Genomic DNA, 57,070 nt, shown 5'->3' with positions numbered 1-57,070 from the left:
AGAAAATATATTGTCACTAATAGGCTACTTTGTGGTGTTACATGTAGGTAATTTAATCAATTAAAGAAGAATAATCAATGCTGCTCCAATGAGGTAAACTCTTTATATCTTAACTCTCGTTTTGCTACTTTTATTTGCTCTCATTTAAAATGCAAACTGCATGTAGTGATTTTGTCTTATTTGAGTTGAGGTGGTTGGTCCCGGATCTGTTAATGTCCTGGGACCCCTGCAGCAAACCTCGGAAAGCCCACAGACCTCAGTTGTGGGAACCACAGACAACAATAAGTGTCTTCACATGTACTTGTTTCCAATGTGGGTGAGGTGTAAATGCTGATATGTCAGCGACTGAAATTAAGGTCTTCTTGACGCTCCATCTGCGCTTTGAAGAGACAGCTGAGCGAGCTGAGTCAAGTCAGACAGAAAAGTCAATCAACACCGGAAGTTATATCATTAATTGTCATAATAAAAAAATGACATAAAAACGAAATTGACTGCTGTGGAGTTGTTTCTGAAACGTCTGATTTAAGCAGATGGTTTAACTGCAACTTGCCTAAGTTTACGGTAAATTAACTTTGAAACAAAAAACATTAAGGCTCACTGAACAATGTTTCTCTGGTTTTATGATTTATAATTTCCAGGGCTATCATAGCTATGATATAGGCTACTTGTTTCTTTTCAAGACTTAACAGTGTCGGCATCTCATCTGTATTTTTGTTTCGCTAAGGCTGTCCCGTCAATTAAGTCTTTTATTCTGAAAGTGCTGGCCGGAAGTCGTGTATTCTGTTGCGTGTGCCTTGTCAGCGGCGGCGCTCTGGATCAAAGGCTCGCTTGGCTCTCCAGTCATACGGTCCTGTACTGAGCGCAGTCTGCCCTCGGTCTCTACGGACGCTCCTCTGTCTGGATATCGCAGCCGGTTTCTTTTTTCTGTCTCTGGATTATATTCTTCTGATGGTTTTCAACTCCAACTCGATGCATAGAAATGGGTAAACTGCACTCGAAACATGGTAAGGCTCCTTTCTCCTCAGAGAAATCACAGCTATAGTTCTTGTGGTGCTGCGAGACTTTCGAGTAACACTATTCATTGTCTTCTGACTTTCTTTCTCTCAAGCCGCTATTTGTAAACCGAGGGAGAGTCCAGAAGGTAAGCGCGCTTATGTTTTATTTTCCTTATGGTTTATGATAAAGTCTGATATTCCGGTCAGTTTGTGAACAGCAGCAGAAACAATTTCCAGAGTGAGCTGTCTCAGCTCGTTAGAGCAGCGTTACAGCCAAGTGTCCGACTCTTTGAAGATGGACCGCTTATGGAAAACATGAGTGCAGCGCGAGGACATGACTCTTTGTAGCTGCTAATAATGCGCTTCTTTGTTTCAGGCGACAGTTTTGTAGTCAATGCCTGTTTGGCGAGAAAGGGAATCGACGACTGGCTTGTGAAGCAGAAATACTATTGCACGAGCTCTCGCCTCGAGCAACAGGACTGTCACCACAAGAATAACTGCGGTTTGACTACACGGGTGAGTACGAGTCTGTCCACGAGGTTCACGTAGTTGGGGTGAAGTAGTAGCGGAACGGAGGCTTGTTAAATGGTGTCCTCGCGGTGCTTGTGCGCAATTCACGTAATTAGGACGAGGTGTTTTATTCAAGTATACGCATTAAGGCTTGTCACCTTATCTTCTGCAGGAGGCTACACTTGGTCTCCAGGTTATGTCTGTCACACTCTTCAAAGTGCTGACAAACTTTCTCAAAGCTTTGTTTGTGGGAAAACTTTTAATATTCATGTGAGTTAGATGTTGCAGATGTCACACAGGGAGATTTTTGCCAATCACTGCTGCACTTAAAGTTGAAAATTCACACACACAAGGCAAAAACCATCTAGTCTTACCTTTGTTTTTCTGTTTTGTCACCACTCCTTTGGTAGACATCTCATCCACTCATGTAGGGAACAAATGTTGGTGCCATCCTATGCACTGATCCCAGGCTTTTTTTTAAGGGAACAATAGATCAAGCCTGAGTTGAAAGCATTTCTGTGTGACAGTCTGGTGACAAGTGTGGATTGTAAAGGCTGGGGAGAAATGTTGGAGGTCATGCTTGTTTTGTATTTTGGCATTGCCGTAAACACTGTGCTGTTGTTGTCAAGTGGGGAAATCCTTTGGAATTGCTTCAGAGGAGCCTTAAGCCTCTTTGGTTAGCGAGGCCTTCCTCAAAGGCAGCGTGTTTGAGGAATTGGGAGCCCATCAAGAAAAAAAAAGGGAAATCAGTTCTTCCACCCACAATCCAGACACTTTGAGCAGGAATGCATCTTTTCGTTAAATGCAGCCCAGAATCCAGGATCTCTTGCATTTTAACACATTAGAGCATGTATTCTCGTGTGGTGTTGTTTGGCATGCTTTTCTTTAAAATGCTTGGAAGTTCCTTTAGTTGCCAGTTTGAAAAACTAGAATCCTATCATCATTAGCATGTAGCTGCATGGTGAAATAGCAAATGTTATTTTCCTTTCTCCTTTCTCATTTGCTTTTTATGACTTTTGCTCACACAGCATGCTGCAGATCTCCTATAAAGGTCATGTTATACCATGCATTTAAAGTGACAATCATGCAAGCAAGACACAACTGCACATGCTGGGTTGGATTCTTGAAAAAAAAGAGCTGTGGTATGAGGATGTGTTTGTATGCTGGTGAGGAGAAGGCAAACATCAAACTTGAGGAAGTTTTAGGCAACAGAAATATCTGCTCATTCCTCATGCCTAAGTTAGGTCCAAAGTCCACCACTGTTTTGTCTTCTGCTGCAAGGTGTTTCTGATAGCTTTGCAATGCCCGTGGGATAGGGATGAGAGAGGCAGTAGTCCCTTTATAGATGTCAGTTAAGTGTGACCTGCAAGGGATTGAATGAGGTACGAGTGGAACTGACTTTACATGTTGCACCCACATGGTGTCAAAGTTGCTAATCCTGACGTGCCCAAAGCTGCAATAAACGGCTTCATATAGTAACAGGAACCCACTCGCTGCAGGCTCTGTGTCTCCAGGCCTTTCTTTGGAGATTGGCTCTATGAGAAACACCTGAAACTATGTTTATTTTCTAAAGCATGAGATGCCGCCGCAGCAGAAAAGCTATGCCATTTACATGGTTGCTTATGTGTTGAGTGGGCCTCGTACGCTTCGGGCCATTTAGGCATTTCAAACCACATTATTACCATGCAATTACCAAACATTATTACCAGAAAAACAAACATTCATTATTTTATTCCTTGTAATATCCATGCACTGCTTTTCCTAACAACAGTGGTGTGTGAAGTTTTGGCCCAGGACGGACCAGGAGTTCCTGCTGAAAGGGCTGGATGTTTTTAAAAAAATTGGAGTTAGTGGAGCTCAGTTTGTACAAATAATTCAAGTCTGGGTGCCTAATGGCTTTTATAGCTCAGAGGGAAAATGAATAAAAGAAGAAAGGTGTTTCCACCATCAGTACGTATTTGGGTACTTTCCCCTTTTGTTTTGTGATTATAAAGTGCATCCAAAATCTTTAATATTTAATTTTCAAGTTTAAACAATTTGTCTGCTTCTTGCTCTCTCTGTATTTTGACTGTTATAGAATATATTTCTACACTTTTATAAAGTCACAGTTTGAATAAGCAATGCACGGAGGAAGAATCGTTCACACAAGGAGGACTTTGGCGTTCAGACTTTGATTTCTGAATGGTACAATCCCATGTGGAGTCTGTTCACACACACTGAGAATGTGGATGCATTTTTTTCTGTTTCCTCTCACCATGGTGCCACCACTACTGCAGAGTAGTGCTGAATTGTAAAATGAGGAAAAGTAAAAAAAAAAAGTTGTCAGTTCTTACACAGGCTGCGTATTCTATAGTTGCATGGTTGTCTTGCCACTGTGCTGATCATCTGCACCGCATAGGGGAGACGTTCTATGTTTCTGTATTTTCACTGCAGCTGAAATGTAAAGGTTTTTCTGATATGACAGAGTTTACAGGATGTGTGCTTTAATTAGGGCTGTAGTCAACTAAAAAAAATCTTAGTCGACTAAAATTCTATCTACTCTTCAACCAGTCGATAAACTAAATCTGCTACTGATTGCATTGTGTGTCCACTTTTTTTTTCCTGAGGCCAGCGTATTTATTGAATTCATTGCAATGGGAGTGTCACATATTTACATAATTCTACAATGCCAGCAGTGTGATGAGGTGCTGAGCGCTGCACATTCGGTGCTTTTTTATGGTTTCCAAGAGTTGAAGAGTATTCAACTTTGGGTAAAATGCTGAGCTCTTTACTGTCACTTAGCTGTTCAATCACAGTGGAGTAGCGTCAGGACAAAGACCAACTGTAGCAACAATAATGGAGGAAAAATGGCCACGTAGACTGGTGGGCTTTTACTCTCTCTTTCTGTCCTTCAGTTGTCCCCTCATCCAAAGCAAGGGCCAGTGTAAGTACTCTAACCCGTGTCGACATTGTAGCAGCCAGATGCGACCAAAGTGTCTCAGCTAAAAAAAAAAGTGCCTCCAAAGGGCTTTAGCATTCCTAGCTGGACATTTTCAGAGGAGCGCCTGGTGTTTTCAGCTGGGAAAAAAACGCTCTGGTGGACACATACCTAAGTAACACCAGCAATTGTGCAACGAATAAGGATTTGGTCGGACAAGACAAACGTATTGACCAACCAATAGGCCGACCGACCCATAAGGTGTCCGCCATGGCTTTAGTACCACCGGCTTGTCTTAGCTTTTAGCAGCTGTCAGCAGCTTTTCTAAAGCTCAAAAAACATCAAACTTAATAATGGTAATTTTGCATTTGGCATGTGTGGTGTGAGCACCATGCTAAGTATTATAATGACAACATCTGTATGTGTCAGAGCATTGCATTCAGCATTGCTGATGCTAGGTTTATTAATTCAGTTGTTTTTGTTCACATTAGAGTTGAATGACTGTTGAAGAAGTGTTACTCAATTGTGACATTGTCCCAACACTTGCAGAGCATTTATGTGAACACTCTTAAAGATTACATCTAATCAAAACGATTTCAAATCTTGAATTATCCGTATTTTTATGTATCTCAAGCTTTCTGTAAAGAACATGTTCACCGTATCACATGCTTAAACTGTAGTAGAAGTCTCAACACTCTGTGAGAAGAAGTTCAAAAAGTCGACCCCACTGTGCTTTCAGATAAAAACAGAAGCTAACCTCTGAGGTGAGAGAATGTGAGTCAACTCTCTTAGCTTTAAAAGCTGTCTTTATTGTATAGAATACCTGGTGAGATAGTTATTTATAGCCGCTGTTCTTTGAGCCCCCCTCCCAGCTGAACCAGGGTCCAGGAGAATGTGGGTCGGGTGTCAACAGTAGGGAGTCCACGCTTGGAATTCTTTTGATCTGATCTTTTCCAAACCATATTCCCTGTAGGAGCGATGCTAGTTTCATACAAGTCATTGTTTTGAAGAGCTTCTCACATCAGCAGTTTGTCTTCATTAATGGTTTTAAATTGAAATTTGTGGTCGAGTACGCACAGATAGATTGAGACATAAAGATGCACTCGAGAGCCTAATGACATTTCCATGCAGACCCGACACCCATTCATGAGTTCTGCATTCAGATGTCAGATGAAGTTTGTTTGAGCGTGGCAGACAGTGAGTGAGTGGTGCGGGCAGATGGCTCCGTGGGTCTCAACACATGAGATCCAGGTCATGCGAGCTGCGGCACACTTTCTCCCCTGTGTACTGCATGTTGTCTACATCTATCCATAAATTTGATATGTCATGGGCACCCTGTAGAATTATGTTGCTGACATAGGCCTTGATAGGGTGGAGGGTTTTCACGACTTATGACGTGGAAGTTCAAATATCTGTTGGGTAGTTTATTAGGTTGCTTCTCTTGGCAGATTAAAGAAAAGTCATTTATTTTGTAGCATGTTGGTAGTTAAGGCCTTTACACACTGGGTGTGATGAATAAATGACACAAAAATGCAAAATACTTATTTTTGATCATTTTGTATCAAAACTATTCATACTGGCAGTGATGCAATTTGCGACAGTTGCAACACCTGCTCAAAAAAAGTTTTTGATTCAAATAGAGGGGAATACAGCGATCCTATTGACCCTGGGCTAAGTTGTTGTATAGCCTAAGCTACTGTAAGCTATTTTATTGAGTTTGCTCCAAGCAAAATGCTCTGTGTGATTTTTAAATTCCTTCTGGTACATAGCTAAGCAGTGTATTTGTCTAGGGCTTTTATTGTGAAAGGTAATAACGGAAGAAGTGGATCGAGTATGAAGGAAAGGAAGGAGTAGGCCTAATAAAATTTGTTGTCTTGGTTCAGACAATGGAACCTCTGCGTCCACATAAGTATATGTGCAACATGATTGGTTGATGCCTTCATGCGAGGTGTGAAAGCTCAGAAAGATCAACCTCGTTCTGGAAAAAAATTACGCCTCTTTGCAAAATACTCACGTTCTGTGTGAATGCACAAAAAAACAGCTCAGAAACATAATGACATGTGAATTAATTGCATGGAAAAACAGCCCTTGGACTGTAAAGGCTTTAATGTAAAAAATAATCTATTTTATTGGTTATTCTATGCAAAGTTGCCCCTTTCTATTCTCAAAATCCCCTTCCCCCTCTGCTGGTTCTCCCCTCTCCTCCTCTCTCCCCTCCTAGCCTCCATCTGTTTCTTGCGTTTACCCTGTGGCCCTGTGATGGTTGTGGCTGATGAAATGAGACTGCATTTGAAGTGGGCCATGCAGGGAGGTGTTTGTAGTGACACTGATGGCTCCTCCTCTCCTCTGAAGCCCTATCCTCTGTGTAGTAAAAGCCACCTCCAGTCTTCCCAAGCTGCTCTTACAATTCCAAAGCTTCTATATTTTTTTCCAACTGAGCTTCCATCAACTTGTATGGAAGCGTAGACAAAAAGCAAAGGTACGTCTGACGACAGAATTCAACTCAAAAGTAAATCACAGTGAAACTTCTGCCCCCAACCCCCTTGTCTCGCAGTCGGTTGCCAGCCCTTTGATTTTTCTTTTTTTTTGAAAGTAGAAAGGTTTTTTTGGAAGTAGGCCTAAAGCTTTTAAACGCATTCCCTCAGCCTCCAAGTCTGATAAAAGACATGGCAGGTTTTGCGCCCCCTTCGTCTTTCGCTTCGACTGTTGTGCTTTTTCTCTCCTTGTCGTTTCCACAAAGTGAGGGCCCTTGTCTAGAAGCTGAAAGCACCTTTCAAATGCAGACTCCTCTTCCTCTTTCTCTCCTTCTTTCTATCCTCTCCCTGTGCGTTTTCTTTTCCCACCGGCTGGCCTCTTGTGCGTGCTGTGTGACGTATGCCCCTCTCCCACCGGGCTCTACCCCCTCTGTGCTCCCAAGGGACCAAGGGCCTGTTGTTGCTCTTTGAAGAGGCTGGGAGAAAAGTTTGGAGCCACACTCTAAAGAGAAGAAAAGCCTTAGCCTATGGGGAGGAGGGGTAGCACCTGGCCATGGAGGGGCTCTCAGATTTTTTTTTTTTATTTTCCCATGAGAAGATGGGGTGGAAGTCTTGGGCTGACGTCAACGTAGCTGGGGGACTGGGAGGTTCAAGAACATGCAGGTGGCTTTAATGTCACATCCGGCATCGTATGTCACATAGATTACTAAAAGCTGGAGGAGATTCTCCTGTGTGACAAAGCCGAGCGGATACCTCTCAGTGTCTGTGAATGGTGTCGCCTCGAAAGGTTTACAGAGAAAGAATGACAGTGGTTTAGAGTAAGGAAAAGCCCTGGTGGCATGAAGACATTTGATCAGGTTTATCCACTTTGCTCCTCTTTGGGCTAAAGCATCTCCTCTCCATCTCTCTCTCTTTAGTGATAGCCATTATTCATCCAATACCATTTTCTGATTGTACTACAAATCGCAGTATGAAATGTGTTCAGGCAGGTCTCTGAATTCTATGACACACACAGTAACATGTTTATAGTTTGTAAAAGCAAAGATTAAGCGTCACTTGTCGGTGCCATTAGGAATAAAAGCATGCATTTGGCATCTTAATGGTATGAGTGAAATGGCGCTCGTGTATTTGCAAATCTGTTCATGCATGTGCATGTGAGTGTGCAGTATGTCTGGAGTCAGCTGTCCGGATGCACTCCAGAGATCAAAGGATGCTGGGGGAATGTGCTCTAAATCTCAGGGGATTAGCAGCTGAGATTGTGCTTTGTTTCCCCAAATATATGCTCAGTTTGGAGCAACGGATAGCTGTTGATCAAAGTGTCTCTCACCACCCCTTCACAGATACATTTAGGCTGGAGGGTTTTGTTCCACACTTGAGGGTGGCGTATATTTCACAATTCTAAGGAACGGTTTGATTTTTAGGATGTGTGGCTTTCCTTTGTTTTGAAATTGGAATCAGAAATGGCTTGCAATTGATAAGCATGTGTCTGGTGTGCAGTATAGTCTCATACATTGAGCGTATAATCCATCTAAATTTAGCGTTTATTTAACTGACATCATCATCTTTTCCATAATGCTTACATATCTTCAACCTTTGATGTGTGTGTATGCCTCAGACATGCTAACGCCTTTTGAAGAGCTTTGGGAAAGTGTTCCTTTCCACGTTTGACTTGAAATATTAATCTAGAAGGGAGAGCAAAAAAGTGTAGAACATTTTAGCTGATCGATAATAGCCAGTTTCGTGAAGCCAATATGGCAGATCAAAGACTTTTACAAAGAGGCATGTACCTTTTATGGAATTCCTTTGATAGATAAATGTTGATTTTAACGTTCAAATAGACTGTGTTGTTGCACGTATGTAAAAATGTTAAATGTATGTGAGAGGCAGTATTTCAGGACTTCAAGAATAGGTTTTCATCTGCTGTATATGACCGTCATATGATTTCAGCCTCATTTCCAAACCAAAATATCTATCACATCTTTAAATATGAGAGACCACATGTTAGTTACCATGCTGTTTTTATTATAGCAAACTTCAGTGAAGAGAAGGTCTTTCATTACACATGCATTGGTAAATGTAAAAAATCATAAAACCAAGTGGCAACCTCTGGGGTTGAAAATTTAAGGCCAAGGCTGAAGTGCCAAAATCTGCAGTTCATCGAATGGTCATTTAAGGCTGGCGCCAAAAACAAGTCAATACCAATAGACTTTATGTTAAAATGCCTAGCTTTACAGCAGGAATAAACAATATAGCAAATTTCCCCATTCATGATAACTGTACAAAGGGGAATGGAATTTTTATATAACTCACCTGCTTTAATGTAAGTGAAAATACTAAAAAAATTGCATAATTGAGGGCGTCCACTTTGAGTGACAGGCAGTCTGCAAGGTGTCACCACAGTCTATGAGTCCGATCCACTCCTCGCTCCTCCACAGGTCCACTCTCTTGTCCAAGTATGGTCACTTTTGGCTCCAAAAATCCAAGATACGTCCATAATTTTTATACTGTCTGTGTATAAAGAATGCCCTGTAGGATTGACAACATATACATAAACAGCTATCACAGTGCAAAATTTTCTCTTAAGGCATTTTTACATTTAGCACAGGGGGGAACCAATTAACATTGACAATGGCTCGGTTCCATTAAAGGGAAATTTCAGTTTATTTCAACCCGTCTCCTATCGTCCTAAATTTGTTTCAAGTGACTAGTGACATAGAAATAATAGTTAGCATGTTAGCCGTTAGCCTAGATACAGCCGTAGCGTCAGACCTGTTAAAACGTAATTGAACAGGCATCCTTTCAAGTGCAAAGTTAGTCCACTAAACAAGCTTTTTCTCCACAAAGACCGCCTCATATTGTTAGGATAAATGTCAGACAACATATAGAAAACGACATGTAAACGTGTTATCTTACCTTACCGGTGTGCTGCCATGTTTGTTGTTTACCATTTAGCTAAGGCTGCAACTGGTCCCATTCCTTGCAACAGAGGTATTCCTCTTCTGTGGGCATTGGGGTACAGCATTCACAGATAACGTTACACCACCGAGCTCCAGAGCTAAAGCCTTCCAGCAGCCATTCTTCCTCTGTCGTCCTCTACCTGTTGTGCCTCTCTCTCTCTCTCCTCCTCCGTTCTTCAATTTCATGAAGCTCTTCATCAGTGTATTCTGGCTCAAATAAATAAGGGCGGCCATAAAACTCTGCAAAATCAAATTCCTCCTCCACAAAGTCGAAGTCTGGCAAAAAGTCAGCCATTATTCTATAAATCTTTCATAAAATAAATGAATGAACCTTTCACTGTCCGGTTCTGCCTTGCAGCTGCTGCGGCTTGTTCTCGCGAGATTTCAGGCATAGTATGAGATCACTGCTTGTTCTCGCGATACTTCGGCCACGCTTTGGGAAGCAGTGGTAAACGGTAAACACACGGTAAGGTAAGACAACTCTGAAGACCACCTAAATGTGGAATGTTTGTATACAGGCTTTCCACAGCGAGAGGCGATGGCCACCCTTATTTATTTGAGCCAGAATACACTGACGAAGAGCTTCGTGAAATTGAAGAACGGAGGAGGAGAGAGAGAGAGAGAGAGGCACAACAGGTAGAGGACGACAGAGGAAGAATGGCTGCTGGAAGGATTTAGCTCTGGAGCTCGGTGGTGTAACGTTACCTGTGAATGCTGTACCCCAATGCCCACAGAAGAGGAATACCTCTGTTGCAAGGAATGGGACCGGTTGCAGCCTTAGCTAAATGGTAAACAACAAACATGGCACCTCACCGGTAAGGTAAGATAACACGTTTACATGTCATTTTCTATATGTTCTCTGACATTTATCCTAACGATATGAGGCGGTCTTTGTGGAGAAAAAGCTTGTTTAGTGGACTAACTTTGCACTTGAAGGTTGCCCGTTCACTTACGTTTTAACAGGTCTGATGCTACGGCTGTATCTAGGCTAACGGCTAACATGCTAACTATTATTTCTATGTCACTAGTGACTTGAAACAAATTTAGGACAATAGGAGACAGGTTGAAATAAACCGAAATTTCCCTTTAAGCTCCCTAGTAAGCCATGAGAGTGAGCCAACCTGCGTGGACCACACTCACCTAAATGTAACACAGCAATTAATATTATTTATTACACCTGTGCTTTTGCTGTTATGACGTGTCAGATTGACTGGGTGAAGAGGGAAAAGTGTTGAGTGGGAGGAACAGAAATCAGTGGTCATATTTGATTCAGTTGTAGTTTCAGTTTACTTAAAGCATTTCTACTCAGACCTTGAAAGAAATAAGTAATACACATGGAAATAGCAAAAACAGTAGGTGCTTGTGTACCCCAAGAAAATTCTAAATAGTTCTGACTATAAGAATATGTTTGGGCTTGACAGGGCTGTGTATGTGCATGGGTCTGGAAGAAACTCTAGGTGACTGGGGCTCCTGTGGTGGCGCTGCGCTCCTCTGCCCATTTTAATCACCCACTTAAAAGGCTCCGCTGAAGTGGGTGTTTAAGTGTTTAAACCCTGAATAATTCTCTCTTGTTTGTTTATCAGGTTCCCCTGCGGGTTGCGCTCTGGCCCGTGCAGTAAGAGCTGAATAATTTGACTGAGCACTCAAAGTGGCTCTCAAATAGGACGTGATCAACATCTGCATAAAACTGCTATCGAGCTCTCCTGAGAGTGTACACATGCACAGTATCGTGCATGCACACTCATGTGCCATGAAGCACACAGGCACATTACCCATTTGTTTACTATAATATGTGAATCCATTTATCACTGCTAACAGACGCAAAGTCCCAGCGTGACTCCCTTCCACTTGTTTTTCTTAAAAACTGATCGTAGGGAAACACCAGTGATGGACTCCACAGCCTCCACAAGCCCTGCTGTTGTATTTATGCTCCTTGTGTTAGAATGCCTCGGTGACCAGGGCTCGAAGGCCACCTGAGGTAGAGCAAATGGAGGAAGTAGGTTTGGGTAAACAGAGTTGGGAGAGCATTGTGCCTCCCACAGACAGAGGTTTCAGGGCTCTTCAGCTCTTCCTGTGGCGCCAGGGCTGGAGGAGGTCTGGATTGTCTGTTAGGGGATGTTTTTGGTGGAAGGAAAGCTAAACAGAGGAGCGGCCCCGCTGAAAGGAAAGCTGTCCTCCCCTGGTGTGTTTATGCTCCACAGGTGCCGCAACCTAAAGAGGACCTCACCCTGTAGACTCACGGTGAAGCAAGCCAACCCTGTGCTCCCCAAAGAGCCATTTGCCATGTCCATCAAACCCATCACTCCCCCACCCAATGTCTTGCTCAAGTTTGAAAAAACAGCATCCTTAGACAAATCTTTTGGGGACTCCTGTGACATAGGCTTGTACTAATAGTGTTACTAATTAGCATAAAATCTATCCCAACTGTGAAGTCAACTCTGCTTTTCATAAGCTTCTGTCTTGTCCTTTGACTTTGATTCTCCCTCTCTTTGCTGATATTTATTTTTGTGGATATGATTTTTAACTTTTCATTAACCATAAATCAGTGCTACTTCCTGTATGCAGATGATTTGATTAGTTCACATACATTTAAGACATACAGTGGAGCAGTGAGTCATTCAGCAGGCGAGTGCCTATTGAATGAATTCAGGGGTTGACACTATATGGATAGAAATAGTTTGCCTTAGCTTTTTTTCTTAATAAATATTGTTTCCTGGTGTCTGGTTTGTGTATCTGTGTGTTAGTGTGTCTGAACATCGGTAGTCGAATTTGGTAGCGGTTTGCAACCGAATAACTTACTCCACTGCAAGTTCATTATGGTGAGCAGTGACACAAGCCACTAATTCCAGTCAGCTATGAATAGAAACCTGCCCCTGGCACCAGTGCACTTGTATATAGTAGTTGAAGTGTCTATTTCTGCTGCTATGTTTACTTGCGAAGTTGAAACACTCTCTGTAATTACAGAGATTTTAGGTCCACAGTTAAAAGGTCAGATGTGAGGGATGTTTAGAGGTAGTGGCTTGTGGCTGGCAGGATGTCTGCTCCAAACATGCTGTGCGTGCATGCGTGTGTGTGTGTGTGTGTGTGTGTGTGAGAGAGAGAGAGTGTATAGATACTGTATGTGTATGTGCACAGACAGAGAGGAAGAATGGCCACCTTGGTGTTGAGGTCAGTTACATCTGGTCAACATGCACACGTCAGACGTTTTCATCACCACCACCAAAGCATGGAGCTTTGCAGTTAATGGCAGTGATCGCAGGTTTAGTAACTGGCTTTGAATGAAATAAGATGGACCAGTAGTTACAGCTGTTACTGACAACTGTCATTTGGTGGAATTGTAGAGATCTGATTATAGCGATCAGCTTTTATGACATCTCCTCATCGAGAGTTGGTTTCTCTTTCTCTGTGTGGTGGCTGGATAGCATCCAAACTGCAGAATTGCCCTCACAATGCAACCCCCGACAACTTACATAACTGGTTCAGTAGATCAGATAGTAATATGAGCAAAACACATTATCTATTTTGTCTATTTTTGTATACTGTCTTGTCTCTAAGGTAACTAGTGAGTGAGCAAATTTTTCTTTAGGTAATGTAATCTTTTGAATTTTGTAAGCACAATTAAATATTGTGGAAACATCAAGGATCTCAGCATGAATACGTCTTATTTTATTATTTTCTTTTAGTTAGTGACATGACAAGTAACAGAGGTGTTTCTTCTCATGTAGCTGTGGTTAATGGTTTAAGTGCCTGTCACTTTCTTGCTGCCCTCGAGGTAGACTTCCTGGCTAAAACCTTGTTCCTCCCACACTTTGCACCACTTGAGACTGGCGTCTGAAGCCACCCAGATGACTGAAGGACTGTCTCTCCTCAAAGAGAGCTTTGACTAATTACCAAGACCCTCTAGACACTGTGTAGCACACTTGCTGTTAAATACACCATGCAAGGCAGCAGGCATGTTGCCAACTGGTCTTCTTAATTATATAATCCATCCTATTTTTGCAATAATGATTGACACTCGTGCACACACTCTTTAAGCTTGTGTCACCTCAGCAGGGCTGCTCTGCCCTTTTTGCCAAGGAAGTTAAAGGTTCCAGAGCAAACTAATATCCTCAATCAAGGGTGAGATATTCTATTGCTGTACTAACCGCACAAGCTTTTGGAGATGAGGTGTGTCATTTTGCAAATGACTCTCTCTCTTCTCTTTTTCCCATTCTTTGGAACTGAGCTCCACTCTGAATTCAGAGGGCCATAATGTTGTGATTTGTTACTCTTGGCAGGCGGAGACCACCTGTAAATCAAGGCCAAGCGACAGGCTGTCTCCATTCCCTTCCAAACCATGGCTTCCTCTTGGGAATGCAAGGTCCCTAAGTGGAGTTCATTGGCTGGTGGAGAATGTGTTTTAAGGATTCACCTCTAGCTCAGATTCCCCATTAACTCTCTGACTCCCAAGGAAACTTGAGGATAAAAACAGAAGTGGCTTTGCGCGTACTTTCTGATCACATGTTACCTTAAAGGAAAAAGTTATCCACAAATGACCATTTGTTTATCAATTACTCACCACATGTTATGTTGACTTTGTGAAGAAATCTTTGTTTTTCTCAGAGGCCTTTGGAAGAATCCAAAAATGGGGAAAATGCTTGATGATTTGGAGCAAAAAGGGGTCTGGGTATAACAATAGTAAAACTATATTGAAACATTCTTTTACAAACTCTCATTTATCCATTCCTATGCTTAGTACATCCCAAACAGACAGCCTTTTCTGATGGGGAACTGAATCTAAAGACCTTTTTAGATAGGAGTTGTGCAAATTTGCAGGAAAGCCCAATCAGTCTTTTTTCAGTATTGGAAGTATAAATACAAAATCGGGGAGTGCGGCAAAATGCCACCTACCTACTTTTGTTTAAACAGAATGCGCCTTTTTCGGGGCAATGGGGGGCGTGAGCAAGTAACAAAACGTGTAGCTCAGCGTGTGACATAAACAGTGACGTGGGAGGGAAGCCGCGGCAATTCTGTCGTAAGTTGGCCCGTTCACCGTCCCCGTCATCTGACGTTTAATGGCCTCTTCGTTTGTGAGGACGAGGAGGGCGTGCAATTCTTTGTCTCCTCAGTTGCTCATCTTTACAGTGTCTGTCAGGTTTGTGTTTCCCTCTTGCTATTAGCTGCTCGCTAATTCCTGCTATCAGCTGTCTCCTGTTTATCCACCGCCAGTGGCTCGCACGTGCAGCATCATCAACAGTTGCAGAAGGCCGCCTCGGTCTCTTTAAACTAAAAAGGTTCCGCCAATATGACTACCCTACGTGGCGGAAAATTGGGCACCTCTGATCAACTTGCCAATCTGGCTCTGTGTGTCTAAACACATGCAGCTTGCCGACAAAATGGCCCAACATTCGCGGAAAATCTGGCAGTGTAAAAGGGGCTCTCTTCAAAGCCAGATTCCATCGACATAAACAGTGATTTTACCTCACTGAACACAGGAGCTGCTGGTCATCCACTGCCTCGATCAGTTAGATTGTTTGTGTTATTATGTGACTTTTGTGAATCCAAACTAAACCTTTAAAACACCAAAGTTGCACAATAACACTAACACACTAACTGATTGAGGCGGAGGCAGACTAGCTACTCCCATATTCAGTAAGGTAAAATCCCTGTTTTGGTCAAGGGAGTCTGGCTTTAAGGACAGCATCAATAAGTTCAGTTCAGTTCAGTTCCCTGTCTGTTTGGGAAGCACTCTGCATACGTCTTGATCAATCAGACTGGGATTGTACTACATGAGTTGTGTGAGAGTTTGTAAACACCTGTTTTGATACAGTTTTGCTAATATTGAAAGCGCACTCCCTTTACTTCAAGAATTTTCTCCATATTTGGATTCTTCGTTTACTGGAGGCATGCATAAAACAACAACAAAGTTTTCTTTACAAATTCAATGTAACACTGGGTGAGTCACTGATAAATAAAAGGCCATTTGGAGGGTGAAGTGTTCCTTTAATGCGTGTGTGATTGGTTGTTTGTGAGCACTGTCAGTTCAGCCAACTCAGGATTACCATGTGGTGTGCACAGCTGCAGGGCTTAAAAACTATTGCTAATTACTGGTACCCACATCAGTTTTTCGCACCATGTGTAGCGTTGTCTTTGTTGATTTTTCCAAACAAATTAAAAAGAAAAAGCGAGAACATTTGTGAGAGGCCCAGTGTTTTTGTAGAAAATGAAATCAGCTATTGGTGTCCCTAGATTGCTGTAGGGGTGATCATACAGTTAGACTCTTGATCTTGACACCTTGTATCCTCTCCCTCTTCTCCTCTCTGCGATAAGGCTTTGATAAACAGTGTGATAAATGTTAATTGCTGTGGTTACATATTTTTCAAAAGCTAATAAAGGCTGTTACCTTGAGTAACAGGTAGGGTTTAGTGCCCGAGGGGCTGGCTGAGTTGTAAAAGCTTATCTTTGCAGGTGTAAAAGTTTTGTAAATGGGTCATTAAAGTGTTGGCCAACTTCACACATAAAACACAAAAAGGGAGAGGGGGAGGGAGATTACTTCAGATCAGCATGTTTCTGAAGCGCAGAGATGAAGGCTGTAAATCTTTGCTAATATTCCACTGAGCCTTTCAGGAGGCAGCCTTTGATGTGGGTGAGGTAATGTGACCAGCAGTGTTTGCAATGTTAATCTGACGTGCAGAGATGACTGGTGGCTGTGCACTATCGCTCAACAAAAGGAAGGCATCAAATCACGGAACTTGTGGGTCCTGTAAAAAAAAAACAACAACAAAAAACATACATTTAGAAAGCAAACAACACGTGTGCAAAAATTCAGACATCCACGTAAATATACACACACTACACAGACACGTGTCTTTGCAACCTCTTATCCAGCAGTGACACAGAGTTCATTTACACTGACATACTGTATAATTTGACTTAATATATAGTACACGAAGAATAACTCCACTGAACCGCACCTCCAGGGCTTTTCCTTTAACCTCACTAAAGTGTTTCTGGTGTGTGTGTGTGTGTGTGTGTGTGTGTGTTTATGTGTGGGTGTGGAGAATCTCTGCATGACCTGTGCTGTGAGCTAGAGTTAACACGGTAAGCCCTCTGGCATGTGCAGCTCCTCAAACCCCTCCAGTCTTGGTGTTGCTGACCATGCACACTTTAATCATAGAGCAGCTTCCTCCAACCTGCCTGGTGATGGATCCCAACTCCGTGGCTATAATTTCCTTCCTGGGGTGCAGGGAGAGAAGTGGGTGTGCCGTGACTGAGGGGTGTCAGGCATGGGGCCGCAGAGTCTGGAGAGAAGGTGTCTGCCTTTGATGTTCCCTCAGAGACGTCAAATTACACGTTAGCCCTCTTCAGTCGGCAGAGTTAAAGGGCTTACTTGTCCAATTATTTATCCAGGTTCGTTGTCCACTCAACTCAAGTATTGCTCTTTCTCTAGAGATGGTGAAAAAATGAGGCAAACAAAGTGGTTGAGACGCAGAAGAGAAAGCTTTAGTGGTCATTTGGGGCCTACATGTGGTTTTAAAGTTGAAAGTTTTAGCCACTTGATGACAATTTTCCAATCTGATGAAGCCTTTAAATTGTGAAATTTTAGTTGCCTAGTGATCTAATGCAGCTCAGCTGTGTAATATTTGTTCCGAAAAATAAAACATGTGCACTAAATGTACTGTGAGGGGCTTCAGATTAAAAGCATCCAGCAGATAGCTTATGTTTTGTTAATGGTGCATGTGAAGGGCTCGACATCAAACGATTTACAGTCTGTGACCTCTGGAAAGGCACTGAGTTTCTTATCAAAGCCATAAAATTGCATTGTTAAACACAGCAGATATGACTTCCTCTTGGCACTGCAGGCTGCTCATGAGATCACTTTTATGCGTTTGTTTGGTTTGTTGTAAAGCTTTGACATTTAAGAAGACCCAGGCATCTGTTCCACCGGAGCAAATTCAAGAAACTACCTCAATGCATCATGTGATGATGACTGATAGTCTTTCTGCAAAGAAACAGATTTATCTTGTTTGGCGAGAGAGAAACGCAGAGACATTAATTTGCCATGGCTCTCAGTCTGTAGGTGTTGTATGAAAATTGGCCTCATCTCCCCTCCCTCCATAAATGGGACCGTCTCGCGTCAGCTTTGCTATGCTATATGATTATCTGAGATCTTTATTTCATGTGTGAAAACTGATCCCCTTTGAAGCCTCACTCAGAGGCAGTGCAGCGCTTCACTACCTCACATCAACACTCTCTATCTTGGCTCCATCTCGGGGCGTCATGTTTTACTGCTACGTGGGGCTTTGAATGAGGCTGTTAAATGCTGCTGGAAGGTGAGGAGCACTCCAGCGTAAAGAACTGCAAAAAATACTGGACACAGGTTTAAACTGCTGTCTGATGATGAGTGGTGGTCCGTTTAGTTTAGTTTTTTTTTTTTTTTTTTGAAGTCCTTTCCTCCTGTAGCACCACACGTACCACACATTGGAGGATAGGCACTGCTCCAGATTCCAAGAGTTGTGCTCGGTCCTTTGAAACTGCCTCCGGTGTATCTCAGTTTACTCTTTGGGATGGTGGAGAGGGATGGGTATTTCCTCTCCCGAGGTCCTCTGCGAGTAACACTACACCTATAAGCTAATTTGCAGCTCTAAAACTAATAAGAGTTTTTTGTTGTTTTACTTCTCGGTTTTCAACATTGGGGCTGTGTGAGCACCAGAGATTTTGAATATTCCCATGCTATACAGCTGTTTTCTCCATTAGTAATTCATAAACTTTAGCTGATGGCTGCTATCCAGGCTAGACTGAATCTGTCAAAATCATTTTATTTGCCAAGTGCACTAACATTACAGGACAAAGTACAAAGAAATAATGACAAGTCTAGTGTATCTTAACACACCTGGTACAAGACAACAAGCTAACACATGTCTTGTACTGCCCCTGTATACTTTATTATACTACCTGTGGGCTATTATACCTATCAATTTATGCATGCTCACAGATGTTGGACATGGTGTAGCTGTGATGAATGCGGCAAAAGTGAGAATAATCATTTCTCACTTTCTGCAATGCTCTGTTTTACCCTCTCCAGTGCTGCTTTGCTTTTATGTGAGTGTCAGTGACCTCAGCCGTCTCCCGTTTGAAAGGCCCAGGGGAAGCAGACTTGGAGAAGCATCACCGCTATTCCCACATTCTCCCTTGTCTCTGTCACTCTGCCTGTCTCGCCCACTTGGCTAAACGGCCTTTCATGTGCGTTGCTCCCCACTTGATGTCGGCACCGCTGCTCCAAACGTTGCAGTCCTGAAGGTGTTTTCTTGCGATGGGTGGGGGACAGAGCAGGAGGCACCCAGGCGCAGTCCTAATGAGATTTTTCCTGGGTTTTGATGGAGTGCCAGTAGCGCTGCCATTGCTCTAGAGGCCTGCCTCCACTGAGCCCTGGCGCGCGATCAGGGGGAGCTGTCGTTGGCCGCATAAATTGTCAGCCTGTGTGGCGGGTCGCGGAGGCAGACGGCGTAGAGACCAAGAGGTCCTGTGGGACTTTCCCACAATCACATACAAGTACATATTACTTACACTTTAATGTATCCTTTTGCTTTCAAACACACAATCGCAGCAGGAAAAAAAATTGGCCCAGTGGGTCCGTGTCAGCAGTGCCAGAGTAACGATGACGCTGAAGGCAACTCAACTCACCGAGTCGGTTCTGTGCCAGCATGCGCTCACTGTCTCTCTCACTTTCTCTCAGGCTTTCTCATCACCATACAATATACATCCTGAAATGCAAAATTAAAGGGCAAACGTTCTTTACAAACTTTAAAATATTTTTTAATCAGTTTAGGCTAGCTGAATAGAGTGCTCTGCATTAGTTCAGGATGCACTCAATTGATGATGTCATCTGTCACATTCATGCTGATCAAGGTTAGTAGCAAAAGTAATACTTGGATCATTTAACAAAATCACACTATTTGAAGAAAATATAATGATTCAAACTGCTGACAAAGTGGAGCTTTTTAAGTCTGTGAGGTTAGCTACCTTTTCAGGGCTGTCATATTTGACTTCCAAGCCAAGATGAAAATGAACAGTGTTAACAGAAATGTGGCATTTTCATTTAATTTCCTTAAGAATGTGGCGTCAGACTGACTGGGCCTATATGGACATAAAGTCAAGGCTTCTGCTTTTCCATCCACACTGCATGTTGGTGAGTTTCAGTACATCTTTGCTATTGGGATAGGATTTATTTTAGTTATCATATTATGCCCACTTTGGGCTATATGTACTACATTGACATCACGTCGAGGTATATACTATGCTTTTTGAAACTTATGTAAAGTATAGAAATCATTCAGAAAAAAATATGTTCTTGAAACTTGTGTTGCAGCTCAAGTGCTACGTCTTGATCGACTCGTATTGTAATCAGTGCACTATAATGGAGTTAAATTTAATGTCAACTACAGCAAACTCATAATCAGTAGTAGTTAAATTTTTACATCATTACACCATCAAAAGATGGTGTTGAATTCGTATTCCCTGCTATAATGTTTTAGAACGGTTATTTTCATTAAGGAAAAACCAGCCCTGTCACCAGAAAAAAATGTTGGCATTGTATGTTTCTGCACACCACAGATGCATTACATTTGTAAGATTTATACATATCATCCTAGTTTCTAGAGTGACGTAGTATATGAGCTAACTTTGTTATCAGGAAGGGAAGGCATGGTGTATGCTAAGCTGCTAAGCTGCAGAACACTGTTCAAGACTAACGGCAGAACAGGTTGTTTTAAGAGACCCGTCACTTTCCAGCGGTGTTTGTGCCACCAAAACATGGTCTTTTTCCTTTCCATAACCAAGTTTTGTTGTGCCTAAACATAACCACACATTAACCACGGCATTGTTGAAATGAAAAAAAATGTTAAGTTTTAATACAGTTTTAATAATCAAAATAAAGTACAAATGTAATGTGGTTTGCAGAAACTTATAATGCCAACATTTATTCTGGTGATTGGGTTGGGGAGAACATACCGAGGGGAGCAGAGTGGTCACCATTCTTAAAGAAATAACTTGTTTGTTCAGTAAATATTATTATATTAAGTATGCTAATCTGCCTCTGGCTTATCCATTTTTTTTTTCATTAAATGTGCAATTGATGAGGTTTGCCAAATAGTTTCAATGGCCAAACTAAATAGGCCTCCAGGTCGGGGAGTAATGCAGATTTTGTATTAGGGCAGGCACACTGTGTTCTGTGTCATAGCCCAGTAATAAATCACTTTATGTGGAGGGGCTTGAATAAGTTTAAACCACACAGGGGCCATACAAGCCCTTGTCCTAAAAGCCCTGAAGAAGCTCTGAAGGTCCTGGCTGCAGCCGAAAGCAGAATTCTTTATGCAGCGGTCTCCACAGAACATTTAACATCATGTCTGGAAAATTGTTTTAGCTGGTCCCAAGTGCAGTAAAAAGATGCTTGTTTGTGTCTTGAAGCCAGCACCTCTGACCGAATCCTGCAGAGACACGGGGAATTGATATCTTGCTGTCAAGCTGCAGAAATGAGTAGCAACAAAACGCATATGTAATGTTGATTTTATAGGACCAATATTGACTGTATTAAAGGTTACCACCTCACATTTTCATTGTTTAAGCTGTGGTTGAGCCACTTGAGGTGGTATGATGACCTCTTCTCTGGCCTGAAATGCTCTCCCATAGTGACCTCTGACCCCTGAATTAGCAAGGGTCTCAAGAGAAGCACATCATTGGCCCATTGCTGCACCCAAAGATTTATAGTTCTTTTCTGGTCACTGTTTTACATACATATAGTTATTATGGTCATTGTGCACCCATACCATGTGGGCAAGAATTTAATGAGACCCGGTTTTCAGATTCACTAACTGTTTGCAAATGTTGCATCAGTTGAGCCTCGTCTTTACTCATTAGTGGAGAAATCACTTTGGAGTGGGATGACCAGCATTGCAGTTTTAGGCAAATCCACTTTGAGCTCTTTCATTTGAAATCAAACTGAAGAGAGTGAGTTCAAGCTTTTATCCTCTGTGGCTTAACAAACTGGACTGACTTACTTTCTTGTCCAACAGCAGCTTCAGCGTGCACTTAACCACTACCGTTACTACTACTGTCACTCTCACTGTGACTGCTATTTCTGTTACTTCTTCTTTAGTGTGTAAGAATGTAAAACTTCAGTCCTTAGCAAACATTTACAGTCTGTTTAATTGTCTTCAAATCTGTGTTTCATGCTGCCTTTTTGATGAAGTGTATGAGTCATGTTGCAATATGACTCATGGACAAAGATGTGTGGAAGATGGAAGATCTAGAAACAAAGAGCAGAACAGGACACTGTATGTTCATTTACCAAATCAAATAAGGTGGAATGGAGGAGTCTAGCTGAGGAGAAGGACTGGGCAGCTTAGTAATATGACCAGGATTTCTGTCAGTCCTTCCTAAATAGGAGTGTCAAAACTGTTAAGTGTGTCATTGAAGTTACTAATGGGGTTGAGGAGATTTATCTTTTTCTCAAAGGTCTGCACAGTGTGGCCAGAAATGTTACTTATGCCATTAAATTCTCTCCTTTCTGAAGCTGGACAAAGATATTTGCCTCATTGTTCCTGTGACCAATTGGCTGGTGGGAACACAGGAAACTTAAAAGCAAACACTTCTTATTTTTAGAACCCCTACATGTTATTTTTTTGGCACCAGACAATCTTATCAATCACCGCCAAAGCTAGAATCTGGAAAGCTAAGCTTTAAAATGGTGGTGTCATCGGGTCAGTCAGTGTGGAGGTGCTCTTTAGAGGCTGTATCAGAGCAGATTTTAAGGATGAGTATGTCAGATCAACCACGGCCAAGGCGATTATCTGGGGAAATGGTTGCGGGCTTTGGTTTAAAGCTTTAGCACCGTAGTAAGCTGAGAACAAAAACTCAAGCAAATATTCCTGTTTATTTTTATGAAACAGACTTAGACTTTACACCCGACACCTGATACCTTAATCAGGTTGTAAGAACTGTCAAAGATCATAATTAAATGTCACAAGGTAAAGTAAAATATATAAGAAACACGTTTTTACCCGACAGAGTGAGGACATATTTGGAAAGTGAGGACATTTTGGCCAGTCCTCACTTCTTCAAAGGACGTTTTTGTGTGTGTGTGTGTGTGTGTGTGTGTGTGTGTTTGAAGTGAAAAAAAAAAGCATGGGATATTTTTTTTCTTTACACTGACCAGAGCAAATCCCAGGGTAACCCTAGCAGACTAATAATATGACTCCCATCCATCACCACAGACAACAACCAATTAGCACATTCCTCTTCCCCCTTTTTCTCATGTTCTTGGTTAACCCCTCAATAATTTTGGATCATACATCAAAAAAAATGAAAAAACATTCAAAATGGTGTGTGTGTGTGTGTGTGTGTGTGTGTGTGTGTGTGGAATTGAAGGAATGTTTAGTGATTTTATTTTTCTATGAGGCTACATGGAAACAGAGTCCAGTGTTAATGTTACCACAGTTACCACACGGGTTATACGGGTTGTACGCGGGTTGTCTGTGATCTGTCTGAACAAACATCAACTAACCCTTGATCATGAACATCCTCCTGACCTGGGTTGAATGCGAGACAGAGTAGACTAGTAATTTTATCTAGTCATTATGTAATGTCACTTTGTTTAAATGTATGGTTTAACAGTGACATTTGTGTAACTGTGCTGCAGACTGGAGTCTCTGCTAATGCTGACAACCAGTGATTAACCTGTGACAGCTGTGTCATATGAATGGCTCCAATACAGGTTAAATAGTTTCCCAGCACACTTAAATACACATCACACAAACTTCTGAGACTTAGTATCATATACCTACCTTAGTATCGTATAACTAAAACATCCACTACTGAACAAGAGATTATTTCAACAGCATTTTATCAGTGATTTTTTTACTGTGTAAATTCAACAAAATTCCATCATATCAAATGTTCACAGCAAATCCTAAGAAAAACATTGTTTCATGCTTTTTTTCCCCCATTATTATGCAGTTCACATAAAAATGTGTGAGGAAAGCCAAGCCTCTGATTAGATATATTTTTATTGCTTCACAGAAAGCTGGTATTATAAACCCTACAACTGTAGTACTTGTAGAAGTAGTCATTAATTTAACATGAATGAATTGCCCATTGAAAATGATGCTTCAAGTATGACTGTGTTAAAATAATTGACTGTGGTCATTTAGCAGTCACTGGCATGTATCGGCAAATGTGCAACATTGAATTAATGCAATTGCATAAATCATACATAAGTTTAAGAAACTTTGTAAAAATGACAATGGGGACATAGAGACAGAGCGTGAGGTGTCATACTGTGAATACCATGTCTACTGGAGGCGAAAACAGTTTCAATTATATGCAGCCAAGGGCTGAAACACTAACAAGATGTCTTTAGCTAGCTAAAAACATTAGATTTTAGCATGTCAAAGGATTACTTTAGCACCTTATGTGTTACACTCTTAAGACAACAGGACTCTGTCATCTGTTTGGCCACTTCATTCTCCCCGGTACTGCGTATATGTTTCTTAAGATTTTGTTTGGAGCAGCTGGGTCTCACATGGCAACACTACAGAACATGTCCTCCACTGAGAGAGGAAGAAGAAGAAGAAGAAAAAAAAAACAAAAGGCACCCCCATATGACGTATGTCGCTCACAGATGATCACATTCTCATTGTCTGTATAAACAGTGAATTAAGGCAGAATGATGAACAAAATATTTAACCAAGGGACAGAAATGAAATTAAAATGTGTTCTGCTGGAGATGCCTCATGAGTGACATTCTCACTAAGTTTATAATGTTAAATATATGACTACTGGGGCGTCGGTGGCTTAGTGGTAGAGCAGGCGCCCCATGTACAAGGCTGTTGCCGCAGCGGCCCGGGTTTGACTCCAGCCTATGGCCCTTTGCTGCATGTCGCTCTCTCTCTCTCTCTCTCTCTCCCCCTTTCATGCTTGACTGTCTGAAAAATGCCCTTAAAAATATCTTTGGAAAAAAAAATATATATATATATATATATATGTGTGTGTGTGTGTATATATATATATATATATATATATATATATATATATATATATATATATATATATATATATATATATATATATATATATATACATACAGTACAGGCCAAAAGTTTGGACACACCTTCTCATTCAATGCGTTTTCTTTATTTCCATGACTATTTACATTGTAGATTCTCACTGAAGGCATCAAAACTATGAATGAACACGTGTGGAGTTATGTACTTAACAAAAAAAGGTGAAATAACTGAAAACATGTTTTATATTCTAGTTTCTTCAAAATAGCCACCCTTTGCTCTGATTACTGCTTTGCACACTCTTGGCATTCTCTCCATGAGCTTCAAGAGGTAGTCACCTGAAATGGTTTTCCAACAGTCTTGAAGGAGTTCCCAGAGGTGTTTAGCACTTGTTGGCCCCTTTGCCTTCACTCTGCGGTCCAGCTCACCCCAAACCATCTTGATTGGGTTCAGGTCCAGTGACTGTGGAGGCCAGGTCATCTGCCGCAGCACTCCATCACTCTCCTTCTTGGTCAAATAGCCCTTACACAGCCTGGAGGTGTGTTTGGGGTCATTGTCCTGTTGAAAAATAAATGATCGTCCAACTAAACGCAAACTGGATGAGATGGCATGTCGCTGCAGGATGCTGTGGTAGCCATGCTGGTTCAGTGTGCCTTCAATTTTGAATAAATCCCCAACAGTGTCACCAGCAAAACACCCCCACACCATCACACCTCCTCCTCCATGCTTCACAGTGGGAACCAGGCATGTGGAATCCATCCGTTCACCTTTTCTGCGTCTCACAAAGACACAGCGGTTGGAACCAAAGATCTCAAATTTGGACTCATCAGACCAAAGCACAGATTTCCACTGGTCTAATGTCCATTCCTTGTGTTTCTTGGCCCAAACAAATCTCTTCTGCTTGTTGCCTCTCCTTAGCAGTGGTTTCCTAGCAGCTATTTGACCATGAAGGCCTGATTCGCGCAGTCTCCTCTTAACAGTTGTTCTAGAGATGGGTCTGCTGCTAGAACTCTGTGTGGCATTCATCTGGTCTCTGATCTGAGCTGCTGTTAACTTGCGATTTCTGAGGCTGGTGACTCGGATGAACTTATCCTCAGAAGCAGAGGTGACTCTTGGTCTTCCTTTCCTGGGTCGGTCCTCATGTGTGCCAGTTTCGTTGTAGCGCTTGATGGTTTTTGCGACTCCACTTGGGGACACATTTAAAGTTTTTGCAATTTTCTGGACTGACTGACCTTCATTTCTTAAAGTAATGATGGCCACTCGTTTTTCTTTAGTTAGCTGATTGGTTCTTTCCATAATATGAATTTTAACAGTTGTCCAATAGGGCTGTCGGCTGTGTATTAACCTGACTTCTGCACAACACAACTGATGGTCCCAACCCCATTGATAAAGCAAGAAATTCCACTAATTAACCCTGATAAGGCACACCTGTGAAGTGGAAACCATTTCAGGTGACTACCTCTTGAAGCTCATGGAGAGAATGCCAAGAGTGTGCAAAGCAGTAATCAGAGCAAAGGGTGGCTATTTTGAAGAAACTAGAATATAAAACATGTTTTCAGTTATTTCACCTTTTTTTGTTAAGTACATAACTCCACATGTGTTCATTCATAGTTTTGATGCCTTCAGTGAGAATCTACAATGAAAATAAAGAAAACGCATTGAATGAGAAGGTGTGTCCAAACTTTTGGCCTGTACTGTATATATATATATATATATATATATACAGTCAGGTCCATAATTATTTGGACAGTGATACAGTTGTCGTCATTTTGGCTCTGTACACCACTACAATGGGTTTTAAATGAAACAATGAATACCTGCTTAAAGTGCAGACTCTCAGCTTTCATTTAAGGGTTTTTTCAAAAATGTAGTATGAACCGTGTAGGAATTACAACCATTTCTTCACACAGTCCCCCGACTTTAAGGGCTCATAAGTATTTGGACAAACTAACATAATCATCAATTTAACAGTCAGTTTTAATACTTGGTTGCAAATCCTTTACAGTCAATGACTGCCTGAAGTGATGGACACATAGACATCACCAGATGCTGGGCTTCTTCCCTGGTGATGCTCTGCCAGCCCTTTACTGCAGCCGTCTGCACTTCCTGCTTGTGTTTTGGGTGTTTTGCCCTCAGTTTTGGCTTCAGCAAGAGAAACGCATGCTCAGTTGGATTCAGGTCAGATGATATGACTTGACCATTGCAGAACATTCCACTTCGTTGCCTTAAAAATGTTTTTGGTCGCTTTTGCAGTATGCTTCAGGTCATTGTCCAACTGCACTGTGAAGCATCGTCCAATGAGTTTTGAAGCATTTAGTTGAATCTGAGCAGATAATGGAGCCCCAAACACTCCAGCTTTCATCCTGCTGTTCTTGTCAGCAGTCACATCATCAATAAATACAGGAGAACCAGTTCCACTGGCAGCCATACATGGCCATGACATAACAGTGCCTCCACCATGCTTCACTGATGAGGTGGTGTGCTTTGGATCATGAGCAGTTCCTTCCTTTCTTCCTTCTCTTGTCTTCCCATCATTCTGGTAGTTGATCTTTGTTTTATCTGTCCATAGTATGCTGTTCCACAACTGTACAGGCTTTTTAGATGGTTTTTGACAAACTAATCTGGCCTTCCATTTTCAAGGCTAACCAGTGGTTTACATCTTGTGATAAACCCTCTGTATTTATTCTAGTGAAGTCTTGTCTTGCTGACAAGAGCAGCAGGACGAAAGCTGAAGTGTTTGGGGCACCATTATCTGCTCAGATTCAACTAAATGCTTCAAAACTCATTGGACGATGCTTCACAGTGCAGTTGGACAATGACCTGAAGCATACTGCAAAAGCAACCAAAGACATTTTTAAGGCAAAGAAGTGGAATGTTCTGCAATGGCCAAGTCATATCATCTGACCTGAATCCAACTGAGCATGCGTTTCTCTTGCTGAAACCAAAACTGAGGGCAAAACACCCAAAACACAAGCAGGAAGTGCAGACGGCTGCAGTAAAGGGCTGGCAGAGCATCACCAGGGAAGAAACCCAGCATCTGATGATGCCTATGTGTCCAACACTTCAGGCAGTCATTGACTGTAAAGGATTTGCAACCAAGTATTAAAACTGACTGTTTAATTGATGATTATGTTAGTTTGTCCAAATACTTATGAGCCCTTAAAGTCGGGGGACTGTGTGAAGAAATGGTTGTAATTCCTACACGGTTCATACTACATTTTTGAAAAAACCCTTAAATGAAAGCTGAGAGTCTGCACTTTAAGCAGGTATTCATTGTTTCATTTAAAACCCATTGTGGTGGTGTACAGAGCCAAAATGATGACAACTGTATCATTGTCCAAATAATTATGGACCTGACTGTATATATATATATGACTACCACAAAGGAAATTTACCATTTTCTGTGTGTATGTATGAGTGAGTGAACGTCACTTTGTATCATTCTGTGCCCTCCCTCTAAAATTGGAGGTCTTAACGGGTCCGTGAATGCAACACAGGTGCATCTCTTCATGAATTCTTTTTCCACTCAATAGCAGTTTGTGAAGTTTGAGTTGTGGGGCGGATAATCGATCAGAGCTGATGAGATCGATGGATGATATGAGTAGCTGCTGGAGAGGCATGTGAAAGGAAAGACCCGGCACAATGAACAGTTAAGCTTTACTTTCATTATGGCTGATTTCCTGCTGCTCCATTTGTGTCCAAAGTACGTCTGCACTCTGAGACTGGCAGTATATATATATATATATATATATATATATATATATATATATATATATATATATATATATATTCCAACAGCATTCCTTATGGACGGTTCAGTTTCAAAAAAAGAAAATCAAAATGAGGCGGCAGGTATTATTGGACGGGCCGCCAGAATGTGTGGGAAACCCTGAGTTTCTTTGACCAAATTTGTGTCAGTGTTCACCTCACATCTGACTGTCTGTATCCACTATCGTCCTCCTAAAAGTTCATTTTTTTTGGTTCGGCGGCTTATGAAATTAAGTTCTGGGTTCTTTACTCTATTGATAGTGCATCTTCCCATACATCAGCTTTTTGGCATTTTTCTTTTGTTTGCTGGCAAACAGAATTGACAAGGAGGCACCTTCAAGCATATAAAGTCAGTGGAGAGTGATACATTTGTTTCCCCTCTGGTGTGGGCAGGACATAATTTTTCTTTGTCTGTGCTTTTGTTTACACTTGTTATCAGTTCAAGCAAAGTTTATAGTTCTACTATAATTTGCCTGCACCCTAATGTAATCCTGCAGTTATCATAGCAACTACTGATTACCCCTTCATCACGCCAAAGCTGAGCAGACCACATTAAAACCAGCTCCAGACCAGGGTCATGAAGCCAGATCAGAATGTGTGCTGACCCATTCATACCAACAACAAACACAGTTTCATCCTGGGTCCATGCTTTGGGGTATCAGTCTGACAGCCAGCCAGCCAGCCAGTCCTGTGGTTCGCTGTATTCTCTTCCTGAGGCCACCCACAGCGCTGCGGTCTGGCCGGCACTAGCCTGAGGAGGGTAGGATCACACCATCTGACCTTCTACCTCTCTGGATTACACAGAAATCCCCTCTCACGCTGTCACAGCCTTGCCTCTGAGACACACACACACACACACACACTCACCTCTGAACACACCAGTGTGTGCACAACATACGCTCCAACAATGATATCTAAGGATTTTATGAAGTTAATTATTAATTATTAGGGTTAATCATCACCTATGATAAGAATGCTGTTAATACGTTCTGTCTCAGCAGAGCTTGTGTGCAATTTATCTGGTTTTTGATGACTGACAGAAATGTCAGTAGTTTGGATGTAATGGAAAACTTTGGAAGGATGCCAGGGGTGGGTCTTTGAATGTGTGCATGTGTTTGACTATGTGCGTACGGATGTGTGCATGTACATGCGTTTGTCAGCTGGTGAGTAATGGTTTTCTGCCCAGATGACTGTAATGCCACATGGATACCTGAGCCAGACTTTTCCATAGTGAAGCCCAGGGATCACATGTCCCTCCAGCCTCTGTGGTATGCACTAACAGACAGAGCTGCAAAAAGAGGGGGGCCCGGCTGAAAACAGTCCGGGATAAAAACAAGCCTCTGAACGCATCGCTGCAATGATAGCCCGCCACCGAAATAGCCCTACTACCAGCCCTCTTTCTCAGAATTCTGCAGGGCCGGCGGCAACGTTTTAGATACTTCTGTCATAGTCTCAATGCTGACTGCCAGTCTCATGCCCAGTTTGTTTCAGTCCTGCAATTACCATCCTCTTAAACTTTCCGCTGCTGTTTAAGCTCAAGAGTACAGTTGTCAGACTTTGCTCATATATAGATACATAAACGCTGTAATTTTGATTCAGGCATGTTACTCTGTGTTTGAGAGCTATGCTGTGGATTTGCACCGTTAAATATGTTTGTTTTTATGTGACAAAAATATGATAGTTCTCCATTATATGACTTGAAACAGTGATTTATGTGTTTTGTTCTGTCTTTTTTCTCTTTCCAGGACTCCGTGCATGAGGCATGTGCAGAGAGGATCGGTGATGAACACTACCGCTTAGAAGGTAGGCCTATCATCAAGAGCTTCACCATTTCATGTCACTGATTTGATCCCCTTTATTTTGATTTGAATGAAAACCTGCAAAAATACTGTTATCAGTTGTCCTACAGGTACTTGTGTGGTTCTTTTTTTTTGGTTGTTCATCCTTTCCCCTCTGCTCCACACCCATTCTCTAAACCCCAACAATGTGCTGATGAGGTCCCTTTTACCTTCCCTCCCGCCTCTCCTCCTCCTCCGCCTTTCATCCACCCCTCCCCCCGTGGTGCTCTGCAAAGTGCCTCCATTCCTCCATGTTTTTTCCCCGGTGTGATGTGATCCTGGATTAAGAGCTCCGGGAGGAGAAAGTCTCTCCCTCCCATTTAAAGACAGGATTGGACGTGAGGCGGAGGCAAAAATGAGGAGTTGAACGAGACCAGCCCAGAATTTGGAAGCGTGGCAAAAAAAATCACTTTTATTTTAGCTCTGCTTCACTGGATAATAGACAAAGTTAAGAGACATGAGATAACGAGACTGATTAATGGCGTATGAAATGATTTTCAGTCATTGGGCTGAACCCAAGTCTGGGCTGAGGTTGTCCTCCCTTCAAGACAGATGTTGCTAATTAGAACATGCTGCTCTGATCATTCTCAGTGATTAAAAGACAAGGGCCCAAATCATTTGCTTCAATAAAAACATTCCATAGATTATGTGGGAATATTTACATCATACAGACCTGAAAAAAATTGAATTTTCCCCTTGAAGTTACCAAGGCAATCTCATTCATTGACAGTGAGCAAAGAAAGATAACTGACGTTTGTGGGTGGAGAAATGTCACAGCTTTGAAGTGGGCTATATTGCAGTCTCAGCCAGGGACAATGGGACTCACTTTTTCTACAGTACTTTACAGTGCAGATGAAGTTGAGTGGAGGTTTATCAACAGTTGTTTGTTTCATACCAGCAGGCTGTTCTCAAGCTTCACACTTTTGAAAATGATGTGAGTTTTAGTTAATGAGGCAGAGTTCGATATTGTCTTCCAGAAGAATTGTGAGATGTTCGATTTGTAGCTACTGAGTTATTGTCCATTAATGAAAACAGTTTCTTATCTGAATGGTTCTTGCACGTAGGCTTGTTGTACCTCCTCGGGCACACTGCGACCCAAATAAAGACACCTGTGGAGGATTTGTGATGTCCCCTGCATGGATCCATTGTCCATACATGTAAGAAAGACAAGTTTAAGTTAACAGAGAGGAAACAGAGAGATCAGAGATTATAGGACAACAAACACACATAAAAGCCTTCTTTCCTCTGGGTTTAAGGAAGCACTTGGTCAATGTCAATGTCAATGTCAGCTTTATTTATATAGCACCTTTAAAACAGCCAATGGCCAACCAAAGTGCTTTACAGTTAAATAAGCAAGAACAACAACAACACACAAAAAACATTTATACAGTGAAATATAACAAAGGTAAAAGACCAAATAGAGGTGACTGTACTCAACCAAAGGCCGAGGTGAACAAGTGAGTCTTGAGCAGTGATTTAAAAGTGGAGAGGCTATTCGCAGTCCGCACAGTCAATGGTAATGCGTTCCACAAAGTGGGAGCCGCGACTGCAAAGGCTCGATCTCCTCTAGTTTTTTACAGTGATTGAGGAACATCCAAGACCATCTGATTTGCTGACCTGAGGGCTCTGGAGGACTGATGCAACACAACACAACAAGGTCAGAAAGGTATTCCAGAGCCAGCCCATTCAGAGACTTAAAAACAAATAAAAGAATCCTGTACCTAACCGGAAGCCAGTGAAGTGAAGCGAGTACCGGAGTTATGTGCTCCCGTTTCTTTGTCCCAGTTAGGAGATATTAAAACGTAAAACTTGCTGGCAAAAACTGCAAAGGATGGAAGAAGGGAGGAAAGTGTCTTCAGGATACTCTCTTTAACCTTTAGTTAACAAGAGAGAAGTTTGTTGAAAACAGTCTTCATCAGCACCTTGTTTCATATTACACTTGCTCACATGTGGGTTTCCCAACAGTCTTGTCCTGTGGGTCACAATGTAGATTAGATGATTAAGTTCCTTGCTCAGGAGTACTTAAGTGGTGGTTGCTAAAGGAAGAGATATGCTATGATCACAACAAAGGCCATCCCATCCTTGCCATCCCATATTTCCCTTAGTACCCAGCACTGAGCTACCCCAGTGTTTGAGCTGGGACAGGCCCAGTTATGTGTAATACAGTAGCCTAGCTAAGCTGGGTGTGATTGCGCACAGTGTGTGGCAGCTTTCCCGACGTGCCTTCGTTTCTGTGTGTGTTTGTGTATGTGTACTAGTGTAAGCGTGCAAGTGTGTGTAGCATGGCTGCTGGAACAGGCTTGGCTTGGAGGGTGCCCGCCTCGGCTGCCCTCGTCTTGCCCCTCAGATCTGATGTGCAGCCAATCCCCTGGCTCAGCTCCTCTCATGAAGAGTCGGCTTATGTCTGTGATGGGGGGGCCAGAGGGGGAGCAGGGTGATAGCAGATTACTGTTACTCCTCCCGGCATTTCATTAGCTCCGAGATAAGCATCTCACCACCATATTGAGCCTGCTACGGAACAGATTTGCCCTCGCACACAATGTTCCCTTTGAGCACCTCAGATGATCAAACAGCGGGACCCCAAATGCTGCTCCTCTCCAAAAAGTTGGTAAAAGCTCCCTGGGATGATTCCTTTCATTTCTGGCATTTTCCCCTACCCAGGGATGAGACAGGTCTGCTTTGATCTGCTTTGGATCAGGAGGAAAGAAATTGGGCTGTTGTGTCTGCTCCGTTGGCGAGCAAACAAACAGTGTTTCAGATTTGACTTGGCTTAATTAATTAGTGATTCTGTTTTACAGCCGGTCTGATCTTCTTCCAAAAGGTTTGAGAATGAAACTTCAAAGTGTGGCAGAGGAGCAGGGGAGGGTGGAGAGAGAGAAGGGTGTGGTCTGTGTGGGTTTATGGGTGTGTGCGTGGCCTGCAGGACTGTGATTGGACGAGGAGGTGGGGGAAGTGATGCTCACGCAAAGCTAAATGACCAGAGGTGAAACACACAGGGGCTGTGGTTGGGTAAAGGCTGTAACAAGCTTCTGGGAAAATACACACAGACACATGAGGATGAAGCGAGGAGCTGTAGGGGTAACTGTAACTCAAAGAGGCTCGCAAAGGAGCCGACATATACACCGTCCAAATCTCAGTTACTTGTCGTGTGTATCTGCGGTCTCATGTGTCAAACAAATGCTGGATTTCAAAGCAGAGAAGGATATCCGGTAGCATTAGGTCTGGGCCATCATCCAACACTGAAACTAAAACGTTGAACCAGACGGGGACAGTAGTGTTATTTCTGTCCACCAGGCTGGACTACCTTACAATATAATGCAATACAAAAATACACCACCATTAACCATTAATGTTTGATTAACCCTTTTATGACATAGTTGAAAAATATGATTGATTCTCTCAGCCTATAGTGTAACTTGTGCTCACCAATTTCCAAACTGTTTATTAATGCATTGACACCAGTGCACACACAGGTCTTAGATTTGGTGTTAAAGGAGTATGAAGTTATTCACCTGTCACCAAGACATTCACAGTGTGACTCCTGTCTGAAAATCTGTGCTGTGTAGTGTCGTACAGTGAAACTGTAATTGATTTCTATGGTATCGTAAATGTTGTCAGGCCGTACACGAGTGAGTCTGGCTGTCAGATTAAGTGCATATGACAGAGTAGTACTCCCTCTGGACCGTCTGCCTTTACTATATACAGTATGTGGATGGTAATTTACGGTGGATGTCATTTCATAAAGTGATGAGCTCCCAGGGGTCTCCCATAGACCCTTTGATGTTCACATGCTGTTCCACCATTTATATCCAAATGCCACCTAATATTCTATCATGTTTTAGACATGTTATGTCATCCAGTTTCATGTCTGACATCCCCTCACAGTGTGAACCCATTGGAATATATACTGCAGCTAAGAGCTTAAAAGTGTTTCTTTATATGTGGCTGATGGAAGAGCTTTTGCCATTGGAGAATTAGTGCTGTCACAGTTTCAACAATTTTTCTTTTTCCATTGGATTGACATTTTAGATTCCAGTTCCCGTCTTGATATCACTTTTTTGGTTCAGCAGCACTTTGGCTCTCCTGAGTGATCCAGTAATTAACTTGTTGCCTGACATGAAACACTGCACATTAAGGTTTTCAGCCAAAAGTTCAATTAGATTACTGTTTCTCAGATATGGTGTGTTTTCAGAACTGTGGTAGAAGCAACTTCAGATGTTTCAAGAGTATCAGATTTTTGAATTTTTAGATTAGTTTGCTCTGATTGCTTCCCCGTGTTTCTAACATGACATGTTTCAAAAAGTGCATTTTAATTGTGAGTTCCAAACTGTGCTTCAATTTCTGGTCATCTTTGAGTATTTTTTAGAAATATTGTAAATACACTTTACAAGCTCAGTGCATTTGGCTGCAACCTTAATTACCAACTTGGACTTGCTACTTGCACCATTTAAAGAGAAATTTTCTCATGTTTCTGTGTCTTAGGATGCATTCACACGCTATTTGGTCCTCCTTAAATGAACCCTGATCCGCTTCCACGGATAGTTCGGTTTGTTTGGAGTGGTGTAAACGCTTTCTGAACTCTGGTGCGGACCAAATGAAACCCTAGTCCACTTGAAAACTGGGGGTCTCGGTTCACTTGCAAGTGAACCCTGGTGCAGTTTGCGTACAGTGGGAAATGCAAACGGACTATCCAGCGAACCAAAGAGAGGAAGTGAACCAAAGAGAGGAAGCGACGTAGAGTCCAGTGCATTTTGGGTAGAAAAAAACCCAAAGCCAACAGTGCAAACTGGAAGAAAAAACAATTAGGTTTGAACACCAAAGTAAAAACAGAAACCCCAAGACTGCATAAATTTGGTGTTGCGCCATTGTTTTTGTGGTGACCAAGCCGGCTGAAGGGGATGGATTTTGGTCCTAGCCAATAGATGAGTCAGGTAATACAGCCCCCAAACGAGCAGCTGTTGTAATTGCGTGACGTTGTCCAGGCAGTTTGATCCACTTTAAAAAGTGCAGTGTGAAAGTGAACCGAACCAAATGAAGGTATGAAATTTTTCGGCATTCCCAGCCCAATCGAGTCCCCTGGACTATCCTGGTGTGGATGTGCCCTAAGTGATTAATAGGAATGACAATTTTTGAAATTGGTTGGAACAGGCTGCAGTGTAATCCTTCAGGGCAATAGCGCTCAGTCATTTAAGTCCATCAAAAGTGCTTGTTTTTGACGCTGACAGGCTCAGATTTTTATTGTCTGAAAAATTATGGAAACTATCCTACAAAGAAATGAAACTCTGTCTTCACCTTTTGCTTGATCCCGTATGTTTGTTGTTGTCTTTCTGCAACAACTCAACTCTCAAGACTTCAGAACGAGAGCTTTCCTGAAGCGAGACTTGTTAAGTCACAAAAATGAACAGACTGGATCAAGTAATGTAAAGAAAAACATTTCAGTCTTTGACAAGACACTTGTAATGACGATCATAGCCTTTCTGTGGCAAAAACAAGCACTTGTTGTGATGTACATCCAGGTTGCAATATACTGACCTGCCCCATTAAAGTTGGTGATACTCTGTATGCATTACTTATGCTAAACAAATCAGAACCTGTGCTGCCTTTACATTCTTTTACAGTATACATTACTAGTAGGGGTGTCACGATTCTCCAAATTGACTATTTGATTTGACTTTTGATCAATTTTTGAATTTTTCAGTACAGAAGTCTGTGCCATATTTAGACTGTCGAGTCTTAATTCATAAAGATCTACAGATCATAGGTCTTATGCCCTGACAAGTTCTTTACGTTTTCAAAATCTTCTTAAAAAGATACATGGTATCAATTTGCAAGAATTGACGATTCTGATGTGAAAGCTCATTTCAATTGAGTTTTCAATTTAGAATCGAAATCATGACACCCCTAATGACTAATTTACATGCTAACATTAATGTAAAATACAGGCAGTGAGACAAAGACTGAGGAGTTTGGCTGTGAAGGTTTATTTCCAAGGAGCGCTTGAATGTGTGACACATCTTAATTGCGGCTGCCAAACTCGGAAGTAGGAGTTTACAAGGAACACTTGAAGGCGACGACGTATCCTCAGGTTATGACTGCACCCAACGTTTCCATCCTCAGGCTCTCTCTTTTATCTTTGCGTGTGTGTGTGTGTGTGCGTGTGTCACTGCAGTGGCTTTACCCCCAGAGAAGACAGACAGCTGCTGTGTGGAGGAGAAGATGCAGGAGAGGGACAGCCAATCTCCCGCAGGGCCACAGAAACAGCTCCAGTTTGAAGTGAGTGTCAACACCGAACAGGACGTTTATTACCTCCCCTCTGGATGAAACTAGGGCAATGGCAGGACACACACAAATACACACTCACTCACACACCGGATGATACTGATAGTTCAATGCTGTGCTGTTTTAGGAGTTGGAGTGCGCTGTGTCTGTGGAGGAGGATAATCGGCAGGAGTGGACCTTCACCCTCTACGACTTTGACAACAATGGCAAAGTCACCAGAGAGGTAAAGTCTTGGTTTACCTGGATGAATTAACCTTGATGCATGAATGAACATGAAAAAAGTAAACAGACAATAACTACCTGTCAACTGTCAACACCACATGGCATCTTAGTAGAAAGTGCTTTAAAAAGTTTGTGTAATAAGAGGCCTTTAAAACAGTAGATTGATGTCAGTTTTATTGCATCAACAAAATATGAATCAAACATTTCTGAATACACAGAGTTTAAGTGTTATAGGTCGACAGCTCTCAGCTACAACTCACTCTCCTTTTGTGTATGGGAATGAATCAGTAACTTCCCTGTTAAATTTTGCCCTACTCCAGTATCACCACACCCCGAAAAGAAAGTGAGAATGGAAGTTACAAGCCTCTAACCCAATCTCACTCCTAAGAACCAAATCCATGCGACATCTGTGCATTTCCGCTCCTGCGAGGTACCTTGTGGCTTGCGTCTGCCTGGTACAGATCTGAGAGAACATCCAGAAAGGCCCGTGTTTTTTGAGAACAACTTGAAACAGCGCAAAGAGACTGGAGCTGTCCTCTGTGCGGTTGGCTGTGCAGTTTTTTTGGCATTGCCTGTGGCTCCATGGCTCATGAGACGGCAGGCGTCGGCTTGGAGGGGGAAAAAAAAGCTTTCTTCTCCAGCTTTTTTTTTTTTTTTATCCCTTCACACAAATAAAAAAGAGAAGGAAACCAAAAATGACACAGGAAGCTTTTATTTTATTTCATTTTTATTTTTTATTTTTTTCATACAGCACGTCTATGTCTGAAACCAGTATGTGGAACCGGTCCCTAAAGAATTCATAGTAGTCCTTTTTCTTATGAGTCAGAGTATTGTAGTGAGTGAAAATCATGCTGTTGGAGTCTTTTTGTGGTGTAGGCTTAATTCTCCGCAGTTCTGTCAAAGGAGCTCTTGTGATGGAGCTTTTACCTTCGAAAGTGAAACACTAATGAGAATTGAGATACTGACTCGGTTCATTTTGCAGCCGTACCAGCTGACATTTTTAAAGGACAATTAGATTTTTGTTTTGCTATGAAAAAGATCCAGCACAGTTCCTAACACCCAAGAGGGAGTCATTATCTCAGTATGGTGCACAAAAACACTCATCAGTGCAAAAATATAGCCTCTAAACAGCCTCTAGAGACTGCAGTATTTTATGTGCAAATGAAGCAGTCCAAATATGGCCAGTTACCTTGTTCTGAAGTGAGCATGGTATCACTTTTTGCATGTGAATATGCACTCGCATGTGTTTTGGTTTATGTATATATGCTTTTGTGCATTTTTTTCAAAGGTGTTGTCTTCTATGCAGATGTAATTTCAGCCATTTAAAGAGACAGTTAACACAAAATCAAACATGCATATTCTTTCTCTTAACCTGTAGTGCTGTTAATCAATCTAGATTGTTTTGGTTTGAGTTGCAGAGTGTTGTAGATATTGGCCTTCTCACTCATATTCACACACACTTATGGTGCTCAAAGCACCAAAAAATACATTTGATAAACCCAGCAGAAATGTGTCTTTCCAGAAATCATGATCCAATTACTCAGATAATCCGACTTCCATTTATATATAAGTAAATATGCTGAACCCTTGCGATGGTTTCAGAGTTTGCAGTGACGTCAATTATGTTCCGCCTTGTTAGTTCACCGCACGGACAGTTTAACCTGGCAACAACTGCAGCCGGCTCAAACGTGACTGGTCAATATCATGCGGACTACAAACAGCCAACAACCCGAAACCAGGGCTCTTCCGCTCTTCTTCCGGAGGCAAGATCTCCAGGGTTTGCCTACAGACTCTACATTCACTGAATGTAGAGTCTGTATATAGAGACTAGTATTTCGATAGCTAGCTCAGTGCAGCTAGGTGAGCTAGCAGTAGATGCACACATCCTTCTGTGTGGTAATACGGTTGACAGGTGTAGTTCGTGAGAAAGAAAATAGTTCCAACATGAGACGGCTCACAGCAAGGTCTGTGAATTATCTTGAGTAACCGTATCATGATTTCTGGAAAGAGACATTGCTGTTGCTGTTGTTTTTTTTTTTTGTTTGTTTGTTTTTTTCACTTTGAGCACCATAAGCTGAGTGCTATCTAGTTTTATTACACTTGAGGGACATCTTTACAGAGGGTATCTCCAACACTTGATAACTCACACCAAAATAATCTAAACTGATGAATAGCGCTACAGGTAAGAGGAAAAAAATATGTATTTTCGATTTTGGGGTAAACTTTTCCTTTAAGCGATGTTGAGGAATTAAATGGAGAAAGTGCAGCACTCAAACAGCTGTAACACAACTCATATCAGGCCTGACATCTCAGTCAGCCTCTTCTGCTACCGCCAAGACGTTTCTTTTCATGAATTTATAACTTGTCTTTACACCCTGTCTGATCGTTTCAACTTGGAAAGCCGAACTAAAACAACTGACATCAGTGAGTTTCTCTGTTCACTGTTGTCTGAGTCACTTCTTTAAATTTCTAGCTAGCATGAAGCTTATGATACAGTTTTAATGCACAAAGCAACAGAATTTTGAATTCAAACCGTATAGCAATAAGAATAGTCTCCTGTGCTCCTTTTCTTTTGATTTCTGTAGTAAAATATGCACCACCTTCACCAAGAATCTGAAAGATTTTTTAATACGTGGTGATCAAATGATTCTCAGCTCCCTTAAATGGAAGCTATACATCAAAAAGCCCGGATCAAACTCACATCCACCTCTTCTGTCTTGCAGGATATCACCAGCCTGCTTCACACCATCTATGAGGTCGTGGACGCCTCTGTCAACCATTCTCCCAGCAGCAGCAAGACACTGAGGGTCAAGCTCTCGGTGGCTCCTGACTCCAGCCAGCGGTGGAGGAGTTGCACGCAGGGTGCAGCAGGTAAAGCTCGCATTAACGCAGCGGGCAGGGGCGGGGTAGAGGAGAGGGCGTTTTGGGGTCCCCCTTGTGTTGCCTGCTGTCAGCTCACCCAGAGATGTGTTTGTTGTCGTGCAGAAAGGCGGCTGCTTCAGGCCTGTCAGAGCTTTGTTCCTCGCAGTCTCGGCGTCGCTCCATCTCTCCCACTCAATGGGGTTCATTTTTAATGATGGGGGGAGTGACAGAGCTAAGAGAGGGCCCCCTCCCTCAGCGCCTTCAAATACTCTGAAAGAAACCTTAAGAGATGTGCCGAGTCCTTTTGATAACCACAGCCATTTTTCTTTTCTCCAAAGTTCCCTTTTTTCCCCTCTTCTCCCCCTCTCTTCCTCCCCCCCTTTCTCAGAGCTGCCGGGAAAATATAGCTACGTTCAACTTAACTTTTCTCACTGACGACTTGGTAAACAAGTAGTCAGGGAAAAATATCTCAAAAAGTATATATTCCTGTGTGTTTGCGTCCTATTGTTTCGGCTATAAATATCCGTCAAGAGATTCAAACAGAGCAAGCTTTGAAAATATCGCCGGTTGCCTTCATGCTAATTTGAAACTGCATCAGATCTCGCGTCCTTAATAAACAATTTCTGAAGTCTGAATGTTTTTTTTTTTCTTTCCGTGCCTTATAAGAGGCTGGGAGTTGAAAATAGAATAAATGAAGCATTGTTGTTTTTCCTTTTCTATAGATCTTCAAAGTGAAACCCCAAAACAAAGGTTGCTTTCTTCTAAGGCTTGTGTGACTGTTGTCATGTGTGTGTGTGTCTCTTTCTGCGTGTGTGTGTGCCTGTGTGGCTGCTCTGTGTAGCTCTCTTTGATAATAGCCTCCTGTCTTTCACACATACGCAGACATGTCCCACCCCAGAGAGAAAAATGACAAGTGCATAGAAGACCCCAAGAGTGCAGACAAGAAGACTCGTGCGCTGCTAAGGTAAACCCACCTCATCTGTTCACTTCAGTCTCTATTGTTGAAGCTTGTAGTGTGTACAAGAAGAAGAATATGAAGTTTATTATTATCATATTTTTTTATTATGTCACTGATTATAACATTCACTTTCTGAAAGAGAAAACATCCCCATTCAAAGTGACTGGGGGCAGTGGTTGTTTTAGGAAGGATTCACACTTGGGAGCTGCAGTCGTCCTCTACTCTTTAATTAGCCCAGCCCAAATTTACCTCCGCTGTACTAAAGAGAAGTTAATGGTGGAGGGGAGAGTCAGCCCTCTTACTGCGCTGTTCAAATACTCCCAGTTGAGGTTTAAACCTGTGATTTTCCAGTCACAATCTCACTTCTCTAACAATTACTGCACTACTGCCTGATCATAAGGAACACTTGTTTTACTTTCTCCAAACACTACCATACTGAACCTCTCTGGCCCAAACTGCTACCTAATGAGAGGTGCCGCTTGTGTCCACAGGCGCCACCACAGTGACCACCACACCCAGCCGGGCTGCCAGCGCCACTGTGTGGATGAGAACCTGGAACGCAGGAACCACTACTTGGACCTGGCAGGCATCGAAAACTACACATCCCGCTTCGGAGCCGGTGAGTGGACCGGGGCCAGGGGTTTAGACGGGGAGAGGGGAGGGAGAAACACAGAGCGTGGCCCTTTGAAGCTGCATCCAGGGGCCCTCATTACTGCGGCACCTGCTTGGAGCCATTAGGTGGAACTAGCAGCCCACTGAGCTCCTCGCCAGTACAAACATCTGGGCTAGGGGAAGCACAATACATCAAGTGTTCAAGGCTAAAGCCCATCAACAGAACAGGCTGTTGTGAAGTGAAATATTAGGTCTAATAAGCAGCAGCCTTGATCTGATGGTCAGTGATGACATGTGATTATTTTAATGTTGGTCCTGTTAGGAGAGTGCGAACAGAGATCTGTTGTATGTCACCTTGTGTCAGGGTTATCCGCATGAAGAAAGAACCTGAAGCAAAGCTGCCAGAATCTTATCATGGAGCTTTTTACTGGATCTTTAACAGTGAGCTGTTGGCACAATAATTTGCACATAATGGGTCATTTTTCTTCCCTTTTTCCGGGGCCTTGAGCAGCCTTGCAGTACATTTTTGACAAGTCCAGTGGCTGAATTGTTGTTGTTTCTCCGCAACCTTGAAGTTTGTCATTAATTCTGCTTGCTTAGTTAAATAAATTAATACCTGAGTCTGTCTCCCCACAGCCCCCACCACAGAGCCAACGAAGGCAGAGCCTCAGACCCGCTCATCCAATCAGACTCGTTCTCGCTCCCATGAACCAGAAAATGGCCACTCCCATTCCCACCATCGCCGCTTGCAGACTGTCGTGGACACTGTTGCTCCAGACAGCCTCCAACCTGCTCGTACGCGAGGAGCCCAGGACTCAGGGAAACACGCCCTCCGTTCTCCTAAGACCCACAGCCGCACGCCTCCTGCACAGATCAGCAGCAGAGTGATGAGAAGCCGAGGTGCCCCTCCTCCCCCGGCGCTACCCAGCCAAACCCCCCCTCACCAGTCCGCAGCCCCCTACCGTAAGCACAAGCAGCGGTCCAAGGAGAGCCAGGGCTACAGGGCCTTAGGCTCTCTGGCTCCAGGACCAGTGGTGGAGAAGGAGCAGGTGAGGGACCTGCCCAGCGTGCTGTTGTACGAAGGGGGGCTGGGGCAAATGGTGCAGCGGCATGAGCATCACCACCACCATGAACACCACCACCACTACCACCACTTTTACCAGTCCTGAATTTCCACCCTGTCGGGGACTCAGCTCAGCACTCCTGCAGCACCGCAGAACTCAGACCCTTCCTCCTCAACCACCAGGCCACCCTACATTGTGCAGTACTGCAGTGCCTTTGTAATGGACACAGGACATGGGCAGGAGGGGAGGATCATGGAATGGGGTATCCCAGTGCTGAGAGGTTATTAATCAGTGTTATAAAGAGGTTGGTCAGACAAACAAAAGCTCGGGTATGCAGCAGGACAGTGTGTCAGGGCCACAGCAGGACCAGGACTGAGGATCACAGCTAAGGCTGGAGAGGAGGCACAGAGGGACGATTTGATAAGGTCCTCTTGCCATCGACCCTGTAATCCTCTACCTGATGAACTCTAAGGCTCCGAATCAGCACCACAACCCTTCCAGACCACTAAGCCAAAAGGTTTTTAAGGAAAAGGAGGGATGAGAGGAAGAAAGACTGTGATGTAAAGATGAAAATATATGAAGGAATATAGTTGATAGCAGAGCAGGGCATAGTATGTGTGTGTGTGTGTGTGCGCGCGCGTGTGTCTGTGTAAAACAGCGTGTGAATGTGTGGGCGTAGCAAGAGCGTGTGCATATGCGAGTGTCACGACACTGGTGTCTGTTGAAAACCACTTGAAGTGCGCTCCTGGGTGCGTGAGTATTTAAAGCAGGCTGTCAGGCAGGTTTTTGAAGATGAAAATGAAGATTCTGATTCAAGCACGCAATGCCCCGTAAGCAAAAATGGGTTGGAAAATGTCGACATGTTATAAAGTTAAAAAGAACAGAGATCCCAAATCCGCTGCTACCTCTAATTTTATCCTAATTGTTGTTGTGATGGTGACTTTGACTGAGCGTTCAGAGGTTATTTTCAAATTATTTCGAAACTTTTTTGAAAGAAGAAAAATCGTGTCATAATCCGCAGTACTGAAGTGTCAAAAGCTCCTTACTTTTATTAACTAACATTTGCTGTACATAAGGTATATATTGTTATCAATTTTATAAGCTTTATTGATAATGTGATATCTTTGTATTCACTATCTGAAGCTTTTTATGTTTGTTTTCCTTCACAACCACATTTTATAAGACCACTAGGAGCCTCATTTTGACTAGAAAAAGTCAGTCTCACACTCTGTTTCTGCCTCAGTTTCAACTTTCTCACCATGTCATCAGATATGGAAGTGTGATCTGGTAATGATGCCTGATTGACTAAAATCCCAACTCTCAACAGTGCTGTTCAGGAACTCCACCTCACGACACATACAAGTGCTTTATAGAACGCATGCTTGACTGACCTACACTCTGATATCATGGAAACAGAAAGAACAAGGAATTGTTTTGAGATTCATGGCTGTAGTGTATTAAACACATCAAATTAAGGTCATTTTTAAAATTTAAAGGTCCAGTGTGTCAAATGGACTTAGGTGGATACATTGACAGAAATACAGTGTAATTAAACAAGTGTATTTTTTTGTGTAGAATGACCTGAAAATAAGAATCTGCCGTTGAGAACGAGCTGTCTACATCTAGAGATTGCCATGTTGGCCACCATGTTTCTACAGCAGCCCAGAACAGACAAACCAAACACCAGCTCCAAATAGAGCCATTTGTGTTTTTGCGTTAGCCACCATAGTGAGAAACCCATTTGCGACAAGCAGCATCGGAAAAACCTCCTTTTTTTGACGTGAAACTGCTTTATACAGTGTCTTCACTGATTTTTTTTATTTTTTATCACCAGGTGTGTTTGTTTTGGAGAAGAAGAGACCTCTGTGCGTAATTTGGCTCCTGGTGAAAACCCTCTGAACATCTAAATCTTAAGTTATCAGAGAAAAAAAGACACCACGTCTCATTTACCAAACAGCATTGGAGAAACACAGACTTGTAATGTAAAACTGCTTTATTTAGTGTTTTTAATGACTTAAATCACCGGGTCCATTTGTTTTGGAAAGGAGGAGACCTCTGCGGATAATTTGGCTCCCGGTGAAAATCTCCTGAACATTTGGATCATAAAAAAGGTGAGCACACAATAGCATGTGGTGGGCGAGCCGCCTGTCTCTGACATGTGAAGCAGTGTCAGAAAAAGATTAATTTATAACATGAAACTGTTTTATTCAGTGTTTTTACTGGTTTTAATCACCTGGTCCACTTGTTCTTGCAAGGAAGAGACCTCTGCAGATAATTTGGCTCCTAGTAAAAACCTTCTGAACAATGAACACTGGAGGTATTCTAACCTAAAGTTTCAGCTGGTTGCAGTCTGCGAACCTCAACGCTAGATTCCTCTAAATCCCCCCTAAATCTAACACACTGGACTAGTGTGTGAGTTTTGCATAAAGATGAATCAGACGTTAAAAAACCTGGAGAAATTACAGCAAATGTCATATTTTTTTTTATCCTGTCTGACCAAAAAGCAGTTGACCTTTAAGGCCAGTCAGATGGTTTGTAACAAAAGCTCTCTTTTTATTTGAATATCCAAAATGTCAGCCGTAAAATCACATGTCCTCAGTCCCATGATACTCTTTAAAACCAAGCAAGAGACGGTGTCATCCTGACAATTGTGCAACAGAACTCTCCGGTCCTGGCTCAGGCCTCCTGGCACATTTGCATAACTAGAAACAAAGTCCCATCCAGCCAGTTAAAGGTTGGTGTATTCATCCATCAGTATGAGGTTTGGCCTTTAAAGGTTTTTGTTATTTATGCAGGAAAATATTTTGCTGAGCATGCATGTCATTTTTCATCCCCGCCCTGTTTCAGATCCAAGCAGTTACACACACTGACACCTGGGAGTTGCCCAAGCACAGCGGATTTCATGTTGGACTTCCCGACTTTCAGGACTAGCACTTTCCCTAACTTGACGTTAGCAGCTCCGTCGTCCAGCCTTCGGCCTGGTCGCGGGTCACGCGGCTGCTCCTTCTGTTTACATGGCATCTTCCTGTCCCCCAGCTGTCAGCAGGTCTTTCACCGTGCCGCCATGTGGCCTCAGAGCTCAGCCAACTAGGCTCTGTTTGTGGTGCAGCGGGGCGAGGGCTCTTTCAGCTGTCTCATTCCTCTGGTGCTGGATAACACTGGGCCCGGCCCACAGGCTCCACTAGACCCATAACTCACCACTGCTGCTCTCCTGCCAGCACCAGGGACTGTGCTGTTCATCCTGTCCAGTGATGCTGTGCTGATGCTGCCATAAACATGCAGATGTTTATGCACTGAACTGAGAGCTGCAGATGTTGGGGTTCTCCAGGATAGTAGTTAATTGTTTTCTCCCAGGTGTTCCTGGTGAGTGTGTGTGCGTTTTCTTCCCAGCATCACGTTTACAAATGACCGGCATTTATGCATCCATAGTCTTTTGTTGGGACTTAAAAGCCGCGCTCAAGGGCAACCTCATACATACAGAGAAAACTAGATAATACAGGATTATGTTAACCGGACCCCAGGGCCCATGACTGTTCAGACTATATCCACTATGTTTTATCACGTTAGTCCTCCATGAGCGTGTACATGTGATGAGCAAGAATGCAGTGTATGCCAGTCTTGCTCTCAGTCCTGCGGTGTCCTCCCACAGCTGCAGGCCGTCCTTTAGCAGAGGCACCAGCCAGACGGGTCATCCCACGGGACCCGGCGGTGGAAACGGCGTCACTCCCTCCCGAGAGGGATCACAGCTGCACTCCATACCTCAGCTTCCTCACCTCACACTGCTTTTCCTGGACAACAAGTCCTTGCTACTGGAGCCCCTCACACAACTGTAACTCCTTTGTCAATGGTCTCAACCTCACCCGAAACGGCGCTGATACCAGCGTGACTCTCCAAATATAAGTAGTGTGGAATTGGTCGCCTGGTTGTGTGAACGGACAGCTTGCAGGCGACCGTTCGTCCTGCAGGGTGGTCTGATTCGACACGGTGAACGAGGGCTTCTGAAGGAATTTTGGGTGAAAGGCTCGGTCAGACCCACAGCCAGGTTGCAATTTATAAACTTCTTTTACCCGGAGAGAGTTTTACTGAACAGACAGAACTCCTTTCTTTAATGCCCTGCTTTCCATTCGTACAATTACCTGAAGGCATATCAGAAAGGAGCCCACTACAAACACACTTTCATTCTGCTGACTTCAAAGCATCAGCAGTGGAGCGACTGGGGGTGATATGCCTTGCTCAAGAGAACCTCTACAGCATTTGTTGAGAGTTGGGAACGGAGTTTCTTTTCAGTTTTGTCACACAGACCTTACCAGACGCTCCGGGGAATAAACTTACTTTTGAAACCTTTCTGACCTTTAGGGTACAACTGTCGAACTCCCTCTTCTGTCTTTTATCACACAGTGGTAATATATCTATATTTGGGGATCAGAATAATATTAAGCTTTTCAGTCATCAGCTATCCCTGTAAATCTACCAGTTTTTCAGTATTATTCCTTTTATTTCAAATGATCAAAGCTTATTTTCAGAACAAGCATTTGCAAACCATGTCACACAAACTCCCACATCCACTGTCTTCTTTCCTGTTGTATAGAATGTTCAGTATTCGGAGCCACTCCTCCATGTTAATACAGTATGTATTGCACCACTAATTTGCTTTGTAAGATCCATGTATCAACATTGTTTAAAGAGCTGATGTATATAGTGGACTGCAGAAAGGATAAACCAGCATCATGTAGAAAGAATATAAGGCGTATTTATAATAATTAAAAAACTGTTAAGCTATCTCACTTGCCTACTGTCAGCTAGTACTCCAATATCCGCCACGCCGATCCCACTTAGCAGGGAGGAGTAATTATCTGTCTATAACACAAGCTCTCTCTCTCTCTCTCTCTCTCTCTCTCTCTCTCTCTCTCTCTCTCTCTCTCTCTCTCTCTCTCTCTCTCTCTCCACACGCAGACACACTTTCACTTGGTGTTTGTTGTAAAAGAAAGTTGTTTAGCACTAGCTGTTTTTCCCCTCCCCCTCCCTCCTGATGTTTTTCATGACTTTGTTTAGTTTATATAGATTGTATTTGATTAATTGCTTTATTTATTTGATAGCAGATCTGTGCCAAGGGAAAATACCCTTTTATTAAAGTATGAAACTGTTCCTTATAAACACAGTGACTTTTTGGCTCATTTCATTTTATTCCTGTGGACTCTCAAAGGTCAACATTATGTGACAACATTTAGTACAAATATCGAATAGGATAAAATAATGAAGTGATTGCATTTTATATCTAAATTGTCAAAGGTCAGTTTTAGTCTAACATTAAATTTTTTTAAAAAAACCCCACACACTTCTTTAGCCGTTATTAAACACTGTAACTCAGGAATAGGAGACATTTGGTCAGATGCTTAAGTGACCTATGGCTAAGTCCCGCCCTCAAACGCAATGAGCCAATCACAGTGCGTATACCCATTCCCATACACTTGGACATTCTCTGCCTGGACGTTCATTGAAATGCATTACAGAAAGTCAGTTTTGTTCGGTTTTATGAGCTTTTTCGGAGATTTGAAGTTTAAAAACGGTCAAACGCACTCTTAGTAAAGATGGTAAAAAGGCTGTTATCCTTTTCTCATATTATGAGCCAAAAACCTGAACTTCAGTGGCACTTTAACTTGTTGTCTTTGATGGCGACGGCAACGAGATGCGGTTCACAAGTGTACACTGTAACCTGTAAATTTTGGCCTGTAATTTAAACTTTTCATCGACCATCTCAACAATAAAATGATGAATATATCCCTCCAATGCATAGTTTAGGCCATTTTGCTTACTTCTCAATGACATCTGATTGTTATGTCCCCAAAAATCATCAATTGCCTCCTGCGAAATGCTGTGTACTGTGACACCTGCCATAACGCAAGTCACTGAATGTTGATAGTTTGTCCAAGTGAGTACATTGCCCATCTTAAAAACTGTGTACAGCACTGATTGTATAAATCTCCAGGGCTGCCTGGTTGCAAAAAAAGAAGAAAGAAAATACACTAAATACCTTTTATCAAATTCCTTCAAAGTCTTCACTACAGATATTATATGAGTCGGAACAGACATTAATGTAAACTGCAAATTGACTGGTTGGCAGAGGCATAAAACTGTGAGGCGGTAATTCAAGCTTTCTTCTTTATCTGCTCTGAAACCACTTCTAAGCCTCTTCAGGTAGTATTTACAAATTTCACAGGCACATGGAGTCTGTCCAGTTGAAGACCTTCACCTGTGAAAAGTAAAAGATCCTGTAAAATTCACCTAAATGTATCTATCCAGTGCCAGTGTTACTAATAACATGTTACTAGTTATTTCCTTTACCAATAATGAGTAGTGTAACATAAAATTTCAGATATAATATTACATTGACCCCAAAACTAAACAACTCCTTACAATGTTACTTTTGTTATCACATCACTACTGATTTACAACATCACATCAGGGGACTTATTATCGCAATTGTTGTGCTGTGCATGTACGCCACAAAGCAGCAAGCTAGTTTGGAAGATGGAAACACTCATCTTAGCGGTTGGAAATATTCCCATTACTTTGATTTTGTCGAGAGGAAAGATGACAAGAACACTGTTGCTGCAGTCAGTGGTACTTAAACTTTTTCCACTGCAAAAAACACATTGTAAAACACCTCGGCTTCTGCGACCGACAGCACAACATTAAGGATCCCTAGGAAATACATCCCACCAAAGGTGAGCCCTCCTCGGCTGCAACAGTTGGCATTAGCCCTGCACTGCTAAAACAACCAAAACTTGACTTTAATTGTGGACAGCTGCAGGCTACAAAGAAGTGATGAAGCTTGTGGCTAGATATGTTGTGGGTGAAATGTTGCTCCAGGCAACTACACCTAGCCCATGACCTGGATGGCTGAGAATCTTCAACATACTACACTTAGCCTGCCGGTGATTACCCTGACTTTCACACAGAGGCCTCTAGTTTCCCAGCGCGGCGGCAGGGTGGTGCAGGGAGGCACAGGGTGGCGAACCCCGCGCAGAGCTAGTTTTGAGCAGCGCAATCCAAGACGGGCTCAGTTTGGTAGTTTGGCAGACCGAGGTGCGCTGAACCTCACAGGCAGGTCTCCAGAATATCAGGCACATTAACGATGCAATAAATACCCAAAAAAAACACTATTCAATGCAACTATCTGCAATCAGCACATAAATGTATCTCTATATCGACTGTCCCGTCACATCTGATGTCAGATCAAAGGGGATTGGCACCGTTTGGCACGCGTAATGGAAACCCAACCTGATTTGATTAACACAGCTGCAAACTAATGAGTTCACATCCCTCTCAGCCAACCACAAACAGCCACAGCATCAGATAGGGAGTATATATTCAGCATCTGTCATCTTAGAAAAGTCAAAAGAAAAGAAACAGAGTGAGACTGCGAGAGAGAAAGAGAGAGTGCACACGCACGAGAGAAACGCTGTCAACAAATTGTAAGTTATGTTCAGTGTCTTAAGGGTTTACGTGCTTCATGTGATTGCCTATACAAATGTTAAAATGTTCTTGCTTAACGTGATCTACAAAGATGGAGTACATTATTGCGAGGAGGAGGAGGATTTACGCAGAGAGGGTGTACCGTCAAAGGACATCCTATTTGGGCATGACAGAGCTGGAATGCAGGTGGGCCACACGAATAATGACTGGAATACCGCTGTGTCTAATGTAACTGTCATTTCATCTCGTACTCTTTTTCATTACACAGGAACAAATTACATCTACCCCGCGAAGTGGTCCAAGTGGTGATGCGCATCGTGGCCTCTGATGCGCACCCAGGTGGCACCTGTGCTCAGAGAGCTTTTGTTTGGCCCTTCTTCTAACATCATTGAACTGTTTTTTGCACTGGGCAACGATTCTCAATGTATCCGGGCAACATTGATTTACAGTTGTGGTGACCTCTTCCCGGGCTACCTTTGCATCATCAGCCCGTGGAGGTCTGCTCGCAGTTCCGTATATTCGGACACTGCAAGCTTGGACCTCACGGACCAAAACACTCCTCCTGGGAGAAGTTTGGCCGTGTGACGCTGCTGCTCTCTTCTGCCATGGCGAATTGAGTAAACTCTCATTACGCCTTTGCACGGCACATTTAAGGGCGAGGAGAGGGGCTGATTTGATTGGTGTGATGTGAATTGGATGTGTAAAACCCAATCCACGTCTTCTCTCCTCTCTCTTTTCAACTTGCGCAGGTAGGAGGGATGGAGGTGGGAAAGAGGAGTAGCTGCGCCAGTGCGCACGGTGTGCCAAACTTGCAAAATCCGCCTGGCCACACCCAGTTGGCGAGGCGCAGGTGCGCTGCGCCTCCGCCTCGCTCGGTCTGCGAAACTAGAGGCCAGAGGCTCACATTTGATTTTCTGGGAGATAAGCAATTACCAATTTTATGGCGTGAAATGGAAAAGTAATATAACGAGTAGTATAATAAATTACTGTTGGCAGGGAGTAATAAGTTAAGTAATAACATTACTTTTGAAAAGAGTAACGAGTAATGAGTAGTATATTAAAATTTTAAAGTAACAAGCCCAACCTTGTCCAGGGCATACCCAACGTAAATAAAAAGCTGCTCTTGTTCCATTTTTAGTACATGTACATGCATGGTCTCATTTGAAATGAAACACTATTATGCATTACTATCAATACGTTTTTCCCCAACAGTCACAATCACTTTAAGTGCTTCTGTCATTAAGCTCTCTAAGTTTCAACACACTGAAACTAATTTTTTTTTTTCAGCAGATGACTTTTCAAAAAAGATGGTAAAACAATGTACTGAATGTGTGGATATGAGGGAAAAACTAATCAACTGTATATAAAAAGAAAACATAAATTGATAAGAAATACTGTTTATTTTTCCCCTTTAGACAAAGGAGGAGCCATTTGTACATTTACAACAGTCACTTCATTCAACACTGGCCCTTGTTCGCTATCAAGACCATAGCAACAGCATTGGAAGCTCCTATGGGCTCAAGTGGGGTGTCAACCAAAAAGTCAAGAGTTTGCCTCCGTTTTGACAGTCGACATATTTATATGTGAGCGGAAGAAATTACGGATATTATGTGGAGAAATATAAAAGATTGAAATTATGCAATGGTAGTTCGTGGATATCTATGGATGTAGTAATTTGTTTGGACTAAAGATTTCACTGGATTTAGATCATCTGGACCTTTAGGAGTGATTAAAGTTGAGTTTGTAGCTGTTTGTTTTTTGTCTGACAGAAGCATTTATTGAAGCTGCTGTGGTGGTTGTATCTTGAAATGGTCCACATCAGTTGAACCAAACACACACACTCCACACAGAAAAGTCCCTGAAGTGTAACTGTGAGGAGCAAGTGCTACCCACTGAGCAACTGTTCCCAAACAAGGCCTTTAGGATCAAAACAAGGTCAAATTCTATTTTCATCTGTCAATGACAAGAATTTATCTCTAATGCATCTGCACTTTTTTGTGGTTTATCTTTTCCTTTTATCTCCTTTTTTTATACATAATTTCCAAGAAGTCAGCTGGATTGAGTGAAGGGTACCGGGAAATGCGTATGTGTGTGCGTGTGTGTGTGTGTGTGTGTGTGTGTAGTGAAGTAAAGCCTCTCTCCACTGTATCATAACAGTGGTGTCACAGAGGGCTCCCAAATCTGGCTGACCACAGCTGCTCACCACGCCACGCTCTCTACATGCACACACACTTTCATCTGCAGCTTAGCAGCTTATCTCTGGTCGGGGCAACCACAGAGAGTCTGCCTCTTGGCAATGTGATACACCTTCCTCTCACGAACACGGCTATTTGTGTAAGCAAGGCAGTGTAACCCGCAGAACTTGTATCATCATTACAAATGGTTTCTATCCTACCACAGCTTACCAGGTTATTATTGCTGCTGCTTTACACATCCAAGCTATTATAAGCATCCATATCAGACGTGCAAAATACAATTATAGTAGCAAATTTACTCCCAGTGGTTATACTTGTGTGTATTTTTCTTACAGAGGTTTTTAAATATATAGTAAGTAATATATGGTGACACAAATCTCTCAATGGAGCCCACTATATCTGGCTAATGAGGAATAATGTTTGGAGATATTAAGTTAAAATATTGACCAACACAACAGATTATTTTGCCTTATTTTTTTCTAACCAATTGATCAGATGTTTTCTGCTGGGGTTTAAATTAACCCAGATGTCTGCAGTCAACAAGAAAGAAATGAGAAATACAGGACCCTTTAAAAGTATGATTTTGAGATATCTCCACATGGCCAACCATTTATAGGCATTAGATGCACTTTTAAAGTCACCTCCTATGATGAGACAGACTTACTTGTGCTTATCTTGGAGATTTTTCTTTTTCAAAGACATGAGAGCAAGTATAGTCCGGGCTTGAGTTGTACCATCGCATACAAATTACAAACAATAAAGAAAAACCTCAGATGCATTAAGTCTATTACACAGCAGGAACTCCTGCAAAGTCGTGATACCCATCAGGAAAATAGGACTAGTCACAACACTGAGTTTTGCAAGACTGACTTAAAAAAAAAGAAACATATTCCTGAGCCATTAAAAGTTTTTAGAAGAACATTACAGATCATTTTAAAACTCATTTATATAGAATTCTGTTTATGCTGGTGAATAATGTTAGCACAGTTGCAACAACATAGAAGACAACCAGAAGAATACTTTGTATGACAGATGATGTGTATAATACCATGGCAGTGAGTTGAGTGTTGTTGTACTTGAGCTTACTAGAGATAACCCTGCCTAGTCACCAAAACAAAATGTTGGCAGTGCACATTTCTGCAAATCATTGATATGTTACATTTATACATTTCACATTTATACAGTACTGTAGTTTAGATTACTTGTATATAGCTGAGGAGAGGATGGTGGATGGTGTGACACCTAGGTGAGATGGCTGCCAAACAGCAGGCTGCAGCGGATCACTGTTCAAGACCAACAAAAGCGGATTAATGTGAGGGGTGTTTGTGGTGTCAAAGCAGGAATTTTTGACAGCAGTTCAGGTCATGTCCAGCCATGTTTGTGGCAACTGAAGTGGGTATTTTAAGCCCAAACATGATGCATGATGTTTTCCTAACTCCAAACAAGTGTTGTTTGTCAGTGATGGATGAAGTACCTGAAAGGCACACTTGCGTGAAAGTCCAGATATCTTACCAGAAAATGAATTTGGTAGAGCAAGCAGTCAGAATTCTTAGGATTATGAAGTTTATTTCTTCGTAGACTCACAAGTCAGTCTTTAGACGCTTTGCTTAATTAAAGACTGATGTCTTTCTCCCTGATTTTGTGTTTAGATGGGTGGATGCAATTTCAGAGTAAAAAAACTCCCTATGTTGCAGAACCAATAGGGCTCAAAAGGGCACGTGACTTTGCATTGCATTGTGTAACTAGCACCATTTTTATGGGCAAATTGTTTTGTTTACATTGCCTTGCGCCGGGAGAGAGACTTGAAGCGAGAGATTTAAATGGACTGGGCAAAGGAAAAGTGTGTCGGACGGTACCGAGACAAGCTGGACCCTGTTACAAAGGCTCAAAGGCTCACGTGTTAGGTGGAGTGGATCCGTATGAGCACGGAGACTGGACTCGGGATTTAAAAGCCCTGCCGCCGTTGACTGAAACTGAGCTTGTCCTCTATCTCGTCAACGAATTTAGGAATGCTAAATCTTTAAGGGCTCATGGTCAAGCAAACTTTGGGTGGGTGCAGGACCTCTGAATTTTACACGTTAAAGAGAAGACCGTCGTCATTTCAGAGGTATGTAAACTTTACAAGCCTCACTGTATCCCACTTCCGTGTGGTGCTGCATGTTTGCTTGCTCAGGTTTTGACTAACATATCTTGGTGTCTGCTGGACCAATTTATTTCAAACAAAAACTATTTTGAAACCTGAAATCCACTCTGCATTTATGTGGTAAATATGTATGGGCTTCTCAGTTTATTTCAGAATTAGGGTATTTTCACACCATAAATCTAACACTAGCAGCCTACTAAATGCTGCATATGAAACGACATAACATTCCAACATTCCAACTTACCGGTGTGAAAATGCAGTTAACACACCAACATGTGTCAGGTGATATTGTTAAAAGTCAGGTTTGATCGCCTCACTGCCGCTATCCAAGCCATTCTGCGCCTCGTTGTTAGCTCACAGATCCGGGGTCCCTGGCTTTGTTTACAAGTTGGAAATGAGAAAAATCTCAGCCCATCGATCATCTTCCCGTAGGGATTGTGAGAACGATTGTGGCAGTTAATGACACAGCAAGTCTGCACCGTTTTCAAATGTTACTATTAAAATGCTAAAACAACAACAACAGAACACAAGTGTAGCGTAGCGAAACATAAACAACTTTCCAATTGCCCGCAAAGCCCACAATGCATCATGATTTTTCCACTTCCGCTACGTCACCCTTTTGAGCCCCATGGTAAATCCACAAGGCAGTCCTTCGTTGGCTTGCTGAACTCTTGTGCTCGTAAACATAGTCCGACTGTGTTAAAAGTTTTAAACAAAGTCGTTGTAAGTCCTTCATTTCCACAATCTTGTGTACTGAGCACATGTTTGATAAAACGGAGTTAAATCTCTCGACATACATTTTCAAGCTCTCTGTGTGTTTGTTTCCTTGCGGATGAGAAGCACACATTTCCGAGAAGGCGTGTCCTTTTCAAAAATGCAAGAGGCGTTGCTTTGTTGCCGGCCGTTTTCTCCGGTGTATTAAACACACTTCAGAAAGGAGTGTCCCCAGACTATCAGAAGGCGGTGATCTCTGATTGTCTGATGGCGAGACTAATTTCTTCGTAACATACATATCTTACATATTTCTGCTGTGAGTCAGTCTCATCATTGAGTGAAATTCTGCTCATGTAGCATCTGATCTGACATGCAGCCTGGGCCTGACTGAAAATCGAAATTACACTGTGGTTTATAGAGCACTTGTTTGCACCTGCCTTTATGTGCAATGATCTAACTTGCAAGCTAGGATCACTGATTCGCCAAACCGTCCGATTTTATTTTGCAGTAACAAAACAAAGATGCTTAGTGGAAATGAATACTTAGAAAATGTATTGGAGTAAAAGTTAAAATTGACGAAAATATAAAAGCTCAAGTACAGTACAGATACTCTCAACAAACACTTAAGTACAGTAAGTATTATTATTACTTTGTTACATTCACTTTGTGCCCAAACCTAACCAGACACTAACCACAGCATTGTTACAACATCAAGCTGAAAACTGAAAGGTAAGGAAACCTAAAGCTTTAATGTATCTGCTACATATGAAACAAATGTAGCATATCTGTGGTTTTCAGGAACGTACAGTGTTAATATTTATTCTGGCGATGAGGTTGGGGTGGCCCCATCATACACTGATGTTCAGCCTCATTGCTTGTTCACCAGAGTGTTTTTAATTAAAATTGTTGAAAGTAGACAGAAAAATATCTGACGTGATTTAAAGACTGCACAAGGAAGCATCATTCAGTACACAAAGAAATAGCACTGTTTCACAAGCTCTTGGCAAATCCAGTAAATTCCATGCTTGCTCTTCATGAAACTGCTTCACTATATTTGCCGTAACTAATGAAAGCCATGGCAGCTGAGTTTAACATCGTACAGGGAGAAGAAAACACAAGCTGCGGCATGATCTATGAAGGTGAAGCCACTTTCTCCATCCACAAGCCCAGCAAACGATTAACCCTTAACTATGACAAAGTTAGGACCTTCCTTACTTGATGTTTTCTTTTTGAATCGCAGCATTGTGAGTGCAATATGAACCAATGGATTGTTTTGTTGTTGCATGAAATGCAGATTGTGCACCGTAAACTACTGTTCTCTTTGTCCTCCGCAGCAATCTTTGAAAAAGAAAGCTCAAAAACTTCTTGCATCATATCTTCATTGGAAGTCTCACATGCCGTATAGCCAAAGGGGCCATTTCCTACTGTATCCTCCTGCATCCTTTCCTCTCTGTAGCCTGGCATGAGACTTTTTTTTTTTTTTTGGACATTTTCTTCATGTTTTTTTTTTTTTTACTTTGACTTTGATCTGCACTCCTTTCAACTCTTCACATATGTTGGTAATAGCCTTGGTGTTCATGGAGATTTTCTTCTCCAGTGCGGAGTAACGGTTGGATAATGCATTCATGCCTTTTGAAATGACAGCACTGGAGTCAGTATCCTTCCTCTCATCTATAGGTCTGTCTCTGCCAGTCAATCTCTTTGGTTAGGGGCTCTTCATAAGTGTGTCAGGTGAAAGAGGAAAGGGTGTAGAACATGTTTTACAAGTTCAAGCTTAGTTTAAAGTTCTGGAGAATGATGATCTACTCTTGCTTACAACATTACATTTCAACTGCTTCTGTCAAGAAACTCTAGGCATTAATAAAAGTAATGATATAAGTTGGCCCACCTCAACAGGTACAAAAGAATCAACAGAAGCGTAAGAGCGATGTCAGTCAAGTGCAGTTGGTAGCGTCAACACTGTCTGAGTGCAGGTCTAATTAGACATCATACATCCGCCCATCTGTGTGGGTGGACCATTTTATAAATGTTACTGTATTATTATTTAT

General features: G+C 42.3%; 1 protein-coding gene across 1 annotated transcript; it reads left to right on the top strand.

Moving 5' to 3' along the window:
- The first annotated feature begins 815 nt into the window (after window positions 1-815).
- On the top strand, window positions 816-47,651 carry nkd1 (NKD inhibitor of WNT signaling pathway 1). The gene is made up of 10 exons (XM_033630921.2): window positions 816-1,004; window positions 1,109-1,141; window positions 1,372-1,511; window positions 30,405-30,462; window positions 36,667-36,770; window positions 36,904-36,999; window positions 39,722-39,869; window positions 40,743-40,824; window positions 41,310-41,437; window positions 42,067-47,651. The coding sequence occupies exons 1-10, from the start codon at window positions 980-982 to the stop codon at window positions 42,597-42,599; spliced, it is 1,347 nt and encodes a 448-aa protein (XP_033486812.1). The 5' UTR covers window positions 816-979; the 3' UTR covers window positions 42,600-47,651.
- Window positions 47,652-57,070: the final 9,419 nt, after the last annotated feature.

This window comes from Epinephelus lanceolatus, chromosome 2 (assembly GCF_041903045.1).
Source record: "Epinephelus lanceolatus isolate andai-2023 chromosome 2, ASM4190304v1, whole genome shotgun sequence".
In the NCBI taxonomy this organism is placed as follows: Eukaryota; Metazoa; Chordata; class Actinopteri; order Perciformes; family Serranidae; genus Epinephelus; species Epinephelus lanceolatus.
This window is presented reverse-complemented; position numbering and strand designations above follow the sequence as displayed.

Excerpts from the sequence above, each read along its gene's own strand:
- nkd1 (XM_033630921.2), top strand. The coding sequence starts at position 980 with ATGGGTAAACTGCACTCGAAACATG. Across the intron at positions 30,463-36,666 it reads TGAACACTACCGCTTAGAAG|TGGCTTTACCCCCAGAGAAG; the intron begins GTAGGCCTATCA and ends GTGTCACTGCAG. Across the intron at positions 40,825-41,309 it reads AAGACTCGTGCGCTGCTAAG|GCGCCACCACAGTGACCACC; the intron begins GTAAACCCACCT and ends TTGTGTCCACAG.